The sequence below is a fragment of the Tenrec ecaudatus genome, chromosome 12 (genome assembly GCF_050624435.1).
Source record: "Tenrec ecaudatus isolate mTenEca1 chromosome 12, mTenEca1.hap1, whole genome shotgun sequence".
Taxonomy (NCBI): domain Eukaryota; kingdom Metazoa; phylum Chordata; class Mammalia; order Afrosoricida; family Tenrecidae; genus Tenrec; species Tenrec ecaudatus.
The window spans coordinates 29,428,716-29,489,663 of NC_134541.1; the positions used below are offsets into that span (position 1 = coordinate 29,428,716).

Genomic DNA, 60,948 nt, shown 5'->3' on the forward strand with positions numbered 1-60,948 from the left:
TGTGATAAGAGTTGCATGAGCCCCCATAAAATGATTTAAAAACAAGAAAGGAAAGAAAAAGTGGTCTTTGAAAGCTCTGTGGAGCTCAGCCCCAGTCTGCACACCCAGAGCTGTCGTGTGCCTCAGAGGCAACACCAGAAGAAGCAGGCTAGGTGGGGATTGGGTTCGGCTGGAGAACTAGGCTGGGGATTGTCTCCTCATGGATTGGACAAAGACGGGAGACCACTGTAACTCTTACTCATGCCTGTAGACCCCCCAACTTAGCAACCAACAGGAGCCCTGGTGGCGTAGTGGTTACGTATTGAGCTGCTAGCCCCCAAGGTCAGCAGTTTGAAGCCACCAGCCAGCCACTCCCCGGGAGAACGAGGAAGCTTCCTACTCACATAAAGAACCACCGTCTCAGAAACCCTGGCCTAGAGGGTCAGTGGGAGTCGGAAGGGACTTGATGGCAGTGTGTGAGAACTCAGCCATCATGTTGCAAATCGCTCTCAGCCGGCTGCCCCCGGCAGAGTCCCAGCACGCACTCAACTCTGCAAATGGCTCTGCTGCCTTGCCACTCGGGACCAGGGGTGACGCGGGCCTTGCTAAAGAGCACCTGTTCTCCTTGGCACCATAGCAATAGGGATGACCACCAGGTATTGAACACCTTAAAGGGCCAGGCACCTTGCCCAGGGCTCACCTCTCGTTTTGCTTTCAAACCTCAGGCCACCTTGCTGTTCCCACAGGTGTACTCCTCTTTGCCGCATTCAACAACATTATTTTGGGCTGTCTCAGCAGCAAGGTTAGACACATCATCGATGGCCTTAACATTTGCTACAAATGGGCGCAATGATAGCAATACAATGCCCACCTCTTTCCAGGAAGCCTTGGGTTTCCCTCAGGTACAGGGTTGGCTGTTGACAGACATTAGTACACAAGCCCCCCATTATAGACCTTATAGACAGACATTAGTACACAAGCCCCCATGGATAGACATTGAGGTGCCTGGGCCACCCACCAGGCCAATACCTGCGAGAACTAGCATTACAAACCCAGGGCCCCTACTCCTCCCTGGCTGTTCTCCAGCCCCGCGAGAGTAGAGCGCGCAGGTCCTTACCTGGACCGTGACTCTAAGCTCTCAGGCCCTGCAGGCCTCCTCTGCCTGCCCCTCGAATGAGAGCCAGGAGCTGAGAGTTGCTTAAGTAGCAAGCAGGGCAGGCCAAGGAATGGGCAGGGACAGAGGGAGTGGGCAGGTGACCTGAGAGACCTGAGCCCAGCTCCCCGAGTGCCACTCCCAGCAGCACCAGGTCAGAGGTGCCCATGGCAGGGCACAGACTGGGTCCAAAGGCCTGCAGGAGGACGGGACCATAAAGCCATCGGGGTCAGGAACTAAGTGGGCACTTGTGACTTCCGGAAACTACAGGAACCTAGAGTCTCTGAGTGTGTGTGTGTGTGTGTGTGTGTGTGTGTGTGTGTGTGTGTGTGTGTGTGTGAGCGTGGGTCTCTGTGTGTGTTGCTAAGTTCCGGGAAGAAGACACAGCTTTCCCCTGATTGCTAAGGCGTCTGTACCCAGGCAAATAGCTTCCGGTTCATAGGCAACTCCCTGAGGAGTCTCCAGTTTTCTTAGACTTTGCCTTGACTACCCTCCTGTGAGCATCTTACTGTTCAGAGAACAACCTCAGGAAACTCGGACATTTCCGAGGACACTCAGAATTCCTTATGGAATGTTCCTATTTCCGGGTTTCTTTGATTCTAAAGCAAGCCTAATGGCAGCTCCATGCTCCCTCAGAGAATACCACCCTCTCCCAAGAATGCCAGCGTCTCAGAGGAGCCATGGCTAGTGCTGACAGTGCCACATCATTGTCGACATTCCGAAGGAATCGCAGCATCCTGCTATTCCTAAGATGCCACCAATTGAGTAGGAATTCTTCCTCCCAAGGGAGCGCCCGGAGGTGCCCTTCCCCATCTGGGCACCGAGCATCCCAGCCGGGATCTGGAGTTGGCAGGGCAGCTGGTCCACTAGGAGTGCGTCTCAGTTCAGCCACTGTCCAGTTGAGTGTGAGCAGGAACAGGTCCCTTCCCATCTCTGGGTCAGAGTCCCCTGAGCACCGGCTGGTGTGCTGCTCCCTGAGTTACTTGCAAACTGGAAAGGGCAGTGCCCATTGAAGAGGCAGTTGTTGCCACAAGACAGTTTTCTTTCTGCCGCCTTTTGCTCCCCCATAGCCTGATCCTTCCCGGGTCCCTCCTGGGGGCTGAGAGGAATGTCAGAGGCAGAGGGGCTTGTGGTCATTCGGCGAGTTCGTGCTGAGTGGGGAGGGGTCCCATCTCCTGGTCCCAGGGAACCCCTTCATACTCTCCTTCTCAGGCCAAACCAGGGCCCCTGGGGTGCCTGAGGCCTGGAAACCAGGCACAGGTCACAAGGTGGCCAGGTCAGGAGTGGTGTGGGGTGGACAGGCTTTGTAGAAAGGACTGCCTGGCCACCTGCCCTGCCTGCAGGCTCCCATCTCACACTTCACCGGCTGGCTGGAGGAAGACAACCGGTTCTGCCCATGTGGGCTGATGATGCCCGAGGGGTGAGATAGCATGGCCCTGCTGAGTCAGGGGTGAAGACACCCAGGGCCAGAGTCCCAGGGTGGTCCCCAGGGTGAATCCTTCCACTTGCAGAGTCTCGATTTAGTTGACACCATCTGTAAACAGGCCCAGGGAGGGGCTGGGGCCTGCCACTGATTGGGGTCGAGGCAGAAGGGCTGACCAGCCTGCTCTCTTACCCACGTCTTCCCAGCAAACACACACAGGCCATGGCAGGCTCCCCTTTCTTTTGAATGATGCTGGCCCTTCAGAGCCACACTCTTGTTTTAAGTCAGAGCGACCTCTAATGGAGTGGACTGTGTTATTTCTACTCGAGAGTACAGTATTGAAAACCCACGTAGCCCTTTTATGCCTTTTTTTTTTCTTGAAGCCTGGCATACACACAGAAATAAGGGCCCAAATCGTAAGCAGATATCCGAAGGAATGTTTTATAACATGAGCCTTCCCGTGTTGCCAGCATCCGGACAAAGCACTTGCCCTCACCCAGAACCCACTGCTGTAGAACTGGTTCTGGTTCACAACCTGCAGGGCAGGGTGGAGCTGCTCCCTAGAGTGTCTGGAAATATTGACCGGAGCAGAAAGCCGAGTATTTCCCCCACAGAACAGCTGACCTTGGCAGTTACGAGCCGGACACGTGACCAACTGCAGCACCAGGCTTATGGCATTGGGGGGACTACAGAAGCCCCTCCTCAGTGCCCCGTCAAGAGAAGCCACGCCCTGCCTTCGAATGCCATCGGCCAGTTTGGCCTGGTTCTGAAGGCTACACAAGTGGAGTCATGCGGGTCGTATTCTGCAGGGTGTGGGTCCGTTCACCCGGCAGCATGTTTGTGAGATGCACCCTGACTATGTCAGGCGGCTGTTGCTCACCCTCATGACTAGACAGTATTCCTTTGTATGAATTACCTCACTGTCTACTGTGGATGGCCATTTGGGTAGCTTACATGTGGGAAACAGATTTCTCCCAAGTCGTCTCCCCAAATATATGTTAGACTTAGGACACCGTTTGCAGCTAATGGTAAATGATTGTCAGGTTACCTCCCTGCAGGCAGGCAGTTGCCAGACAACTGTCTGGTCCCAACACAAGTAGGGCCCACTCCCTGCTGTTAGGACAATGGGTTACTTCTCCCTAAAGGCTTGCGGCCATCAGTTTGGTCCCTGCAGGGTGGGGTTTTTTTTGTTTTGTTTTGTTTTTTTGCTTTATCACTACAATTCTTTTTTTTTCTGCTTTCTTTTTTTTTTAATTTTAACAATTTATTAGGGGCTCATACAATTCTTATCACAGTTCATACATATACATACATGAATTGTATAAAGCACATCTGTACAGTCTTTGCCCTAATCATTTTTTTCTCCTCTTTTCTTTTTTTACATTTTATTAGGGACTCATACAACTCTTATCACCATCCATACATATACATACATCAATTGTATAAAGCACATCCATACATTCCCTGCCCCAATCATTCTCAAGGCATTTGCTCTCCACTTAAGCCCCTTGCATCAGGTCCTCTTTTTTTTTTCCCCCCTCCCTCCCCTTTCCCCCCCTCCCTCATGTGCCCTTGGTAATTTATACATCGTTATTTTGTCATATCTTGCCCTATCCGGAGTCTACCTTCCCCCCTTCTCCCTGCAGGGTGGGTTTATGCCCTACTGATAATGGTTTCCGTGGAGAGCCAGAGAGCAGGGCAAACATGCTCAGTGACACCCAAAGTTAGGCCGCCATCATGAATCTAGGGTCCGCTCATCTTGTCATATGTGTACTCTTATTCCCACCTCTTCCAATAGTGTATGAACCCCTAGATCACCCACCTCCCATTACTGTATTATGTATGTCCTCGCCTGTAATTAGGGGACTTGCACGTCCCCAGAGAATACAAAAGCCTGTTTAGCAATAAATCTCTCTCTCCACGTAGACCACCAAGTGAGGCTGAGGTGAGCGTGCTACCATGAGAAGTGCCTGACTCCATTATTTCAATCTCTTCTATCTCTCATGCTCTCTATGACTTTACTATGATCTTTACTTATCACTGTACAATTGCGCCTGCCGGACCCGTGATGATGTGTTAGGGGCTGGTCTACCCTCACACTTAGTTTGCGGTGATGACGCAGCGTGCTTTTCTGAGGACTCCAGTACATGCCTTTAGTGAGCATGCGTGAACCCAGCGGTTGGGTGAGAACTCTGGAGCTTCGGAATGGCTGGGTCACAGAGGTGTGAGTACCCAGCCCTTCCAAGTTCCACCAAGCAGGTCTCCAAAGTTGCACCATCTGACACTCCCCGTGAGCAATGTTTGCAAGTTCAAGTTGCTCCATGCCCCTGCCAACACTTGGACTTTTCATCTCTTTCATCTCAGCCTTTCTGGTGGGTGTGGATGTTTCCCGTGAGTCTCCCTCATTTCTCACTTGGCGGATCATTATTTTCAGCACGATTTGAAGAGTCACAAGATTTATTATTTTCCGAGAATTGTAAGTTTAAATAATATATTTGCATCGCTCTTGTAAACAGGTTTAATCGGACACAAATATCATTATGATCTACGTCCCACCGCCACCCACGATCACAGTGGCACCTTCTAAAACACTTGGACACTTGATGCTGTTTCTCTTTCTCCTTGAGCTGGCGTTGGCTTTCTGCGTCCTCCAAGGTTTTATTCTAACGTGATGCACGTTTATGCCTGAAGTTCTGCAGCTGAGTAAGCTTCCGCATTCACTTACTCATTCCGCTGCAGTGTATGAAGCCCAAGCACCTGCCAGCCACCTGCCAGCCACCTGCCAGCCACCTGCCAGCCACCTGCCAGCCACCTGCCAGCCACCTGCCAGCCACCTGCCAGCCACCTGCCAGCCACCTGCCAGCCACCAGGCTCTGCTTCTCCAGCGAGAAGCGGTGAGATACACCAAGGACAAGATGCTCTGCCCTCATGGCTCTGCCCTTCTAGCTCATCCCTAAACAGGACAAATCAGTACACTGTACGTACGATCTGTATGGTGGTAGGGACTGCGTGGGGTGGGGGAAGGCGAGAGCTGAGGGGAGAGATGAGAGAGATTTTAGGCACAGAGATTAGAGAAGGTCTCCTTGTGAAGGTGGCTTAGAACGAAGACTGCAGTAGCGAAGAGAAGCAGTCGTAATTGCATCTGGAAACCAACCAGAGGGGTAGTGCCTACTGAGGCCCTGAGACAGGCTTATCAGAACAGGTAGGAGGTCAACAAAGCTGGTGTGGAGGGAAGCAACAGGAGATGAGGACGGACGGGCAAGGGACTGCTGCATTGTTGTTAGCGCCATCTAGTAGGTTTCAACCCGCAGCGACCACGTGCACACCGGAATGAAGCACGGCCTGGTCCGGTGGCACCCTCGCAGTTGCTCCTGGGCTCGAGCCCACGGTTGCAGCCACTGTGTCGGTCCATCTCCCTGAGAACCTTCCTCTTTTCACCGCCCCTCCACTCTAGCAAGCTTGGTGTCCTTCTCCAGGGCCTGGTCTCTCCTGACAATGCCAACATGTCCTACGTGTGTAAGAGAAAGTCTTGCCACCCTGGTCACCAAGGAATTCTCTGGCCGTACTTCTTTCCAGACAAACCCGCTGTACTTTTGATCTTCTCCGTCACCGCAATTCAAATGTATCGAGTCTTCGTCAATCTTCCTCATCCACTGTCCGACTGTCACATGCATGAGGCGAGTGAAAGTACCATGGTAGGTCAGGCATCCTTCATCCTCAAAGGAGCATCCTTCATCTTCAGTTCTCTAAAGAGGTCTCGTGTAGCAGGTGGACCCACCGCATGAGAAAGGGGTGCAAAGAGTAAGATGTTTTTCCAAGCCTCCTTTTCCTAGACGCTGCCAACTCTTTCAAATAGCTTCTTAGACAACGATGATGAAAGTGCAATTTGTCAAAGCGCCTTTGTAAAAACCATTGATTACAAAGGAGTGTTGATTTTGAAACAGATGCCATACGATACAAAAGAAACAGGGGCCATCAAGTGGTGGACTCCCAGAGGAGACGGGGGGCGCTGGAAAGGGGGAGCCCATTGCAAGGATCTACATGGGACCTCCTCCCTGGGGGACGGACAACAGAAAAGGGGGTGAAGGGAGACATCAGACAGGGCAAGAGATGACAAAATGATCATTTATAAATGATCAAGGGTTCATAAGGGAGGGGGGAGTGGGAAGGGAGGGAGAAAAATGAGGAGCTGATGCCAGGGGCTTACGTGGAGAGCAAATGTTTTGAGAGTGATGAGGGCAATGAATGTACAAATGTGCTTTACACAACTGATGTGTGTATGGATTGTGATAAGAGTTGTACGAGCCCCTAATAAAACGATTTTTAAAAGTAATAAAATAAACAAAACAAAAAGAGGTCTAAATAAAGGCGTGTACATATGTAAATATATGGATATATGAGGAATAATAGTTGTGGACTCCCGGTGGCCTCGCGAATGTCAAAGCGGAAGCGTGTGCAGGGCTTCTCAGTGACTGGTTTCCCAGCTCTTTCTCCCGAGGGACCCTGGAGGGACTCCTACCTCCAGCCCTTTTGTGAGCTGAGAGCCCAGCATGAGCTGCCTCTCCCGTCTAGGGACTGACTCGTTGCTGAGAGGAGGAGGCCTCGTTTTTAATCTCAAGAGTCCTAAGGGCTGCAAGGAACACTATCAGCTTCTTTGTTCAGGCAAATCAGCAGGTGCGAACCGAAGGCGTGTTATTGTAGCGGCGTTACTCAATTTTCGACCTGCTTTCAATGATCTCTGCCCAGACACATGTGCCAAAGATTTGCTTCTGACCGCATTGCCCATGGATCGAGAGCAGCGACCCTCATAATACGGCTCCTGTGTTCAGAGCGAGTTGGAAATCACAAGAATCGCTCGTGGCCCCGGGCCCAGAGGCCTGGAGGTCAGTGGAGGGTGGAGAGAACAAAGTGCCTTTCTTCCAGCAAGAGGGGGAGGAAGGAGCTTTGGGGGCGGGGAAGGAGAGAAGGGAGAAGCCGCTCTCTTGAAAGCAGTGGTTCGCAAACATCCTCATGCTGCGACCCTTCCAGACAGTTCCTCATATTGTGGTGATCCCCCAACCATAACATTTTCGTTGCGACTTCATCACTGTCATTTTGCTACTGTTAGGAATCGGGCGATCCCTGTGAAACGAAAGGGTTATTCGACCCCCCCCCAAGGGGTCGCGACCCACAGGTTGAGAACCACTGCTTTAAATGATTCCCCTTGGGTGAGCCCCGCAAGGGCTCCTATATCGCCACTCCAGTCCTTGGGATCCACACCAGGACGTGGCCTCAAGGCCTCGGGGCTGGCTTTGAGTCCCAAGTCTTGCATTTATCATCAGGGTGACTCTGGGCCTGTTATCTCACTTGGCTCAGCCTCTGTTTCCTCATCTGCAAAGTGGGGCCAGGAACAACCCCGAATGAGATGAGGAAATGAAGGACTTGGTCTGATGGCACCCAGCACCTGACAAGTGCTCTGGGGAATCTTGGCTGCCACTGTCGCCTGACTCCCACGTCTCCTGAGCAGGGCTTAGCTCCACAGTTGATACCGCCATCCGTGTTCAGTGGCGACTGTCTCGGGGAGGAGGGTGCCCTGGTGGCACCGTGGGCTCGGCGTTCAGACTCACCAGCGATCCCGTGGTAGGGGGACGAGGCCATCCGTTCCCGTAAAGATCCAGAGCCTCAGATGCTCAATGAAGCAGCGCTACTCTGTCTTCCAGGAGAGCCATGGGTGGTTTGGGGAGCCTGAGGGCTGGTAGGGTAGGGTCCCCCAAACGTCACCTTCTTAGAACCCAGGCAGCTTCCCTCTTGTCTGTTTCTTCTTTAGGGTGCCCAGAAACCCTTGTTCACGAAGAGGGATCCCCTTGAGCATGTCTGTGATGACATGGATTGCTGACTCCCAGCCCAGCCACAAGCACACCAAACAGCTGCCACTGAGTGACTGATTCTGACTTACGGTGACTCCAGGTGTGTCAGATGAGAACTGCCCTCTACTGGGGTTTCAGAGGCTGGTTTGTCAAAGGTAGATCACCAGGCCTCTCTTCAGAAGTGCCTCTGGGTGGTCTTGAACTTCCGACCTTCCCATGAGCACCCGAGCATGTGAACCACTGGCACAAAGGGACGCCAGTCACTTTCAGCAGGCACCCCGTAAAACCCCACCCTGGACTTAATATGGATGCCCGAGGCGTGGCTTCGGTTCAGAGTAATCTGAAGTCTGAACAACCCCGAGTTCGAATTTTCACGCCCTGCTCAAGGCACCTCTCTGAGCCTCAGTTTTCTCTTCTATAAGGTGGGCTTAATGATTATACCGCCTGTGTAGGACTGCCTTGATTCCTGAAAGTGAAGCCAGGTTATCTCTAATGTCTAAGAAATAAACCTGGTGATTTCAACGGACTTTTAACACGATTAGCAAAGGGTCCCCACAACCAACATCAGGAGGCCTGGGTTATCACTTCAGCATTGCCCTTTCCCCCGAGGCCATGCCTGTGAAATGGGAATCACAATTGCTTCTGTGCCTCACAGATCCGAGATGAGAGTCAAGAGTGATCCTGCTGACTCCAGCCTGCTTTTGAACTCTGGGGGAGGGAGAGTGCTGCCCACGTGCCTGGGGAGGGGCATGCTGGAGGTCCCTGGCTTCATGGGGCTTAAGGATCCCCAACTTGCAGCACTGACAAAGATTTCCTAGTCCAAACTTGGTCCCTAAACTACACAACCACACACACACACACACACACACACCTCCCCTCCCCCCATGGCCGTCAAATTGATTCTGGTCCATAGTGACCCTGCAGGGCAGAGTAGAACTGCCCCGTTAGGGTTTCCTAAGGCTGTCGATCTTTATGGAAACAAAGTACCATGCCTTTCTTCTGTAGCACAGGCCAGTGAGTTCAACCTCTGCTGTGCTGGCTAGCTGCTGAGCATTTAACCACACTTCTTCTCACTACCCAATACTCCCCAAGCCAAGACTACCGCCATAAATCGAATCTAGCCCTGTATGGGGTTTCCAAGACTGCCGACCTTGTGGTCTGTAACAAGCAGACAGCCTCAGCTTTCTCTTGAGGAGCTACAGGTGGGTTTGAACCCTGAAGTTAGCTGCCCAGTGCCACCTGGGGTCTGATTGCACAATGCCAAAAAACCAGACTCCTCGCCCTCGAGTCGATGGCACCTCACAGTGCCCCTACAGGACAGGGAGGAACTGCCCCTGCGCGTTTCTAATACTCTACAGGAGTAAAAAGCCCCGCCTATCTCCCATGGAGCGGCTGGTGGTTTCAAACTACTGACCTTGGGGGTGAATAGCCTAATGCATAACCACGACACCTCCAGGCCTCCTGCATGATATTGTTGCTGTGGTTGGGTGCCATCAAGTCAGCTGCGACCCAGAGCTACCCTGTGCACAACAGAACAAAATGCTGTATGATCCCTCGCCGTCTTCACCATTGCTTTATGCCCGAGCCCACCGAGGCAGCCACGGTGTCCATCCATCTTGTCCAGCACCTTCCTCTTTTTGGCTGTCCCTCCACTTTACCAAGCACAATGTCCTTCTCCAGGGACTGGTCTCATCTGACAACATGTCCTAAGTATGTAAGACCAAGTCTTGCTACTCTTGCCTCTGACCTTACTTTATCCAGGAAAGAGCTGCTTGTCTGCACAGTGGGGAGGATCAATGAAAACGGCGCTTCTCAAAGTGTGTACCCACCGCCAGGTGATCAAGGAGTGTATTAAATTCAGAGTCCCAGGGTCTATCCTGGAACCACGTTGGTAACAGGGAGGAGTGGGCCTAGAGCTCTGCATTTTACTTGCTGCCCTGGGGGTGCCCTGTTCACCAGCTCTGAGGCCCAGTGATGCAGTGGGCAGTCCCAGGAGGCCTAGTCCTGACCCTGCCCTGCTGCTCGATCTCCCGAGCCTAGGTTCCCTGGTCTCCAAATCAGATGAGGCTAAAGGTCAAGATCGGCCAGAAGCTGGGGGATCGCAGCCCTCTCCAGTGCATTGGCGGGGTTTGCCTGCAGACACGGCCTCCGCCCCAGGATCACATGCAAAAAGGAACATTTTCTTGTTTGAAAGCACACAGTGGCATCACTGGGGACTGGGAGAAAGAAGGTGTCTGCTATGGGGTGGAGCGGTCCTCGAGTCAGCAGGAGTGTTCCACAGGGTCCCATTTTTCAGGATCCATGAGCACACGATTTGCCATAGGACGCGGTGGGGGAGACGGCGTGCTGAAGCCCAGCCTCTCCAGTCCTTCCTGCTTGGTCCGCCTTGTCCACCCCCAGCATATCCATTCCTGAGACCAGGCTCCTCTTCCCTCCAAGCCTTCCAGCTCCACCCTCGAGCAGAACCCCCCTGCTCTTCAGCCGGCCTTCCAGACCTCCCCCTCCGCCCCCAACTCCCCTCTCTAACCCTCGGCGCTCATTGCGCTGAGTAGACGGGCCATTTTTCTTTCCCCAGACTCTCTACACGGTCCCCTTTCCGAGCCTCACTGCGGTGATGTGAAAACGAGCCAAACCTGGACCAACTTACTTACTGGGTCCACTTACTGTGTGAGCTCAGGCAGGTCCCTTAACCTCTCTGAGCCTCACATCCTCCTCTGTGAAGTGAGTGTAATAGCTCTTCTCCCACAGGGTGCCCGTGAGGCTCTCACACAATCATGGGGTAGGAAAGTCTGGCACCTGAGCCCCCACACCCCCAAACTCAAACCACTGCCATCAAGTCAGTTCAGACCGATAGAGACCCTTTAGAGCAGGAGAGAGCTGCTCCTAGGGCTTATGAGACTGTCCATCCTGACCGGAAGAGATAGCCTCGACTTTCTCTCTCAGAGCAGCTGGTGACTTTGAACCCCCAACCTTTCAGTTAGCAGCCCAAGGCTTACACCCTTCCACCACCAGGACTCCCTCTGGCACTTGGCAGACATTTGCTAAACGACGGTTCCTCCCCTTCCAGCCTTCCGCACCCTGTCCAGCTTGCTCTGGGCCAGTGGGTGTCATCGGGGAAGGCCTCTCATGCTTTTGCCTGACTTGGACAGTCGCCCTAGAGAAGTAGCAGGTTCCTAGCAGAGGCAGCCCGCGGCGGGTCTGTGGGCGCTGTCCTCTCTAAGGATTTTCAAATTGCTTTGAGAAGGCCCACACCAGGAGCGTGGGGATGACCAGGGCAGGAGGGGAGCTCTTGGGAATGTCGGACTCCAAGTTGGGGCTCCCTTGCTCTGGGATGAGGCCAACACAGCCCCCTGCGTACTACCTAGGTCAGGAGACTCCTGGAGCTGGAAGAGGGTGGAGCGTGGGAGCCATAGGCTGGCGAGAGGCTCGGGCAGTGGGTACGGGGGTGTCCAGGTGTCCTCATCATCCTGTGAGCAGCCTTAGAAGAGACTCCTCAGGGCTTGTCCCACCAAATTCACGCTGACAGGAGGGAAGGGCACCGCCCCCAGGCAAAGCCAACACACCAAAATGTACCTCCCCACCACACACACACAGAGACACACTCTCCATAACTCAAAAGCCACCACCAGCCCCCTAACCATCAACGCCACAACTGCCCACCACCTGCTGGTTGATGTGTCCTAGTTGTGGATCTGATGCAGTGCTTCTGTCCCTGTCTGGTTTCCGTCCAACACAGAGTCATCGTCGGCTTGGCCATCCCTGCCACACTGCCTGCCACGCCACCCCCTAGCAAGTCAGACACATTGGCTTTGGGGGAGTGGATGTCATATGTGAAAGCCCCTCGTCCGGTCCCCAAAGCACCCTGCCCTCCCACCCCCTGCTTGAGTGCGGTTGCTGCCCCCACCACAAGTAGCCCACCTAGATGGCAGCCAGCATCCGCTGAAGAGAAGCTGCTATTTGGCTTCTCAACCTGCAGACGCCCTCCCATCATGCTGCCTGAGCTGCCCAGCAATCCCCCAAGTGCCTTTGTGGGCCCTCAGGAGTACGCCTCCTCCCACTGAGCCCCCCAGAGTGCCTGACGCTGTGCTGTTGCCATGGTGAAGCCGACCTGCCGCACCCGCGGCTATCCCACCGCCAACACAGGCCAGAAACCCTCACTGCCGTTTCGAGTGTCCACCACCTGCCCAGAGCCCACTCCGCCCTCCACACATCTCCCGAATGCTGCTGCCGTTGCTGCTAATGTCCACCACGCCTGCCCCGAGTGCCCACTACTACGCCCTCGCTGTCATTCGGGTGTCCGAGAGCAGGACCCCACTAAGCACCACGCCCTCACCGGTCAGCTGAGTTTGGCTGCACTTGTGACTCTCGTTATGAGGACGTCCACGCCACTCATTGCCACCACGGCCATCCTTCGCCAGCAATCCCAAGAGCAGCGCCCCGCAGGCACCCCGACGACGATGGAGGATTGGTTGTCATGCGCAGTGCCGCTCTGGACTGCACGCTGCTGCAGCCCTGAAAGGGGGCAACAGTAGGAAGCATCAGCGTCTGCCCCCCCACCCCGCCCCCCATCCTTTCTCCCAACCCACCCTGGGCCCCTCGCTTGGGGAAACAAGCCCGATTCTTGCCCCGGCGAGGACTTGGGGTGGGGCAAGCACTGACCCCTACTCTACAGGGTGGCAGGTCGGCCAATCCCGTGGCAAAGGAGAAAGGTCTGGCAACCGACTTTGGGAAAGCCCCGGGAGCTCAGGTGGACGCTCCCCAGGAGGCGGTCCTGAGCCAGAATCGGCTCCACCGCAGACGAAGGATTTGTGCACGCGCCTGCGTGCGTGCCACACACCGAAAGGTGGCTTTGGGCTTGCGCTCATGTCCCCTCTAGACTAGGTGCTCCATCCAGGTAGAATGTTTTGTCTTCCCTGTGTCGTCCATGCGATCCCATTACACGCAGCAGGTGCTCAATACGTACTCGTTGAAAATAAAAATAAATAGAAACTAAAACCAAACTCACTGCCCTCGAGTTGATTCTAACTCACAGTGACCCTCTGAGACTGTAACTCTTTCCGGGAATAGAAGCTTCATCCTTCCCTGACAAGGTGGCTGAGGGATTCGAGCTGCTGACCTTACAGTTAGCAGTCCAATACGCAGCCACCGCCCCACCAGGGCACCTAAACACGCATCGGAAATGGACAAACACTAAACTCAGTGCCATCGAGTCAGTGCTGACTCTAGTGGGTCTCCGAGACTTAACTATTTCCGGAGTAGACAGCCGGGTCTTCCTCCCACATGACTGTTGCTGGTCTCAAACTGCCCCCACTACAGCACCAGGGGTCCTTGAAAGGTGGATGAATAGATACATTTTCCTTTGCGCCTGCAAGTCTCTGACAAGAACGGGGATTTCCTCTGCATGCTTGGCTGCCTATTGGGTTATCTTATTCTCCTGGGTCTCAGCTATTCATTCCCACTAAACCCCGAGGCCCAGAGGCTAGGGACCCCAGCAGATTTATCGGCCCCCAGCGAAGCTCTGTTCAGAAGCTAACCTGGAGCTACTGTTAATTCGTATTTGTAGCCTGCTTAAAGGAGGCGTGTGGACTGACCTCCCCTTTCCTGGTAGCCTGCAATTCTCTCCGACTGACTGTCTGAGAAGAGAGCGGCCCGAACACCAGCAGGTAAACGGTCCGGATCATTTCAGCTCTGCTGTCCTGCAAATGAGATTCCCCATCAGTGGCCGACAGCCTGGAGGGAGCAAACCGGAGTCCCCTAGACCTTGAGGAAGCAGGGAGAGGAGCCCCTGGGAAGAGGAGTGATGAAAATTCAAGGTGAGGTGGAGGATGGGGGCGGCCGGAGCATGCAGGTCCTGGCGGCAGTAAGAACCAGCCCCCCCACACACACACACATACACAGAAGGGGGGGACATTCTTCTCCCTGGGCCAACCCGTGCGCTGCAGGGAGGGAGAGCTGCAGCACGCATGCCTGTCTAGCCGCAGACCCTGAGGACTGCTCAGCAGCATTTCTGCTCATCGGAATAGAACTAATGTTGGTATCAAACCCCCCTGCCCAAGGGGGAAACAGAATCTCAGTGGTGCGGCAGGAGGCAGCTGACCAGTGTGGGAGCTTTGCCATGTTGGGACTGCAGCTCGGGGGCACATGAGTGCCCTTACCTTTTCTGCTCCAAGCCTGGAATCCAACCAGCTGGTGTGTAACTGGGGGAATCCTATGCCCCTGTTGGACAGGATCGGCCTGGCTTATGCCTGTCGTCCTGTGTGATTATTAATACTTCCTCCTTTTTAAAGATCATTTCACTGGGGGCTCTTTCATCTCTTATAACAATACATACATCAGTTGTATCAAACATCATGTTGCCATCATCATTTTCTGAACATTTACTTTCTAGTTGAGCCCTTCGTATCAGCTCCTCTTTCCCCGCCCCCCACCCTCCCCCACCCTCCTATCCTTGTGAACCCTCGATAAATTTTAAATCATAATTATTTTCATATCTTACACTGACCACTGCCTCCCTTCACCCATGTTTCTGCTGTTCGCCCCCCTCGGATTACTGCCCTTTTTAATGTCAAGATTGTCCTGGTTTAAGGGATGGTCACATGATATTTAACCCTCATGAACATACACATATAGCTACATATTATATATCAACTCAATGGCGGTGAGTGAGAGTGAAGATGTGTGTGTGTGTGTGTGTGTGTGTGTGTGTGTGTGTGAGAGAGAGAGAGAGAGAGAGATATCACTGCCATCAAGTCAGTGTAGTCTCAAGATCCTATGGGACAGGGTAGAACTGCCCCTGTGGGTTTTCAAGATTGTAACTCTTGACAGGAGTAGAAAGCCTCATCTTTCTCCCAAGGAGTGTCTGGTAGTTTCAAACTGCTGACCTTGCAGTTGGCAGCCCAACTCATAACCACTACACCACTATAGGGCTCCAGAGCATTGGTGGTTACAAGGCCAAGCTTCCGAGTCTTGAAGACCTTGGGGGGTGGGGGGAATCTTAACTCCTTTGCCTCAGCTGTGTGACTACGGGCATCCCAGTTAACTTCTCGGGGCCTCAGTTTCCGCATCTACATGATGTACGGAAGGGTGGAAGACCATGCCTCCATCAGGATTATCAGAGCACAGAGCACAGTGTCTGGCGCGTGGTAAGTACTCAAAAACTGACCAAGAGCGATTCCAATGTGTGGAACCCAGGAATTACCTTCTTTGTGGCCAGAGAAGGGCCAAGGCTCCACAGATGGGCTCAGCTTGGAAGTCCAGGGTGGGTCTGGTCCTTTGCTGGTCTATGGGGCTCTAGATCAGAACCATCTGCTAAAATGAGGAGCAACCTGAGCTGGGGTTGGTGAGAAGGCCTTGGCACCCCAACCTTGGATGGGATGAGGGGAGAAGCAGGGACTTGCCCAGGGATCAGCCAACTGTCGATGCAAATGGCCTACCTGCGGATGAGGACAACAGGCCCACAGGCAGACTCAGGAAGCCTGGGAGGCCCTCAGGACCAGTGGCAGGCTGCCATTCCCAGGCGAGTTCGGCAATATTTGTGTTCTCTCTTTTTATATAAATATATTTGATACACACTCAAGAGACCCATTTCTCTGAAAAACTTTAAGGAAAATACACATTTTCCAAAAGAACGAGAAAACAAACCAACATCGTCTTTTCAAAAGAACCACTATAGAAATTATGGCATTTCTTGTCGCAGAAGATTTTCTGTGCATTGTGAATATAAATTGAAGTAATTTCTATTTTTCCAGAACAGAAATGATTTTACTTACACTCTGCACAGTGTTTTGTAATGTACTGATACATGGTGGCTATGTGTGTGCTTAATTAACCGCTGTATTATACCCCACTGCCCACAGTGATGACCGTTATTTTAATTACCCTCTGCTTGTTGGGTATTTAGGCTGTCCCTACCTTCTCAAGGCCACAAGTGACACTGGTGCACATCCTCCTTCTATCTTCACAGAGACCCACCTCCCCATTACCGCCTATAAAGTTTGTCATAAAGTAAAGATGGCCACACATTTTTTCACCTCTTTCTTTCACATCAAACCCAATGCGGCTGCACAGCGACTCTGTCAGACAGGGTAAAACTGTGCTGTGAGTTTCGGAGACAGTAACCCGAAGCGTGGCCCTGGTGGCCACAGCCCAACTCAAAGCCACGCTGCCAGGCGGCCTCCTCCCACGGAAGTCAGCAGCATGTCAAAAGGACTATAGACCACAGCCACGTGGGCTTCATTCAGTTTACTATCTAAAAAAATCAACCGATGTAATCAATCATATTTAAAAATAAAACATGGTCATCTTAATAGATGCAGAAAAAGTATTCGACCAACTGAAGCACCCCATTCATGATGAAAGAAAATGAGGGATAGACAGGAAAGGAGGAGGACATTTCCTCTTTCTGGCGATGGTTAATAGTGGAAAGTTAAATATTTTCCTACTAAGATCAGGAACAGGCAAGGATGTCCACTCTTACCACTATTATTTAACATTGTACTGAAAGTCCCAGGCAGAAGAGTTAGAACAGTCAGGAAATAAAAGGCATCCAGATTGGACATGAGGGAGAAAAACGATATTTCTACACAGATGCTAAGATCTTGAGTATACACAGACACACGTGGGCACGGAACCATAAGCATAGCTCAGAGATATTGCAGATTTCATTTCAGACCACCGCAAGGAAGTGAATATCACAATAAAACAAGCCGCTAGACAGTTCTGTTTGTGTCCTAGTGTGTATGAAAGCAACATCGATAAAGTTATATTAATATTATACTACTGTCTATTTTGGAGCCCTGGTGCCATGGTGGTTATGCATTGGACTGCAAACTGCAAGGTTGGCAGTTCAAAACCACCAGCAGCTCTGTAGGAGAAAGAAGAGGCTTTCTAACCTTGTAAAAATGTACAGGTCTTGGAAACCCATAGAGGCAGTTCTACCTTGTCCTATAATTGGCTTTGAGTTGCCATCGACTCAATGGAAGTGAGTGAGTGAGTGAGTGAGTGAGTGAGTGAGTGAGTGAGTGAGTGAACTACTGAATGTGTAATACCATTCTGAAAAGGTTTGAAACAAAAAATAATTTAAAATTTTTTTAAAGGTTTGAAACATTGAGAAGATTATCAAAATATGACACAGAGAAGCAAAGGAAGCACATGCTTTTGACAAAAGCTGGAGGCAGCATTGCCAGCAAGCTTCAATTTGTGAAAACATATTACCTGCAAAGAGCAATAAAATGAAGTGAAATACAATGAATTATGCCTGTATTAGAACTAATTTAGCAAAGTGGCAGGATACAAGATTAATATACAAAAATCAGTTGTATTTCTATGGAGTAGCCATGAACCTTCTAAAACTGAAGTTAAGAAAGTCATTTCATTTACAATGGCACTCTAAAGGTTAAAATACCTAGGATTAAACTTAGGCTTAAAGAAGTGTACAATTTGTACTTTGAACGCTACAACACATTGTTGAGAGAAAATTTAAAATCCAGAGATATTTACCAATAATGGAAAGACCTCACGTGTTTATGACTTGGAAGACTTGTTAACATGGCAAGAATCTCCACGTGGATCTACAGATTGAGGGAAGTTGCTTTCAAAATTTAATCTGTTGACTTTTTGTGGAAATTGACAAACCAATTCTAAAGTGTGTATGGAAATGCAAGGGACTCAAAATAGCCAAAACAATCCTGACAAGAAGGAGGACTCTCAATACGTCTCAATTCCAAAACTTAACACAAAACTGAAAAAATATATTGTAGAGCTGGTGTGAAGATAAATGTAGAACAATGGAATAAATTGAAAGTCTAGAAATAAACCCTAGTTTTTAGGGTCAGGTGAAGTTCAACAAGGGTGCCAAGGCAATCTAATGGAAAAGAAATATGACTTTTCATCTCGTGGTGCTGGGACAATTGGTACCAATGTCTCAAAGAAGGAATATTTAAAACTAAAACACGAAATTAGCTTAAAATGACCAGGGATCTAAATATAAGATGTAAAAGCATAAAGCGCCTAGAAGACAAGACAGCCGTGAATCTTCATGGCTTTGGATTAGGCAAAGGTTTCTTAGTTATGACATCAAAAGCAAACGTAATGAAAGAAAAACAGACAAACTGGACCGCATCAAAATTCAGACTCCTTAGCTGCAAACAATATTATTGAAAAGTGGAACGACAGTCCATGAAATGGGGGAAATATTTGCAAGTCAAATATCCGATTAGAACCCGTATCCAAATATGTACAGTACTCTCGCTGTTCTGCGCTGGTGAGCAACTTCCACTCATAGCGACTCCATGTGTAAGAGCCTGAATGTTGCCCAGTCTCACATCATCCTCATCCTCATAATAATAGGTTCATTTGAGCCCATTCTTGCAACTCCGTATACTTACTGCTCAATTACTGTCTCCTTTGCATTTATGATCAAAATAAAAAATCTACTATCTGACTTTTGCGCATTGATGAAGCACACATGGTAGTAACAAATGGTGGGAATGGGTCATGATGCAACTCCATTGAAAGAGCCGGTATGTAAACATAGAGCCCTATGGGACCCAACAGTGCCACTCCTAGGTATAGCCGAAGAGAACTGAAAACACACACTCTCACACACAAATGCTCATAGCAGCATTATTCGTAAGAAACAAAAAGTAGAAAGAGCCCCAAATGGCCACCAATTGATAAATGGATGGATAAAATGTGGCATGATCATACAACAGGCTATTACTCAGCAAAAAGGTGTGTGTGTGAGAGAGAGAGAAGTGGTGACACACGTACTACACCATGCACAGGCCTTGGAAACTTTAGGCTAAATTCAAAACAAAAATCCAGACACAAAGACGTTACCAGGGTGCCGCTTTCAACAGATACTTCAAATGCAAAAGTGGTCTTGGCATGGGACATAGACTAGAGGCTGGGATAGTTCTAAACGTGCTTGGTAGTAAAGCCTACCACTCATCTGTCAGGGTGTATTCCTGTGGTGGCTTGTGCGTTGATTCCGTTTATATGAAATATCTTGAATCGGCAAAATTATAAAAACAGATGCTTTGTGGTTGTTTGGGGCTGGAGTGACTTCAATCACTTTAATTGGGTGGGCAGTATGGTATATTGATTATGTATCAATAAAATTGTTTTAACACATGATGAGCTGATACCCTCTTTACTCTATTTCAGTTACCAGCTATGAGACTTGGAGACAGTCACTTTACCTCTCCGGGCCTCTATTTCCACATCTATAAAATGATGGAAGACATCTTCACACAGCTTTTAATCAAGTGTTCCAAAGGTGTGTTGCATTTGATAAATCTGCTGCGACAAGACCTCTTTAGAGTATTGAGTAAAGCAAGATGTCACTAAGATGTGCCTGCCCCAGCCTGTGGTGTTTTCCATTTGCCTCCGAGGCATGTGAAAGTTAGACCCTGAGCAAAGAAGACCGGAGAAGAAGTAATGCACTTGAACTGTGGGGCTGGAGAAGAATATTGAAAGTGCCACAGGCTGCTAAAAAGACAACTCGATCTGTCTTAGAAGAAGCATGTCAGAGTGCTCCTGCGAGGCAACAATGGTAAGATGTTGTCTTACATGTTTTAGACCTGTTGTCAGGAGAGACCAGTCCCTGGAAAAGGACGTGATGCTAGGTAAAGCAGAGGGGGGGGGGGCAAAGGAGTCCTCAAGGGGTTGAACTGGCACAGTGGCTTCAACAATGAGCTTGGGCATTGTAACAACTCAGGATGGCACAGGACCAGGCAGTGTTTAGTTCTGACTCGATGGCACCCAATAACAACAAAGCCTAGATGTCAAGATTATTCTTACAGACATGAGATCATGTATGCAAAATGCAAACATTCATTCTTAATATGAGCAAATGACGCCCAGAGTGATCATCTCAGTGCGTCAAATACAGACAAACTCCTGGAGAAGGCAGGACCCCCATTCAGTGATCCCAAAGTGCTGATCGTTCATCTGCTGCTGGACAACAAATACATAGAAATGCTCTCTCCCTTTTGTTTCTTTCTTTAATTTTCATTGAGGTATAAAACCTATTATCATCAAGTCAATTATGACTCATGGTGACCCTATAAGACAAGAATAGACGGTCCCCCACAGGATTTCGAAGGCTGTAAACTTTACAGATTTCCAGGGCTGTATCTTTCTCCAGAAGAGCAGATAGATGCTAAGCACGTATCTATCTTTCAGTTACCAGCTAAGAGTTTAATCCTTGCACCATCAAGACATAAAGTAAAATGCACAGATACTAGAGATCAGTGAGTCTTAATTCTTGAGTTTAATACTCATACAATCACCACTCAAACCAAGATGAAGAACCTTTCTATCATCTCTCCAGGTTGCTCCCTAAAATTGTGTTCCATTCAACAATTCTCCCCCCATCCTAGTGTCATATGTTTAGCTGTGTCCTCAGAAAATGTGTCCAGGGAGTCAAGACAGTGTCCAGGTAGAATCCCTCTCGGTATCCAGGTAGAAACTCACCTGGTGCTCCTGTTGCTAGATCAGAAAATTAAGAGGTCAGGAGGCCAATATTGGCCTAAAAATAGATTCAGTGTACTAGGGTCTGGTTCAGATCCCCCCCCCCCCCCCTGTGATTTTCGCCCATGGAGCAATTCGAGAACTCGCTGAAATGCTCTACGTTTACGCGTCTGCCTGAGGGTTCCACTAATCCCTCACCAGATCCAGTGGGATGGCATCCACCACCCCTTCTTACGCCCAAGATCCAAGACTCCCAGCGTGCAGTAATTTCCCAGACTGTTGTCTAAAGGGGGTTATAATCTCAGGCTCGGAGACAGCCTCCAAGTACTAGCCACAAGGCCTCACACCAGAGTTCCCCTCTCTGCTATCTACCCCTCGCCTGCATTTTCTGGTTTTGCACCCTCCCTCCCCAGACAGGAATGGAGTGGCTATATTGGCCATCCCCTTTCATCTCTCCCCAGCTCCATGCCTATCAGAGTGGGTGATGATAGATAACTAGTCACTAATTGAGAAGCCCCTGGGATATATTCCATGATACAGCTGTTCAGGAGAAAGCCAGGAGTGACCCAGGAGTTCAGTTGAGGAAGAATTCAGATCCATTCAGCCCCAAACCCCCTCAGCTAATCTGGTCCCCCTTCCCTGAGGGACAGCAGAGCACAGGCCAAATACCAGGGCACCTCACAGCCCTTTGCAAAAGGAAAAAGAATATATTTTTTTAATGCTTACAATTGCAGGCTGTGTTCCTCTTTGTAACTTTGAAGGTAAACCGTAATGTAGCTGAGAGGAAGCACTGAATGCCGAATGAAGTTGTGAACATGATGGTGGGGCAGGAGGAAAGTAAAAGGAAAGAGAGGAAAGAGCTAGGAGGTAAAAGCTATACAGAGAGAAGTATAAATATAGGCATGCATATATATAAATATGTTAATATACAAAGATAGGGGTATTGGGTCATATACATATATTTATATGTTGAAAGTATCAAGATAGCAGACTCTGGTCCTCTACTTAACTCTTTCCTCAACCCAAGAACACTTTGTTCTAATAATCTGGCAATGTGTGATACCCAACTTCCTGACAGAATCGCTGAAGACAAATGGGTACATAAGCAAATGTGGTAAAGAAAGCTGATGATGCCCCGCTATCAAACATATAGCCTCTGGGGTCTTTAAGGCTTGAAAATAAACAAGCAGCCATCTGACAAGGAAGTAACAGAGCCCACATGGTAGAAGAACACCAGCCTGTGTGATCATGAGGTGTCAACAGGATCAGGTATTGGAAGATCAAAACCAAACAATTATATCAAGGTAAAGGAAAGGGGTCAGAGTGGAGACCCAGAGCCCATCTGTAGACAATTGGACATTCCCTCACAGAAGGGTCATCAGAAGGGATGGCTCATCCAGGGTGCAGTATAGCACCGATGAAACACACAACATTCCTCTAGTTCTTTAATGCTTCCTCCCCCTCCCCCATCATAATACCAGTGCTATCTCACAAGTCCTGCTAGACTGGAGTAGGGACACTGGTACAGATAAGTGCTTTTGACACAGATAAACCTCTCAGAGACAATAACAGGAATAGTGATACCATGAGGATAGGGGAAGGGTGGGGAGCAGGAGGTGTGGGGGGAGAAAGGGGAAGCTGATAGTTGTGATGGATGTATAACACATGTTAGCATCCCGTCAGGGATACAGTGGATGGCGTAAGATATGGTGGAATTCCATTCCTGCATCACTAGCTTTAGTGTTTGGTATGTAATTTAAATAGTATTTGAAGGCCATTTGTACTGATCGATTTTCTTGCGTGCAGATAGACATACTAGCACAGACAGCATCTACTTTGAGATAGAGCTTGAAACGTCCTCTTTGGCGATGTCTGCAGCTCCATTCCTCTTGACTGTGTCATTCCAGGCCTACCAACGCATATGATTACCTGATTCAAAATGGCCGATTCTCCTCCATTGCAGCTCACGAAGGCCTAGAATATTGATCTTCACGTGTTCCATTAATCTTTAATGACTTCTGATTTTGCTAGATTCGTACTTCCTACATTCCAAGCTCCAATGATTAATTGATGTTTGCGCCTGTTGTTTCTCAATTGAAGGCATGCAAAATTGCCTTCATCGGCAAGTGAAGATCCTGAAGGTTTTACCCCGGCAGGCTGAGAAGGCAGCTCTCCCTCGCTATTTTATGAGTGCCTCTGACCTTAAGGACTCATCTTTGACACGATCTCTGACAATTGTCTGGTGCTAGGCATTCAGCTTTCGGCCACTGACAATGTTCTGATGTGATCCATAGGGTTTCAACGACTAATTCCGCCGAAGCAGATAGTCTCTTCTTAGTCTGGAAGCTCTGCTGAAACCTGTTCACTCTGGGGGACCCTGCTGGTATTTGAAATGCCACTGACACAGCCTTCAGCATCACAGCCACGCACGAGCCACCACAGGAGGACAGACTGACAAACCAGGGGTGGTCAGTATCTGTGGGCAGCCCTAAAAGAGTTTCACAACATTGCCTGGCCAGAGCGGAGAGCAGGCCAAGAGCCTCAGGGCCCACGAGTGGTGTGTCTGCCAGCATGACAGAGAGGCAACTGTCCTGACTGAGCTGTGCATCCTGAGAATTTCTCACTTGAATTGCAACCTTTAATAAACCTCATGATCACGAGCATTGTGTGTGAGTCATTGAATCCAGCTGCCTTGTGACAGTCAGCCTGGGGAGCTGGAGGTGGTCAGATGTGGCCTCCACACCATTTCCACAGCCCGACATGCAACCTACTGCGCCATCAGGCCTCCCCTCCTGTCAGGAGCGAGACCCACCATGTGCAAAGCTGTTCTCTTGGTAGGGGAGACCCACCGTGGATGCATGCTGTGTAATTGTTGTTTAATATGAAGCAACTGCCTCCCTCCGTATCTTATAGGCAGGGCTTCAGCAGCCTAAGGAGAGGGCTGAGGGACCGTTGATCTGAGTGGGGAGGAGTCTAGTTTTTACTGTCCTTTATTTCTAGAAACCAAGGCCATCCATTAGACGGACAGCTGTGGGGTGGTGCTTTGAGGTGGAACTGTGGTTTAATTCCCTCATTAAGTAACTGAGACAGCAAAGAAAAACAAGGGGGTGGAGTTGTCAAACTGGCTTGAACCAGATTGGGCCTGCCAGCTCTGCATAGAAGTGACCAGCATGTCCTCCACCTAATGTTTTAATGTCTGACACCAAAATAAAACACCTCCATTAATGCCCAAATGTGGGCAAAGCACTATCTCTGTGACCCCACCCCACCTCCCCAACTGAGGGGGCACAGACTGGTCCTTGTGCTGAATCATCCTTGGATGAGCACGAATTCGGAAACCAGATACTGACATAGGAAAGTCTAGTAAAGGCCCCTGAACCATCACATAGAGAGCCACCTCGACCACCCAAGTCCCAGTCCTTTCTTTGTCCAAAGAAAGTTGCTCCGTTCGCTTTCAGCCATTTCATGTGCCTGCAGCCCAGCCGAGCACGACCCGGGAGATCATCGTCGCGGCTCAGCCGGGACTGTTGCTTGGTAGCCGTGGGAGCCACGGCTCTACCCTAGCACTCCTCCAGCCTCCCACCCAGGAAGACCCTGGGCAAGTATTACTCTTCCCCATCCTTATCCCTTGAGGAGTGGACTTGGATGATGCAAACTGGATGACAGGCTGTAGAGTAATTCCACTCTGCTGACATGGTGTCACCACGCGGCAGCATTGACTCGGTAGCAACTGACAACAGCAACAGCCCTCCGAGGGCTTGGGGTCTTGCTTTGGCCAATGAAGGGGCCTTCCATGAAGGTTTAAATGAGTCGGGTCCCAAAGTCTCAGAATAGGACTTGGCTGGTAGCTAGATATTCAACAAAAAATAGCTTTCCGGAAGATGGGACAGAAAGGGTTATTTTGTGGTTGGTTGGTTGGTTGGTTGGTTGGTTGGTTGGTTGGTTGGTTGGTTGGTTGGTTGTATGGTTGGTTGGTTAGTTGGATGGTAGGTTGGTTGGTTAGTTGGATGGTTGGGGCTGTTGTTTTGATGGCCTTTTCACCTACACCTGCATGTAGGATACACCTAGCACTCTTCTAGATCTCAAGAAGTCACAAGCTTGTGAGAGAAGAGGAGAGAGCTGGAAGCTGAGAATGGAGAGGGGACCCTGACCCCAAACACACAGGAGTTGTGCTCCAAGGTCATCAGTCTGGTTGTGTGAAGGCTGATGGGTTTTAATTTGTTGCCATGGGCTGGGCACTCGGACGTGCTGAGGAGTGTAAGGGAGGGGATGAGGGAGAGAGGGACCGGACCAGGGAGCACTGGACGGCGGTCACAGGAGCCCAGTAGATGCCCTTTCTGCTCAGCTGTGGGTCCTCAGCTGCGTCTGACTTTGCCTCCAAATATTCTCTGTCCACTTAGTCTCACCTGCCAGTGCCCCAGGACCGTCAAGGGGAGAAGAAAAACACCAGATCTTAAGGAAGGGTCCTTCACAGAGACTCACCCCAACGGACTGCTGGGAAAGTGGAATCTTTTATTGGGAGGGTAAAGCGTACTATCCGTGGGGTCTGCCCGGGAGCCCAAAGTGGGGCCCGCAGGACCTCAGTCTTTGTGATGACCTCTCTCCCTCCACCTGGCGCTGGCTGGGGATATGGGTGGGATGGTTTGTCCATGAATATCTTTCCTTGAGGTGGGGGCTGGGAAGAGAGTTGGAGGGCTGGAGGAGGGAGCTGTCGTGGAAGGCAGAAGGGACCTAGGGCTTGGGAACAGTGTCCAAGCAGAGCCTCTTCAGGGCTGGGGCTGGAGCAGGGCTGCAGCAGCCCCTCTGCTTCTGCCATTCATGCACTCAGCACCAGCAGGTCCTAGAGGGGCAGAAGAGAGAACACAGTTGGAGAGGGAAGGGCTTCGGGCTGCCTCCTCAGCCAGACGGAGCTGTCTCTGGATTTGGCAAGCTACGCTTCTGGAGAGCAAACAGTGAGCAGTGGGGATGAGTAGGGTCAAGTAGACTAAGGATCCCCCTTGGCCATGTCACTTTCCACCTGGACAGAATTCCCTCCCCTCCTGCCTCTCCCCCTCCTTCCTTCAAACAAGAGAGCTTGAACAAGTGAGCTTGAACCTGTCTCTCACATTCCTCTAAAATCGTCTTTTCATCGATGAACTGAAAATCGGCAACAAAATGAACAATAAAAGGAACGGATGGGGCGGAGCCAAGCCAGTCAGGGTGCAGTATAGCAACGATGAAACATACAACTTTCCTCTAGTTCCTAAATGCTTCCTCCCCACCCACTATCATGATTCCAATTCTACCTTACAAATCCAGCTAGACCAGAGGATGTACACTGGTACAGAGAAGAGCTGGAAACACAGGGAATCTAGGGCAGATAAACCCCTCAGGACCAATAATGAGAATAGTGATACCAGGAGGGGGAGGTGGGGGACACAGGGGAAAACAATCACAATGATCTACATATAACCCCCTCCCTGGGGGATGGACAACAGAAAAGTGGGTGAAGGGAGACATCGGTCAGTGTAAGACATGAAAAATAATAATAATTTATAAATTATGAAGGGTTTATGAAGAAAGGAAGAGTGGGAGGGAGGGGGAAAATGAAAAGCTAATACCAAGGGCTCAAGTAGAAAGAAAATGTTTTGAAAATGATGATGCCAACAAATGTACAAATGTGCTTGATGCAATGGATGGATGTATGGATTGTGATAAGAGTTGTATGAGCCCCCAATAAAATGATTTTTTAATTATAAAAATAAAAAGCATTAGCAACAAAAAAGAAAAGAAAGGGCTCTAGAATTGAATGTGGTGATAATTGTACCACTCTTCTTGATATGATTGAGTTGTTGACTTGTCTGACATGTGGATGAGGGGCTAATAAAACTGTTTTAACAAAGGGGTAAAAAAGCAACGGATCACAACTCTGAACACAAAATAGATATTCGTGAGGTTCTACTGAGGCATATTATTTTTTACAAAGTAGTTGTGGTAGTTATATTATCGTTTGTCAATTTGAGAGGAGTAAGAGGGAAGCCTGTCAATCAGGTCATACGTAGCCAATGAGGCCTCTGTGTTGGCATGGCCTTCTCCTGAGGATTCTGGGAACTCCTGGCTTCCTCCTTGGTGGCAGGACACACTCTCTCTCTCTGCTCAGTCCCTGGGAGACATTCTTGTTGCAGAGCCTCAGAGCTGGAGAAGCGACATGGAGCCCCCAGCCAGTGCTGAGATGCTTGCAACGCCATTGAATCCACATGAGTTCCCACCCACTGGCCTGTGATCTTCCTGCATTTGGTCTCATTGCATGTGGTTCCTGAGTCTGAAGAGGACTTTATAGATTGGTATCAGACACATGGGCTATCAGACTTACGGACTTGATCTGGACTGGGCTGGGATGTTTTCTCAATGTTCAATTGCTCTTGCACATAAAGCTCGTTCCTATACACATGAGGGTCTCTGGATTTGTTTCTCTGGTCTACCCTGACTAACACAGTAGTTGAATTGAGAAGGAAATGAGGGAACAGGGATAACTTTTCCTTATAGAATTCCAATTAATAAAAGCCAAAGGAATTACAGAAGTACAAAATCCTTCTGAAGCAAACACCGGAGTCATACCGTAGCATGAACCACGAATGAGGGCTGAGACAAGTGTGAGGAAGTGTGATGAGAAACAGACATGCAGTGTGGGTTGTCTGTAAGTCTGAGGGGGGTGCGGGGGTGGGGAAGGGACAGGTGGTGCAGCAGGTTAAGCATTTCCCCTGCTAGCCGAAAAGTTAGTGGTCAGACCCCAGCAGCCGTTCCTCAGGAGAAAGAGATGGCAGTCTGCTTTCTTAAGGATCTACAGCCTTGGCAACTGGAGGGGCCAGTTCCATCTGGTCCAAAGCATCACAATCAGCAGCAGGGCATTTGGTTTGGTTTCCTCTCCCCCCTCCCCCCCCCCGGGGAGATACCAGTTGGTTATAAGGGAAACATTACACGTTTACAATGGAAGACCTAGCAAGAACCACCTTAGCCACGGTCAGCAGCCCCCGGGGTAAGACTTGGACATCATCACCCCCTGCTCTGAGGCCCAGCCTCACTTCTGTGCCCTTCCTGTCACCATGCATAAGCTTCATCTAGCCAGAAGAAGATCTTGATTCTACAGAACTCTCGTCAGAAGGCAGGGATGAGGAATCATCATGGGTGGGAGGAGACCGACGGAGCCTTGGTTGGTTCTGCGTTGGTCTGCAAGCGCACGGTCGGCAGTTCAAACACTCCAGCAGCTCCTTGGGAGAAAGACTGGGCTTTCTACCCCTGGACAGAGTTATAGCCTCAGAAACCCGCAGGCAGCCGTTGCGAGTCAGCACGGACTCGCTGGCAGGGAGTAAGAAGGAGACCTGCCAACTACGTGCAAGATGGGATCTTGGATTGAACCCTGACTGAGAAGGGAAACCAGCGGGAAACCTGGTGCTGAGGAGTTCGGAGTTTTGAGCCGATGCTAATTTCCTGGTTTGGGTCACTGTGTGAGCTGAGACGTGACAGGACTGCCTTGTTTTTCCGAGTCTCTTGACGTTTCCGCCTTTGACAGGGTGCAGTCTGACTGCCTTTCCACCTCAGGTAATGGAAGACCTTTGTGAGTTCCCCCCTCAGGCTGTCCTCCACCCAACATAGGTTCCCATTTTTGCAGGATAAAGGATATTCTAGAACTCTCTTTACTCTTTGGGCAACTTTTCTGTACATCTAAAGTTATTTTCAAATAAAAAGTAAAAAGAAAAATGTCTAGATCCCTATTCGGCCACTAATGAGATTAGCGAGCATTAACAAAGGGCTCGCTAGGCCAGGTACTGGGTCAAAAGCCTCCTGTACGCCAGCCTCCTGTGCCTTTCAGATCCAACACTGCACTTTAGATGCTATTACAGATAATTGCATAATTCTCGTCATTAATCTGAAATAAAATCCACAGATTATTTAATGTATTTATATCTTTACATTTTAAAATTATAATTTATTTGCTGGAATGAAAAATAAAAGATAAACCATTTATAACAAAATATGTCTCTTGGGAACAACATGCTCAAGTGAAATTACTCTGTAAAGAATAACTTGTCTTTCGCCAATTTTTAAAAGGTCCTAGAGAGATGCTGGGATCGTGGGAGCAGGGCAGTGTCAGCTTAGAACCACTGGCTTGGGCTGCTTTGTGCTATCTCAGTGTACACCCCAGCCCCAGCTTTCACCCGTTGGCTGACCTTAAGCAAGTGGCCTGCCCTCTCTCTGAGAGCAAATACCACCAGGGTTGTGAGAAGGCGGAAAACACATACCAGAGCTCCCGAATCAAAACACAGAGTCCACAAATGGGAGAGATGAGGGTGGTGCTACATTGTCACCATCCCATCCAAATGTCCTCATACACTGCCATCAAGTCGATTCTCACTCACGGCAACCCTAAAAGCACAGAGTAGAACTGTCCCTATGGATTTCTGAGACAGTAAATCCTTACGGGAGTAGAAAGCCTCATCTTTCTCCTATGGAGCAGCTGGTGGTTTCAAACTGCTGGTCTTCTCCTTGGCAACCCAACTCCTAGCCCACCACCGCACTGGGGCTGCTCGCATTTCCTAGCCCCTCCTTTTAAGGGAACGACAGCAGTTAGCCATTCCTCCAACTCCGTTTCTCACCACAAACTTCAGATGGTGGGTTTCCTTGCTTCCCTGTTATCAGATGTGGACACAGAGGCTCGGAGCAGTGTGGAGGTGTGGCTGATGGAACCAGGATGGGGACCCCTGGGGATTGTCCCAGAGCGGGCACTTGACCTCTGCCTGCACTGCCCTTCTAAGCCGCCGCACACCTCCCCTGCAAGTGAGGTGCACTTCCTCCTGGGCCAAAGCTTAGACCTGGCGGGCAGACCTGGCGGGGAGCAGGTGCTCCGGACACTGCTGCCAGCGATGCAAATAGTCCCTCTAGGGTGAAGGTCCAGTCATTTCACTCCTGGGACTCTGTTCCAAGAAACGAATTCTAGATCCAGGACACCAGTCCATCCAGGGCACCCGGCTAGAATGACGAGACGGATAGTGGCGGGCCTCTCTAGGCCACTTACAACGTGCCAGGGATTGCGTACGGTGCTTTGAGCCGAGAATCGCTTTCTAACCTAGAGGCTGCCCAACAAGTAAACACCCTGAGTAGCTCTTGTTACAAAGGGCCACACTGAGGCTCAGAGAAGCCTGGGCACCGCAGGGCTGGAAGTTGAACTGAAGTCATTAGGCTCCAGTACCCTCATTCTTTAACCCCACTGTTCTGACCCCCTGAGCAAAGCTGGGTTGAAAATGGAAAATGCCAGAAAGCTTGGAATGAAAAACAGCGAAAAGTCTCAAACGGTGACTTGTGGCTTACAGACGCATCTAGAAGACATCGATGCTTGAGTAGTATTTCTCCCCCCCCACCCCCACCCCGAGATGTCAGACCCGAGCACATGTGGTTTGGCGCAGTGTACACAAGAGTCCCTGCACTTGAGCGTCCAGGCGCCTGTCACGCATACAATTATGCAATGACTTCTAGGCCCTTAGCCACTCTGAGACTCCATTTCCGCCTCCGTAAGACGGAGCTGTGGACTCTGTCATGTGAGGGTGCGGTCGGTCCGTGATGTGACAGGCTTCCTCTAATAGAATTGTGTAGCTTGCTTTCTCATCCCCTCACGCCAACACTTTGAAAGGAGACGCTCCTGGTCCTCTTTTTCTGCCCCCAACAGGTGTAGCTGCTAAGGCTGATGGACAAAGGACAGGAGGAGAAAGCCAAACAGAGCCGGCGCCCCCTCACCTCCAAGACGTCAATATCTGCGTTGCTGAAGTCAATGTTGAGGATTTTGGGGAGAGGAACTCCAGAGCCCAGCATGGCTGTAGGTGGGTGGGGAGGGGGGGACACAAAACAAAAAGACAGGCAAGGTGAGCACAGCAGCAGGGAGGCGGGGCACGCTCTGCGGACAGCATCCCCCAGTACCTGCAAGGACCCTGGCAGTTGCTTCAATGTCTGGAAACCTTTGTCCTTGCTGCTCCTTCTACCTCCTCCCTGGGCTCCGGGCTCCAGTTCCCATTGCCCACCCCACCCCCACCTCTCCGGACCCTCCCTGCCTTCTGAGCTTGGTTCTGGGGCAAACACTGGCCTCTGCGTCTCCTGTGGTTGATGGTGCCAGGGCGTACTCTCATTCCTCCCAAGTGTCATTTCTCTCGGCATCTCCACTCGCTGACATCGATCCAACTCATAGCGACCCTACAAGACTGGGCAGAACTGCCCCTGAGAGCTTTCCAGGACTGCTGCTCTTTATGGGAGTAGAAAGGTCCATCTCCTCCCACAGAGCAGCTGACGGTTTCAAACTGCTGACCTTGTGACCACTCTGCTCACTTAATAGGCCTGTCTACTTGAGAGTGGGTCCCTGGGCTGGGTTCCATTCCAGGCTGGACTGACTCTCTGTGGGAAGGGTCAGCTGTCATGTGGCACGGCATGACAAAGGCTCTCCATGCCATTGCGTGATACATGCGTGCTGGGAAGGGTTCTGGTGTCCTGTTTTCACCACAATAAAGGAAAAAGAAATCTTAAAATAACTGTCTGGAAAACTTGCAGGAGGATGTGCCTGGAAGGAAAGGGCTGCCTTTGGAAGGCGGACGTCCGTATCTAGGTAGCTGGTTTGGACCTTCCTACAGTGTACACATGTACAATTTCCCTATGCAGACAGACAGACACATGTCATGAGCAGCACAAAAAAACAGCCAAAAACAAAGAGTAACGCAGAAAACAGTAACGCAGAGGGGACAAATGAGGAAGGCGAGAGGCCCCTGGGGACAACATTTACATCCCGAAGCTTAAATAAATAAGCTTAGCATGATGTTCTCAGTCACATGTTCAGCAGGCCCGACCAGCCAGCGGCCGCCAACCCCCCCCCACCACCACCACGTGTCCCTGGGAAAGCACAGTGCCCTCGCTCACCGTTCATGGCGGGCATAAACGCCAGGTCAAAAATCTTTCCAACAAGAACCTCCATGAGGCCAACCTGTAGCAGAAGAACAAGAGGTGAGACCAGGCAGTGGGTTCACTCAGACCCAAGGACTCATTGAATCCAGCCCTGGGGCCCCTAGGGACCTCCGAGCCTCAGTTTCCCTGCTGACTGGCACTAGGCTAGCAAGCCCAGTTTGGAGTCCTAGAGCGGCAGAAACAGTTAAGAACTTGCTGGCTCACGTCCACCCAGAGACACCTTGAAAGGCCAGCCTGGTGGCCTACTCCCGACCATTCCTCCAAGAGCCCTCTTCTCCTCTGAGTCCCGTGGGGTCACGGGTGGGGAGGGGCCCCATAGCAGGTGGGAAACTGGAAGTCCAGCTTGCCAGGATGAGAGAAGGATTCCAGGCAAATCAATCAGAAGGCCTGGCCTCGGCCTAAATCTTTGCCCTTCACTTCGCTAAGCCTCAGTGTCCACATCTGAAAATGGGAGTGAGAAGTTCTTACCCCAAGGATGGCTGTGCCTATCCAGTGAAGTCCCTGAGGTGGGGCAGGCGATGCAAATGCCCGATGGGCTTGACTGCTAACCAGTTTGCAGTTCAAGTTCATCCCCAGGCAACTCGGAAAGGCGTGGCAATCATGAGAACTCCGCCATTGGAAGCCCTCTCTGACACATCGCTGGGGTCACTGGGAGTTGGAAATGACCAGAGGACAACTCAAAAGCTCACTGCCATGGAGGCAATGACTCATCAAGTCATCAACTCACAGGGACCCTCTAGGACAGCGGTTCTCAACCTGTGGGTCGCAACCCCTTTAGGGGTCAAATGACCCTTTCACAGGGGTTGCCCGATTCATAACAGTAGCAAAATGACAGTGATGAAGAAGCAACGAAAGTAATGTTATGGTTCGGGGGGTCACCACAGCGTGAGGAACTGCATGGAAGGGCCGTGGCATTAGGAAGGTTGGGAACCACTGTTCTAGCACAAGTCAGAACTGCTCCTGTGAGTTTCCAGGACCGTGATGGTTTACAGAGTAGAAAGCCTCTTCTTCCTCACTCAGAGAGGCTAGTGGTTTCGAACAGCTGACCTTGCAGTTAGCAGCCAACACGTCAGCACCACACCACCAGGGGAGTTCCATTGAAGTTACTGGCTGCCTGTAAGGTAGCTGCTTGGCGGGGTCCTCACAGTGGTAAGAGCCTAGGGCCCAAATCCCCACGCCACTCTCATGCTAGCTCTGTACACTGACGCAAGGCACTTAACTTGTAACGGAGGATTCGATGAGGAAAAGTTTAAAAAACTAAAAATGCAAAAGCTTAAGGTAGTGCCATCAAAAATCCATCCATTCCACAATGCGTGTGGGCTCCTTTGTCCACTTGGAGTCTAGGGACTTCAGTTCTAGTTCCAAGTCTGTCCCAACTACCTGTGAGGTCTTGGGTAAGACACCGTCTCTCCCTGGTCACCTGCTTCTCCACCTCTAAAAACGATGTAGTGGTCCCTAGCCCAGAGGTTGCAGGGATCATCGGGATGAGCAAATCTTGGACATCAGGGGGCTCTCTCTCCCCTCTGCAGGTGTAAGCACTTCAACACGCAGTGGGAATGGCCGCTGAGCCGACCATTGGTCAACGCTAAGACGGGTATGACGGAAGCCCAGGGAAGGATGGGCGACTCCGCATGAACAAGGATGTGAAATAGGCCTGGATGAGAGGATGTGAGCATCTTAGACACACGGGCTCCCAGACAGGTAGAATTCTACGGCCCCTGGGTAAGCAGGGCAGTTAGAAACGAATCCAAACCTATCCATTTGGCAGAGGAGGAAACTGAGGCTCAATGAGAGTGAGTTGGTCCTGTCCACGGTCGCAAGGCAAAGGAGCCCCACGAACATGGCAGTCCTGTCGTCTCCCATCACAGAGTGCAGATACTTAGGCCAAGCCCTCCCCTCCACCCCCGGGCTACCAATCACAGTAGGACAGCCCCACAGGCAACCAGGAAAGTCAAGAGGATTCACACTGACTTCTCAGACCCCCCACCAGCCCCACAGTGAGGCCCTGGGACTTCCCGGGTGCTACTCTCAGGAACTCGGACTTAGGACTTACGTCAAAGTTGCCCACATTTGAGGTTCTGAGGTTGAGGCTGGTCCTGCAGATAAAGCAAACAGCAGTTATCCGCAAATCATACACACACAAAATGACTCACTGCCATCGAATCCAAGCTGACTCATGGCAGCCCCCTGTGGGTCTCCAAGATGGGACTGTTCGGAGCAGAGAGCCCGTTCTTCCTCCCTCAGAGCTGCTGGTAGGTTTGAACTGCTGACCACACCGATTGCAGGTCAACTCAGAACCATTGCACCACTGGGGCTCCTCAGTTGCTTTCATATCCGTAAGTTAATTTAGATACCATATTCTGTGTGTGAGTTCCAAGCCAAAGCTTTGCCACCTGCAAGCCATGCTCCAAGATTGACCATTCAAACCCACTCAGAGGCAAGCCTGGCAATTGGCTTCTAAAAGGTCACATTTTCCAAAGACCCTACTGAACTTCCCAAAACCCTATTGAGCAGTTCTGCTTTGTACACACGGGGTGGACCTTAGTCAGCATCAGCTCCACTGCAGCTCCCAATAAGAAGTGATGGAACCTTGGCCAGAATCCTTAACCTCTCTGTGTCTTGGTTATCTCATCTGCAAAGTGGGCGGGCGGCTACAATGACCAAAGGAGGCCCTTCGAGTAAAGTGATCAGAACCGAGCTCAGCGTAATGGTCACCACCTGGCTTGATCCTTACTGCAAATCCATGCTCCTAGGGGGCCTGGGGTTCCGGGGGTCATGTCTAGAACACAGAGCTCAGGAGGGATAGCATCAGGACTCACACCGCAGCCATGAGCTCTCAGCCACTCTGCTCTGCTGAGGAAGGTGGCCTTGCTCTGCACTTGACTCTCATCTGCAAACCTACAGCTCCACCTGAGGACCTGGGCCACACTCTCCCAGGGGTCAGAGAGTAGGGAGCCATTCAGAAGGGTCTGCTCAGTACCCAGTGGGAGAGGGTACAATCGTCTCAGAAGGTCCTCTCTGTTTCCCCCCAACTCCTCCCTCCTTATGGGCCACACCCCTCCCCACTGCTCTCTCCTTGCCTAAGACCCCCTCCCCTCTTCCCACCTCCAGCCCCTGTCATCCAAGCTTCAGGTGGAATATTTCCTCCTTCAAAACTCCTACCCGGTTCCTATTAGTATTGTATCATGAACACCTCTCACTGTAAGGCTGGGTAAATATTTTTTGTAAAAAGAAAATTTGCAACCCACTAGGCCCATGCTGATATTTTTTACACATCATCTTGAAATAAGATTCATAATTCTATTTCTGTAAGGTATCCTCAATGATTGACTAGCTTAACGCTCATTAAGAACCAAGCCAATGCCTGGCATGTGGATAGAATAGTATCCAATAAATAATAGTTCTTAGCATGAACCCTGTGGGGGAGGGGCTATTGTCTCCAGTTTCAGATAAGAAAACCGAGACTCAGAGAGGCTAGACCACGTGGCCAAGGTCACACAGCCAGGTGGTGGTTACATGAGGATTGGAGTCCATATTTCTTGGCTCCAAAACCTGTGCTTAGAACGACTTCAAACGGGTCTGGGTCAGGTCTGTCTGTCTCGGCTCACGGTCCCGTTATGTACTTGCTGTGTGGTCTTGGATAAGGAACTGCGCCTCTCTGAGCCTCCGTTTTCTCTTCTTTCAAAGAGGAGAATAGTGGCCTTAACTTCACAAGACCATTTCAAGGTCTAAGCCTATGAACACCTATCAAATACCTCGCTAGAACAGTGTGGGTGCAGCTTCGGGGCTCTTACTGATGTTGTTGTGAGCTCTAGCTTTCTCCTTGGCCCCACAGTTTCACCCCCACCAGCACCCTTATGCCCAGCTTGTGCTGTAGCAGACTTGGCAGGCACGGTCTATCTCCCCCTCCCGGCCATCCCTCTGCTGGCCATCCACCGCCACCACAACACCAAAGCAGGAACAGGAAGGAGCCCAGGTAGTGCACCGTCCTTACTTGTCCAGCTTGGCGTCGATCATGAGCTTATCTCCGTCCACGGAGAACATGGCCAAGAGATCTGTGTCCTGGAGGGCAGGGGAAGAAAGGAGTGTCAGCACCCTAGGCTGCTGAGGGTCCACCATGAGCCGGGCACCGCCTAGGGCCTGCATGGGCACCCAGATGGTCTCACAGCACACTCCCCAGAGGCCTCACCACATCCCCTCAGCAAGCCCTCTCTGCGGAATGAAGGGGTCTTTCCTCTCCTTGGCGTTGGCGGCAATGAATGGGCAGCATTGACGACGGTACACACATTGCTGGGGGCGGGAGGAGTGATTGGGATGCAGGATGATTTCCCAAATGTATAAGGGACGTGCCAGTTCTCAAAGAGAGGGGTCCACTAGGGTGACCCTGAAAACCGAAACAAACCAAAATATCTACAAGAACAAAAATGGAAAATGTGAGTGGAGGAGAATGTGGGGAAACAGGAGTCCCTGGGACCCTGCTGGGATTAAGACATAGAAACTGGTGGGAGGGTTTCCTTACTAGTTAGTAAATGAAACAGGAAACGTTTGACCAACAACAGGCCCCTCGATGCCTCTCCCAGGTACACACCCACAAGGACTCAGGCACAGACCACACCAGGACGGTTCGCAGCAGCATTATTCACCACGGCCAGAAAGTGGATGCCACTGGATTTACAGCAGCAAATGAACGGAAACATGAGCGTAGACGCATGGGGCAGATACAATCCTGGCCCACAGAGGAGCGAAGTTCGTAGCCAAGTTCACAGAGGACTACAGTGTGGATGGGCCTGAAAACATTAAGATGAGTGAAAGATATCAGAAAGAAAAGGCCAAATGTTGTGGTGTGGGACACAGCCTCAGCAAAGCCATGTTGTATTTAAAAGTCATACAAGCAGCGGGGTGGGGAAGTTCCCGTAAATGACTCAGATGCTTGGAAAAATCAAAACTTAGTAACATTTGTTTGAGCACAAAGGCACTAGAGGACGTAATGACCAGAAACTTACAGATAAGGTGCCCGGAAGGTACAGGACATTGTGATCAGAAACTTACAGATACAAGTTCCCAAAATGTTCAGCTAAAGGCTAACCGCAAGGTCTGCTTCTGTTCCTGCTTGCTTGCACGCACCCCCATTGTTTACCCCTCCCTATAATAACCCAGGTCTGCGAGCGATCGGGCCACCCTCTCTCCTCAGAGGGCTGCTCCCTGCACAGGTCCTTTTTCTCCTTTCTGTCCCCCTTGAATAAGCTGTATTGCTTTTTACCAGAATCTGAGTTGTTCTTGTCCAGTTCATGTACAACATTTTGGAGGTCCCACCAAGATACGGTGACCAGGTCGTACATTAGTGGGACAAGCGAGATCCCAGGAACGGGTGTTCTCCTCAGCCAGTGCCGCAACTAAAACTAGGGGAAGGCCTCGGAGAGACCTTCATCTGCCCCAGTTGTGGATCCTGTCCAGGGTGCTAACAGGTTGGTGTGCACACTCCGGGTTGGGAGAGTAGGCTCGGTTGGACGCAACATTCAGGCACTCCCAGAGGTCCAGAGAGACGTCTCTGTGACCTCCTGTATCTTTCAGACTGATGCCCTACTGGTGGGATATTATTATTTTCCTGGTATGTTTAGGTCCTGTGTGACTTGACTTCTGTTGTGTTCAGTTGTGTGTGGCTTGCTTTCACTCCTGCTCGCCTTCTGTGATTGTTTGACTTTTAACAGGTGGAGCAGAACAATGGGTTAGACACAGACAACTCCACTTCAGTGCCTTTTGAATAATTTTTCTGATTTTGCTAAAAGGTCTATGTCAAGTTATGGTTTTAAAACAAAGTCTGTCCATCTCGAAACCTTTGTGAGACAGATTGGGTTGCAGAAGTGCCCGATTGGCCCTTGGAGGGCAACTTTTCCCTACCTCTTTTATACCAAGTGCAAAACTTTGTCTACAGATAAAACCAGGTCATCCGGACCAAATCCCCTACATAAATGTGTGGATTCACATAGCCTCTAATCCTCCTCCGTATATTCTGAAGTTTCTTCCCCACCAAGCAGGTGCTGGTTGCAGCGGAAAAGGTTAACTCATACCAAGGACAAGAAGCCCCGGCGACTTTACCCTGACCTCCAGAGTGCTAAAGAGAAGCTTGAAAACCGTCCTCCACCCAAGCTCCCCTTGAGGCAATCGGGCTCCCTGCTCTGCTTCCTCATCCATACCCGTCTGCCAGGGCGGGCCCAGCACCTGGAAGCTGCCCCATTCAGTCCTCCCCACACCCAGCGGGGGGAAAATACATGCTGAAACAGCAAGCGAACAGGCAAGCCTTCTGAAGTCCCAGTCGGTGTTTTTCCTTTAAGACAAACTGTTCCTCCCCCCGGGGTGGACCAGGCAGCCCCTTTCATGGTTTATGTTCCTTTCTCCATCAGTAATTTATATAACTGGAAGCAACAAAACCCATCCTTCTCTGATAAACCCCAGGGGCTTATCTCCCTATTAGAAACTATTTTTCATACCCACCAGCCCAGCACCAGTCAGCAGTTTTTACAGGTCCTCTTCACTGCAGAGGAACAAGAGAGGATTCAGAGAGAAATCCATAAGATTTTACTCAGGGTAGGCGGGCAAGAAGCCTTGTTTCCAACCTGGCGCCCGCCGTGGGATGCTAACGACGACGTGCAGGGCAGGAAAGCCCTGACCAGGTATCACCAGTTTCTGTTTCAGGGCCCCCGGGGGTGGGGTGGGGGGGCGCTGTTAAAAAGCCCATTAATCTGTCTAAGGTAAGTGAGACAGTGCAGAAAGCTACAGGTGAGTTGCCAGCCGCTTTTCTTGAATGCCTCATGGAGGCTTACAGGCTGTACACCTCCATTGACCCAGAGGCCCATGAGAACCACTGGGCCATTAATATAGTTTTTGTAAAAAAAAATGTATATATATATAGTTTTTGTAGCTCAGTCAGCCCCAGACATCTGGAAAAAGCTTCAAAGCTTGACAGGTTTAAGGGGGGAAATCTTAGTGAATTAACAGAGATAGCTCAAAAGGTTTATAACAACAGGGAGGATCCACCAGCAACTACTATACAGCAGATAGCTAAAATCATGGTGGCTGCTTTTAAAGAAGGAGAAGAGACAAAATTAAAGACCGTAGTCTCGTAAGGAAAGAAGTGGAAGGTACGCTTGGCGGCGGCAGGAGCTGTGGAGTCCGGAATCAAAACAAAGGGCCTGGGAAGGCAAGGCGCCAGGCCGGAATGTGAGCGGAGTTGGAGCTGGCGGATGAGAGGGAAAGAATAAGAGAAAAGAAAGATGAAAGAGTGTTGAACTACTTTATATGGCTGTATGGTGGAAGGAAAGGAAACTGAGAGCCCCTGCAGTGGAACACTGAGATGGCTTCAGCAAGGTAATGATGCCAAACCATGGCTTTGGAAACTCTAATTGCTTGTCTGGTCCTAAAGAGACGTTGCCACTTAGTCCCCAAACAAAAGAGTACATGGAAAACAAGCAAGCTGTTGTGAAAGTAAAGGATGCCTTCTTTTCCATTCCTTTGTTCCTCTAAGCCAGTCCATTTTTGCCTTTGAATGGGCTGATCCTCAAGGAACTTTCACTGGGAAATTAACCAGGACTCCTTGGACCAAGGGTTCATAAACTCTCCAACCCTTTTTTTTGGAGGCACTGAACCAGAACCTCCAGGAATTCAGAGTAAAGCGATTCAAAATTCCAAATCTCCAGAAGTGGACTCAGGCAGCAGCCAAAAAATGTCTCTCATGTGCCCAAGTTAACAACCCCCACAGGACACATCAGCCACCCCATCCACGGGCACGAGGACTTTCCCCCAGTCAATACTGGGAAGTGGACTTCACCAAGGTAAAACCAGGTCTGTATGGTTATAAATATTTGCTGGTCTTTGTAAACACCTTTTCTGGATGGACAGAAGCTTTCCCAACCACGGCCACCGTGGTATGCAAACTGCTGTTAACTGAAATCCTCCCTAGATTTGGCATTCCTCTGTGAATTGGCTCTGATAGTGGCCCTGCCTTCATAGCACAAATTTCTAAAACAATAGGTAAAGTCTTATGCATTCATTGGAAACTCCACTGTGCCTATCAGCCTCAAAGTTCTGGTCAGGTAGAAAGGATGAATAGAACTCTAAAGGAAACATTAACCAAATTGTGCACAGAAACTGGCGAGAACTGGGTACATCTTTTACCTTTTGCTTTAATGCATGTCCATTGTACCCCGTAGCTTGAAAACCTTGCGCCTTATGAAATCATGTGTGGTAGGCCACCTCCCTTCTTACCTAGAGTTGGGATGGAACAGTTAGCTCAACTAACTAATCTTGAACTTCTAAAGTCTATCCAGGCTGTGCAGGAAGTTCGCAGCACCAACAACACTTTGCTACGCCGCCTCCATCATCCAGAAGCTGCAGGCAATCCCAGCCCGGAGCAGCCACCTGGACCAGGCCCTGTCCATGACCTAACGCCAGGAGACTGGTCAAGCGGCTGACAGAGGTCGAAAGGTTCCTGTGAGAACAACAGCTCGCTCCCCTGTTTTGTCCCGTCGGGATTCTCCGCGGCAGGGCAGCGGCCAGCAAAACAGTCAAGCAGGACAACTTATTAGTGTTAAGCAGCTCCTATCAAAGTCTGCCCATGGAAGATTCCATAGTTTGAAAGAAAAGGGGGGAATGTGGGACACAGCCTCAGCCAAGCCATTTTGTATTTAAAAGTCATACAAGCAGCGGGGTGGGGAAGTTCCCGTAAATGACTCAGATGCTTGGAAAAATCAAAACTTAGTAACATTTGTTTGAGCACAAAGGCGCTAGAGGACGTAATGACCAGAAACTTACAGATAAGGTGCCCGGAAGGTTCAGGACATCGTGATCAGAAACTTACAGATAAAGTTCCCGAAATGTTCAGCTAAAGGCTAACCGCAAGGTCTGCTTCTGTTCCTGCTTGCTTGAACACGCAGCTGCAAAGCCCCATTGTTTACCCCTCCCTATAAAACCCACGTCTATGAGCGATCGATCGGGCCACCCTCTCTCCTCAGAGGGCTGCTCCCTGCACAGGTCCTTTTTCTCCTTTCTGTCCCCCTTTAATAAGCTGTATTGCTTTTTACCAGAATCTGAGTTGTTCTTGTCCAGTTCATGTACAACAGTGGGAACTCCCTTATATTAAATACCCGGAAGAGGCAGACACACAGACCAAAGTTGGATCGGCGGTGGCCACGGGGTGGGGGAAAGGGGAAAGGTGTGTGGGGAGTGACTGCTTAATGGGAATGGCCTTATTTGGGGGGGTGGGGGCGGGGGGCGGGAATGATCCAGGCAGCAGGAAGTGCTTGTGCAAAGGCCTGCGGCAGGAGAGATAAGACAGAGAATAAACAGGTGAGGGGTTTGATGGCATCGAAGCTGGGCGGAGCTGAGCAGGCCCCGCTGGTGGCCAGGGAGGGATCAAACCAATAGGGAGTCCTGGAGGCGGAGTTCTGAGCTGGCTCAGACAAACATCTGGACTGATATGGGAAGATCCCTACCTAGTAACACAATGGCTTGCTAAGGGGGATCTGGATCTGAGGTGACCACTGCTATTCCTGGTGAGACTGTGGATGACACTCAGATTCCACTCAGATTCCACAGGGGTAGAAAGGACCCTTTCACCCACCTACCTACCCGGCCATGGCTTGGCATACTCCAGCCAAGAATGCCCACTTCCCAGACAAAAGGTGGCTGGCCCATGTGGTCTTGAGCCCTGGGAGGTAGGAAAGACTGGGAAAACATAGCAGGTGGGACCAGAACCCCAACAGTCAGAGGCAAAGCCTGGTGTCTTCGCCACAGAGAGGGAAACAGCACTACTACCCGTGTTGTGGCTTCATTTGAAAATATTGCCTGAGCATCTATTGGGTGCTGGGTCCTGGAGATCCAGCCATGAACAAGACAGGTGGCCTCTCTGCCCAGCAATGAACTAACAAGCCCACGTGGCTTGTAACAGCTGGCGAGCGTGATGAGCCAAGAAAAGCATGCAGGCTGTGCAAGGCCGTGATGGGAGGATGGAGGTCACCCTGAAAGACCTCTCTGCGGAGGGGACATTTGAGCAGAGAGACCTGAAGGAAGTGAGAAAATAGGCCATGCAGCTGTCTGAGGGAAGAGCATCCCAGGCTCAGGGGAACAGCATGTGCAAAGGCCCTGAGGTGCCTAGCATATTAGAGGAATAAGGAGGAGCTGAGAGGTGACCGGGAGCTGATGTTGGAGAACTGGATGAATCATGGTGCGGAGCTTGGGTCTGATTCCAGGACAGGAGGGGAAACTTGTGAGCAGGGGAGTAGCATGAGTGGCGTTCTAGGAGGGCGCATTTCTATGAAATAATGGAGGCCATTGGCTGTGTATCCACTCCCAGAGAGAGTGACCTCTGAGAGCGTGAGGCCCCCCACATCGAGGAGAAAGCATAACATGTAGAAGGGGCTCAGAAGTTATTGCCGAGGGAAAGGTCAAGGTCTATTTGGTCCCACATGCTGTGGTATCCACCCTGCAAAAGTAAGACTAGACAACTGTTTGTGTGCAGCTGCCTGATGCCAGATACCACTCTGAGCATCTTCAATGTCTACTGCCATCTCCATGTGATAGAGGAGAAATCGGACTCAGTGTGGCCCCTCTGGAAGTAGCAAAGGCTAGAAGTTAGTCACAGCTGCGTTGGAACTAGCTCATCTGGCCCCAAAACTAGCCTCACAGTCTCCACACAGGGGACCGTGGAGGCTTGGAGGCACCTGCGGGCCCCAGGAGACCAGATGGCACTGTCTTGAGGCCCAGCTGCAGGTGGTCCACCCCCAGAGCTCACCACATCAATGAGACAGATGGTGGTCTCCACATCATTGGGCTGGGAGACCATGACCTCAGCCGTGGCAAACACCTTCACCAGCGCCTCGTCCTTCTGCAGTGTCACCGAGGGTGGGTTTGGCACCTGGATCTTGATGGTGAGTGGGAAGGGCTCAGGGTATTGCTGGAACACCTGAGGGTCGAAGCAGGTCAGGGTGAGTGGGAGGTGTCCAGGGATCACCAGCCAACCTGTGAACATATAATACAGATGCCACACACCCAGATTCGACAACAGTCCCATGCGGAGTCCCCACTGCCCTCTTCCATAGACTCTTTGTAATGAGGAAATGGGACGGTGCTGGCCACACCTCCAACTCAGTGGCCCAAGAGTAGAATGGCTCACAGCCTGCCCCTCAGCCAAGTGTGGGCTCTGGAGCTGAGCGCGGAATCATCCCGACCACTCCGTGGGCATTATTTCCTCCACGGTACAGATGAGAGGCTGGGGCTCAGTGGGAAAGCGTGCTCAGAGCCATTGTCCATGGCGAGCAGGGGAGTTGGGGTCGGTGTGACTCAGAGGCCTTTCCTGTTCTCGCCCTGCCCTGGATACCCTGTCCTGAATGAGAACCCCACACCCAAATCCCCTGCGGGGGACTCTGACAGGCAGTGAGCCCACAGGACAGGGCAGAGCTACTGCCAGGGTCTCTGCACAAGCAGGATTGTCATAGCCTTCTCCTGTGAAGTGGCTGGGGGGTTCAAACTGCTGATCTTTTGGTTAGCAGCCCAGCACTTGATCCACTGTTCCACTAGGGAACACACAATATAGGGAAGTTCCTAGGGAGATCCAAGAGGAACTATAGGCTGTCTCATGTGCCTGGATTTCCTGGGACTCCCGAGACTCAAAGTGGGAAGGATCTGAGATTGTTAACTACCATCAAGTCGATGCTGACTCATAGTGAGCCACTAGGACAGGGTAGAATTGCTCCTGTGAGTTTCTGAGACTGAAACTCTTTATGGGAGTAGAAAACCTCATCTTTCTCCCTTGGAGTGGCTGGTGGTTTTGAACTGCCCACCTTGTGGTTAGTGGCCCAACATAAACCTAGCTTTTCAGTGACAGCATAATTCACCCAGTGGCTAGTTGACCATCTTTGCTGGGCAACTGACTTACCAAGTACATCTTTCTTCATGAATTAAATAAATGGAAATATATGAGTAAAACCACAAAATTGCTTTTCAAAAAAATAAAAACTTGTGCATTTTTCCATAAGCCAAGTATGGCCAATGCAGGTCAGGTTCTAAATAGCTTCTACTCATTTTCTTGAGCACGTGTAAAGCGAATGAGTCTTGACCAAGCTCTTGGTCCACTGGTACAGCTGGTAAACTCAGCCAATTGGCTGCTCAGTGACTTCAGCCTTTGGGAAATTGACTTTCAGCAGGTCAGCTCTTCAGTGACTTGGCTTTTTGAAGGAGATGCCATAGCTATCTCCACTCAACCCCAGAGAATCCCTCAGAATTAGTCATCTTCTCAATCATGGGACACCAGGAGGTTCTTTGGCCCCCTGTCCCACAGATGAGGGAGGCCCAGGGTGCCCTCCAGCTGTAGCCCAGCATCTCCCAGTGACACCACACTGGCCAGGGTCTCCAGGACACACTCCCTGGTGTCCAGCCTGAATCCCCTTGCCAGGGACCCAGGCCAGTTTCTAGGTCTGAGCTCCCATCCAATCCCATCTCTGTCAATGACTACTCATGGCGTGATCCCTCTGCGACTCCGTTTCCCGACTGTAAAAGAAATATAACAATAATTTTTAAAAGCACTGTCTTCAAGTAGATTCTGACTCCTAGAGACAGTAGGTCAGAGTAGAACTGCTCCTCGGGGTTTCTGAGACTAAATCTGTACGGGAGTGGACAGCCTCATCTTTCATGGAGTTGTTAGGTGGCTAGTCTAGGGACTGGGGCATTCATTGCACACCCTCAGAAGTCTGGGCTTCTGACCAGGAAGGGGTGGGACACCTAGATGGGCGTTACACCTGGATTGACCCATCTGGGCCAGGTGAATTCGATTCAGCCAATGGGATCGACCAGGATCATCGGCCATGCCTCCCATCAGAGGACCTGAGAAGCCAGAATCCAGAGCTTTGGCGTCCTTCGGCTTCTCAAGCTTCTCCTCAGAGATCGTGCAGCGATCTCCACTGGCCTCAGCACTCCATGCGCGCGTGTCAAGGGCCCTGAGGTGCCTGTGAAAACCTGAAGCTTCTTTTGCCTTTCATAAAACTCATTTGGATCACAAACCAGGCTTCGGCGTGAATTCTTTCTCACAGGAAGCTAAGGACCGAGGTACATTTCCTCCACGAGAGAGAGAGAGATCTAACAGAGTCACTGGTGGGGTTTGAGCTGTCAGCCTTGTGGTCAGCAGTCCAGTGGTGAGCTCACAACACCACCAGGACTCTTGAAAGGGGGCGTGTTCTTCCCTAAGAGTTCCCATGGGGGTGGGGTGGGTCATTAGAACCAAATGAGTGGATTCTCAGAGCATTTCATTAGCGTATGCCGAGCACTGAGGAGGTGGTCTAATAAATAAAAAAGTACCGTTAAGTGAAGAATCCGCCTCCTCTTAAGGTATCATCATTGTAATTCACTGCTGTCAAGTTCATTCTGACTCATGACAACCCTACAGGACAAGGTAGAACTGCGCCTGTGGGTTTCCGGGACTGTCACTCTTTTTAAGAGGAGCAAACCTCTTCTTTTTTGCTGCAGCAGCTGCTGGTGACTTAGAACTGCTGGCCTTGGAATTTGCAGCCCAACTCATAACCCACTGAGCCACCGGGACTCCTGTGATAGCTATAACATCAGAAACTGTGCTTCCACCATTTGGCTTTCAGCCACAAGAGGGTGATTGTTTCCCTGAAGGGAGAGCCCAGGGAGGTCAAATCCACTCAAGGGTGACCAAGGTTAGGCAGCCATATTGAGCCTAGGGTCTGCCCCTCTTGTCACATGTCTACCCCTAGTCCCTCCCCTTCCTACTATATGTACACGTACACCCCTAGCACAACCCCTTCCTGTCACGCCTGTGCCTATTGCAATCCCCTTCTGACATATGTGGTTACCTGTAATCACGCCCCTAAGCATATATGGGCCTTGGCCAGCAATAAAGAGACTCTCCTGCCCTCTCTGCCCATGCTGTGCTTGGGCCCGGTGAGCATGCTACTGTGGAATGTGTCTGACTCCTTTATTTTACCTTCTCTTCTACCTCTCCTGTTCTCTCTGACGTTGCTATAATGTTTATTATCATAACTGTACACTTGCGCCTCTCCAACCCGTGGTGTAGTTGTGAGGGGCTGGTTTCCTCCACAGGCAATGAGACGGGCAAGTAGAAAAGAGATTAAAAGATGTCTAACATTTCTGTGGATGGCAGCAACCCTTCACACCTGTGTAATGCTTTTAGATTTTTCCTTTCTTTCAATGAAGTGCAGTGTAAAGAGCCTAGGGCCAGAGCTGGGGCCCCACTACGAGCAGAAAGTCTCTACCTTTGTTCCTTTGTTCTAACTGTATATGGTCACTAATCAGACCAGAGGGCTTCTCTCTCTCTCTCTCTCTCTCTCTCTCTCTCTCTCTCTCTCTCTCTCTCTCTCTCTCTCTCTCACACACACACACACACACACACACACACATATCTACCCATCTGTCTATGGAATCTATTATCTAGCTAGCCACCTCTATCTCTCTCTGTTTCTCTGTCTACTTCTCTCTCAAGATTATTACAACTATAATAGTAGCTAACATTTGTCAAATGCCTGCTCTGTGCACAGGTTCAGATCCCAGGTCCACAATCCCCCTGTTTCCCACTTGAGAAAACTTGGCCTCAGAAAGTCGGTCATTTGACTAAGGTGAGATGGTTGTGGCATGCTGAGTGGGGTTGGAATTCAGGTCTCTCTGCACCTGAGGAATGGCTCTTCCCCTCTAAGCCACCATGAGTCCACCACGGCCCCAGCCCCAAGCTGTCATCACTGCGTGCATTCTCTCCTTGACCTTCATCCACAAGCCTGTGGAATAGGTGTTCATAGCTTGTTATGAAATGTGAGAAAAGTAAGTCTCCGACTTGCTATACTTCTCGCCCAGTCACACAATGAGGACGTGGCAGGGCCAGGGTTAGATGGGCGCTGACTGGTCCAAGGCTGGAGCTCAGCATCTTTCCATCTCAGCTTTTGTAGCGATCTAGCCTCCCAGCCTTGCCGTGCTTCCAAGGACGCTCACGCACCCACACCCCTCCGTGCCGAGCCTCTCCCTCCCGAGGTGGGCCCTGGGACGGCTAAGGCAATGGGGGCCCTTGCAGGACATACCTTGGGAATCAGCGCCCCCAGTGTGGACGTGGTGAGCGGAGGGAGCTCTTCATACTGTAGGACAAGAAGGGTTGTGTGAATCGATGGGCCTAGAGGAGCAGACGGGAGTTGCTAGCACAGTGATGAAACTCCTGTGTGCTCTAAGACAACCAGGGAGGCCGTCTTCTCTCCTTAAGGGAACGGCAAGACCCCTTTGGAAGTCTGTCCATCCAGGAGCCCCCATAGACCAGAGTAGCCATTGTGGGTTTCACTAGCCTGGGCCATTTAAGGTCACCACAAACACTCTTTAGAGCTTCCAAGCATTCCTGAATCTGTCTTCACTAAACAGCAGCAACAATAACAACAAAACCCAGGTGACTCTTATTTAAAATAAAGTGAGCCCCAGCATGTCCGAACAGCATAGGCCAGTGTCCACCAAATCCGTGGCTTCTGCTATAGCCCTGCGTCGCCTATACTGTCATTCACTCCCCATCTTTAACTAGAGTCTTTGAAACGAAAACAAATAAGCTTCATATGCTCTTAGTTGTTAAAGGAAATTATAATGCTACTCTTTCTCGACAGAAAGAGATGGGAATATTGAGGACGGATGCACTAAAAACGGAACAAAGCCATTGCCTCCTAGGAGGACTCCGTTGTCTGTGTAGGACTTTTGAGTGTGTGACTTGTTCTGGCTTAGTTAAAAAGAGGGCACTAATCAGTGCAGGAGAGGGTTAACGAGGCACTGGTGCCGAAGGGATATTTTCCTCTGGATGGATTCAAAGTCTGACACAATTTGTATTATACTCTCTTGGAGAACACTTCGTTCTTAGCAGATGCATCCTGAAGTCTGTACAGTGAAATATGATGTCTCCCAAAACTCAAATTGTTCAAAAGCAACTAGGAAGGCATTTAGTTAAGTATACAGATAATAAAAAAGAATTTGAATAAAACTGAATAGGGAATAACTTTGTCGTCATATATATTTTTATCCGATGCCACGTCCTATCTGAGCCGCTCAACATCAGCCTGAGCACCATGCTTCAGTAAACACAGACCCAATTATGACACACCCGTGAATTGGAGGTGAGTCAAGGGGTGGACTGTCTACAGTCCTCACTTGAAAGCAGTTGACCTGAGGCCATGGGAACAAGCAAGGAGCAATGGGGAAGAGCCCACCCACACCCCAGTGGGGCCATGGCTCACCATGCCATCAGTGATGTCAGTATCCAGTGCCCCTTGCTTCTGCAGGAGAGTCAATACTGAGCCCAGGAAGTTGGCAGAAATGGCCAGTTGAGAGTTGGTATTGTCACCCATGGGAGGCAAATCAGGCATCTTCCTGGGAGACACAGCTGGCCGGCCCAGTGGGTAGTCGATGAGGTCTCCTCCAGCCTCCCCAACCAGAGTCTGAGGGAGCAGAGAGAGCAACCATCAGGATGGGCACTGGGAATAGAAGGGGAGAGGGAGGCTGGAAGCTGGAGTAAACCTGCCTCCAGGACTTGTTCCCTGAATAAACCCACTGGGCCTGTGTGACCCCTGACTCTTCTCTGGACCATGATGGAAACACTCCCTGATTTGTCATCACCTGTAATTATGCATGGCAACTTATGATGCGGTTTAGATGTTTGCATGGCATACATTCACACCTCCTCAGCCCTGCCAAGATGCACCAGTCTGTGTCGCATTGCCTTAGAGCAGTGGTTCTCAACCTCCTCGTGCCGCGACCCTTTCATACAGTTCCTTGTGTGGTGGTGACCCCCGACCATAACGTTACTTACGCGGCCACTTCATCACTGTCATTTTGCTACCGTTATGAATCGGGAGACCCCTGTGAAAGGATCATTCGACCCCCCCCTCAAGGGGTCACAACACACAGGTTGAGAACCACTGGCTTATAGATGTCTTAAGGAGCAAACTCTTCCTCATGGGATCTGCCCAGTCTCGTCTCCACCCCGCTTTGGCCCTGCGTAGTCCGGCCTGGTCTGTGGCTCACACCATCTTACCATGCCTACCGCAGGGCCTTGGTATATGCTGTTCCCTCCCTCTTTAGCACTCCTCTTGTCAAAACCCACTCACGTGGAAGGTCTCGGATCAAGTGTTACCTCCTCCAAGAAGTCCTGCTTGATCTCCCTAGATAGACCAGCTCCCCCCGGTAGCCTTGGGTCCTCTTTCACGGCAGTCAGTAGCTATACTTTTATATGCGCTCAATGCCCTGTCTCCACCGGTAGACGTTAAGTTCTATCAGGAGAAGATCTTGTCTGTGCTCTTCACTTCTGGGTGTGCTCTCAGCCACCCCGGGCCCTGGAGCACAGCCGGGAACCATATTTCTTGAGTGAAGGCATTTATGAATATCCTGGGCACACGTGTGTCTGTATTCGCAGGTGTAACTACATACAGGTGTGTGCATCTGCAAGCAGCATCAGGTTTGTGCAGCCGAGAGGAAGGACACGGGGGGGTGGGGGTGTGCCCATCTACAATTAGGGGCTGGATTCAACGATGGCTTGGAGCTGGCCCCTCCCAGCACATGAGACCTGATTATACACATCACATTCAGCAACATTCCCTGGGTGACTTGAATTCAGTCATGGTGGGAGTATTTACACCACAGAACCTGGCACACACTACAAATCAGGGTTTGTTTTTGTTTTGTTTTTGACTCATGGAGAATCTTTTGCTGAGTGCTTGACAGCACTGTGCAAACCTATATACATCACTAGGGGTGTGGGTTTCCTTTTGCAAACCCACACCCCTATCGGCAGCTCTAGGAGCTAGATATTAGATGGTCTGAGTTCAAGTCCTAGGTTCACCGTTATTTGCTATGTGACCCAGGTGCATGGCCTGTCTGTGCCCCAGTCTCCTCATCCGTGACATGTGCCCCACAAAGAGTGCCAACCTCAGGTAGTGACTGCAAGCGTGGTCTGAACTAGTCCACATAAAAACCAAAGCTCACTGCCTTCGAATTGGTCCTGATGCAGAGGGACCCGTTAGGACAGAGCAGAATGGCCCCTGTGAGTTGCCTTGACTGTAACTTTTCACAGGAGTAGAAAGCCCCACCCCTTCCTCCCGAGGAATGGCTGGTGGCTTCGAACCCCTGACCTGGTGGTTAGCAGCCCAAAGTGGAACCACTGTGACACCAGGGCTCCCTCCATCTGCATAAGGCACTTGCTAAGCATTGACTGTGATGTATTTCTGCCCATGGCCCCTAGATGGTCTTCATCTCATCTGGAAAACGTGCTGCCCCAAGGGTGCTTGCTGGGCATTCAGCATCAGCCCTGCTTTCAGCGAAAAGAGCTGCTCCACCTCTTGTCCCCAAGCCTGCTACTCACATTGAGATCCAGCTCCAGGAATTCCCCAGTCACAAGCGGGAGGCTGGAGAATGTGTACTGGACACTTCCCAGTATCCCCAGAGGAACCAGGGCTGTAAGCAAAGAAGAAGGTCATGGGGAAGGGGTCCCCTCACCCACCTTGTGCCCTGCCCCCTGGGGGGCTGAGACCACAGGCACATTGCAGCCCCTCTCTGAGCCTCAGCCTCCTCTTCAAAGTGTTCTGTAACACCTTGGGCTGTAGGAGGGGGTCCTGCATCACAGAAAGCCCTGTGAACGTGGAGTGAGGTGCACCAGGGAGGAAGGTTCTGGCTTCCTCACTTCGGTGCCTACTTGAAGCTGCCATCTCTCTGGCTGCTTAGGGCTGAAATGTCCCACGTCTGGGCCACAGAGGAAGCCTTTGTGACTGCCTGAGAAAGCCACCCTCAAACTGTGCGGAGGCCCAGAGAGACAGGCACAAGAGTACTGCCCTGTCTGGCTAGACAGGTTGTGCACGGAACCTCTGGTTAGAGGTGCTGTCATTACACGGTGGTCCTCCTAAACGGAGATGCCTGGTGCTGTGCAGTGCAGGGACGACACCGCCATGTTGGGGAGGGGTGGGGTGTCTCTGGAGTGAGTCCCAGGACAGGGTAAGGGGTGGGTTTGGTCTTGGGTGCCCACGTCTGAGAACCTGAAGAACACACCTCCTATTATTCTCTCACCCAGTCCCTTTGGGCTTTGAGGACAGGTCCCCATTTTGTTGGTTTTATATCTTTCAGGTGCTTTATTTTAGAGATAAAGAAACTGGAAAGAGTGTGCCCAAATCCACCTGGCTGCCAGCCAGAGCTGGGGCTCTCACATGGTCCCTTGGCTCCCAGTGTAGGTGGGAAACTCCTCCCCTTGGGGTTTGAGGAGGGCGGTCGGGGGCAAGAGGGAAAGCCAGGTGGCTCCTCTCTCAGACACCACCGCACCACACTTCAAGGGCCTCCTTGTGGGGCTGCCTCCCCACGGGCACCTCCCAAAGACATCTCTGTCCCCAGGACTGAGTCCAGAGCAGGCTCTAACAGGCACTGACTGAATGAAGCAGAGCAAGGAAGGACTTACAGTCCACGAGACCCAGCTGGTCATTGACAAGACCCAGCACCACATCTACGATGGGGCAGAGCTGTAGGGGAGAAAGGACCATGACGTGAGTTCCAACAGTGTCTCCAAAGCCAGGGAGAAGGGGGCCCCCGTACTAACAGCCAGGGTAGGAAAGGCATCCGTGGACTGCCGTGTGCCCGGTACTGCCGTGGGGAAGGGTCTAGCATTGCTCCCACGTTGCAGGAGGATGCAATGGAAACTTGCCAGACGGGGAGGAAGTGCCCAAGCGGGGGCTTCAACCAGAAGGGTTGTAACTCTCTAGCTCCGTCTCCTCACTCCTTCACATACCTCGGGGTCCTGCCCACTCTCCCAGAGCATACCCCAAGCCACTGGCTCCCTCCATCCCTGCGGGTCACCTGCAAGTCCCAGAGGGAAAGGCTGAGTTTCCAGGCCCAGGGCTTACCAGATCAGGGAGGACATTGGCCAAGACTCTGTTCACTAAGTTATCCACGAGGTTGGGGAGAAGGCTAGGGAGAGAGAAGCAAAGTAAGGCCCAGGCTCATGGCCATGGGGGGACTCATCAAGCTTGTTGGTGTTGGGGGGAGGGTCCCAAGCCCACTGAGAAACTTGGGTGTTGAGACATCAGCCTCAAAGCTGGGAGGACCTCGTAATTTCACTGTGGACCAAATGGACAGGCATTGTTGGGCTTTTCATCTCTGTATTCATTCAGCACCCAGATGCTTCCAGAGATTTCCAGTGAGTGGGTCAGGCTGCCCTGCTTGGGACTTCCAAGGGCAAAAGTCATCTGACCTCTGGCCCTGTCTTGGTCATCTGACCATCTGAGGGGGCAGAGGAACACTGGCCAAAGAATCACCCCCATTTCTCAGTCAAGACGTGAGCCTGAGTCAGTTTCTAGAGTCGGTTCTCTTAATCATCATGAAATCAAGGTTGCAATTCAGATTGGAAAGCTGCAGGGTGAGTCATCAGACTGTTCCCAGGGCGACTGATGTGCCACCAAGAGAGCCTAGAGCCTGGTCTTGGAAGCACGGGATCGGGGCCCGGGAGGTCCTCACCACTCCTGCTGAATCACTGCTCTGCCCGCCCCAGGGCCCATGGGTCAGTGGGTGGCACCATTTTGCTTGCCAGAGACAGACCATTCTACCATCCCCAATGTACCCCCTTCCACCCTCCATCCCCACCCCTGGTCAGATGGCACTCACCCTCTCAGCAGCTTAACTTTGATGCCCCCTAAGAGGGTGTCACATCGCTCAATGACCAGTCGAGGATAACCCGTGCGGTCCATGGTCAGCCGGACCTTGGCTGTGATGTTCACCTCCACCGCAATGTCCAGGAAGCCAATAAGACTGGGGCCAAGGAAGCAATGAGTCACATCCCACTGACAGGCAGTTCACTCTCTCTGGCTGTCCCAGGCCCTCCCCACCTCTGACTTTAGCCCTTGTTCCCTGCCATCAATTGTGCCTCTGGCTCATCTTTCAGTATCACAAACCGGGAAGGCAACAATTCATGAAATATATGCATACAAGTTAGTTTCAAGGTTAGTTCCAATTAATCACTTAGCTTGTAGCTATGACCTCATCCAATGGAGATAAATCTACACAAAGGCCTTCTGAAGTCCCTGAATCAACACCTACTCAACAGCAGGCAAAGGAGCCCTGGAAGTGTAGTGAGTTACAAGCTGGGCTGCCAAGGGCGAGGTCAGCAGTTTGAAACCACCAGCCACTCCTCAGGAGACAGGAGTTTGGAAACCCACTGGGGCAACTCTACTCTCTCTATAGCCACTAGGAATCAGAAATGACTTGATGGCAGTGAATTTGGTTTGGAGTTTTTGATGGGACAGACAAGGAACCCAAGTGACGCAGTGGATTAAGCATTGGGCTACTACCCTGATGGTTAGCATTTGAACCTGTCAGTTGCTCTGCGGGAGAAGGATGTGGCCGTCTGCTTCTGAAAAGTGAGCAGCCTTGGAAAGCCTGTGGAGAATTTCTCCTCTGTCCCACATTGTCGCTGTGAATGGGTCTCGACCAGGTGGCCATGGGTGCACGGCAGGCACTATACAAGGTGGCGATTGGCTTGCCTTCCCTCACATGTGGCCACAGCCACCTAGAAAGGGTCTTCTTGTTGTTGGTAGTGACATTGAAATTGGCCCAAGGTCATGCAGCTTGTAAGTGAAATTCAAGAGGCAAACCTAAGCTGTCACCTGACTCCACCCTCCCACCCATCCCTGACCCATCACCTAGGCTGCCCTCCCGGCCCACAAGGAGACTGAGATGACCTTGGCTCCCATGTATAAGCCATGCACGTGCTGGCGACAGAATGTCTTCTCATACCGCATTTTCTGAATCAAAGGGCTGAGGTTGGGAAATTGTAGACTTGCCCAAGACATGCAGTGTCAGGGGCCTTCCCGGGCCCAGGGACACACACCTCTTTCCATTGATGGCCACACGGGTGTACAAGCTCAGGTAGACACCCACTCCGGGCAAGAGCCTCACAGACACCCGAGGGAGGGTCAGCTCCACAATGCGAAGTCTGTGGAAGGGTGGGGGCAGAGAACATTCTGGAGAGACTCCTCCACAATCTGCAGAGTGCCCTTCCTCACACCCCCTGTGCTCCATATTCATCCCTCCTGGCTCTAGGGAGACCCAAAGTTCATGGACAGAAAAGTCCGAGGCAAAAATTACTATCGGATTCCCACTGCCAGAGGGCCCAGCCCTCACATCTCTCTTTCCCATAAAAATATGTCATTCCCTCTGTCCCCGCCTGTCTTTTCCTGGGTCTTGCCTGTCCATTCTTCAGATTTCAGCTCAAGAACCTCTTCCTCCAGGAAACCTCCCTCCCTTGACTCCCTAGGAGAGTGAGCTCCCCCATAGACATGCCCATTGTCCCCATGGACTTCTCTTGTCATTGTTGCAGACGTCTCTGCCCATGTCCATGGACCTTGCCATCCTGCAAGCTCTATGAGGGTGGAGAGATGTGGGCCCCGAGCCAATCCACAGTAGGAGCTCTCAATATTTGTTGGATCAAGTAAGGAATATGAAAGAAGGCGAGCACCCTTTGGGCTGACATGTGGAATTGTAAATCCTTAGGCACCTTCCACTTCCACTACATTATTAACCGGGACCATCCTACAGATCAAGAAACAGACTCAGAGAGATGAGGAGAATGGCCCAAACTTGCACCACAAAAATCAAGAGTTGAGCTGGGATTGATTCAACTCATGGAAAAACCCTTAAACCCTACGACTTGGGACTTTGGAGATGTCTGCTGTTGACAGCAAGCCCTCAAGTTGGATGGGACTCTGAAGATCCCAGTCCTTTCTTACCCCGTGATGCCCTGTACGGTGCTGAGGATGCCACCTTCGCCGAGCACGCCCAGGACGCCGCCTCCTCCGAGAAGTCCTCCGTCACCAAGGAGACCTCCCCCGCCAAGCAGGCCGCCTTGGCCTGCCAGGATGCCATCAGCGGCCAGCATGCCCCCATTGCCCAACAAACCACCTGGGCCCAGGGCGCCAGTGGCCACACCAGGTGGGATCTCTCCAGGCCGCAGTTCTCGCCGTCGAAGCCTTCTGTGGACTGGGTTGCCTTCCGCTGACCGATACCGCCCATGGCCTCTGTGGCCGCCATATGTATTCTCGGCATCGTTTCGGAGGTCCCTGATGCTTCCGTCCGACTCAATGATCTCCCCATATCGATATTTGCCCCCCAACTGAGCGGTGTTGTCATTGGTCTCGATGTGACCATACTTGTAATTACCGCCAAGCTGCTTGCCGTTGGTATATTTGGGGGGTGGCTCTCGCATATGAAAGTCGTTGTAGGGAACACCACCAACACCTCGGGGGAATTCAACGCTTCTGTAGTCATTGTAATGGTGTCGGCCACCGCCCAAGAGACCACCACCACCGCCACCCAAGAGACCACCACCACTGCCACCCAGCAGACCACCACTGCCACCCAGTAACCCACCGCCACCGCTACCACCTCCACCACCCAGCAACCCACCACTACCACCCAGTAACCCACCACCACCACTACTACCTCCACCACCCAGCAACCCACCACTACCGCCCAGTAACCCGCCGCCACCGCTGCCACCTCCACCACCCAGCAACCCACCACTGCCACCCAGTAACCCACCGCCACCACTGCTACTCCACGTCCCCCCACCATTATCATCCCACATTCCACCACCACTGCTGCCACCTCCACCACCCAACAACCCACCGCTACCACCCAACAACCCACCACCACTGCTGCCACCACCACCCAATAAACCCCCACCCAACAGATCACCACCCCCTCCACCCCCACCACCAAGCAGGCCGCCCAGAAGACCACCTCCCCCGCCACCTCCACTTCCACCAAGCAGACCCCCCAGGAGAGGTCCACCACCATCACCACCAGCTTTACCCATGGGCACCTCTCTCAGGGCCATGCGGAGGGCATCGCTCTGCTGCAGGGTGCCCGAGATGGCTGCAGGGAGGCAAAGACATGAGTCAGGACTTCCTCTCTGTCTCCCACCTTAACCCCCAGGCATCACCCCCTCACTCCACCAGCTGGGTCTCACTTTCCCATCTGTAGAAATGCAGAGACCAGATGGAAGCGTCCTGCAGCCCTCTAGCTTGGACACCTAGGGAGTTCATAGCCATGGGTTCTACCTGGCTAACTTTAGGTTTAGACATCATCCACACACATTTGAGGGGTTCTCTTCCTCTCGCTCTGTTCAAGCACCAAAGTTTGCTGCCATTGAGTCCGTCTGACTGGTGGCAGCCCCACCCCCAAGGGTTACAGCGTAGAAGTGCATTCCGGGGTCTTCTTGGTTGGGATCTTAACTGAAGCAGATCACCAGGACTTTTCTTCTGCCATACAGCTGGACGGATTCCGGCCAACCATCTTCAAGTTAGCAGCTGAGCACAAACCATTGGAGCCTACCCCAGGACCACTCTTTATACAGCTTAAAAACTACGTCCTCACACATGACTTCAACTGATTCCGATGAAAAGTCAAAACCAGACTGTCTTGTCCTTCATGGACAGGTAAGGGGAACGGAGGCCTTGCAGGTAGGGATGAGCTCATCCTCATTTCCTGGTTTGTGATTGCCTAAGGCCAGTGGTTCTCAACCTGTGGGTCGTGACCCATTGGGGGGGTCGAATGACCCTTTTACAGGGGTCACCCTACTCATAACAGTAGCAAAATTACAGTGATAAAGTAGCAATGAATATAATGTTATGGTGGCGGGGGGGGTCACCACCACGTGAGGAACTGTATGAAAGGGTGGCGCCATCAGGAAGGTTGAGAACCACTGACAGGCAGAAACTGGGCCAGAGCACGAAGCTCTGCTGCCAGAGGACAAGAGAGGCCCAAGGAGTCGAGGCAGGACGACAGCTGATGACGGCTCCCTCTGATGGAGGGCGTCCTGGGTACTAGGGACGATGCTAAGTTCTCACAGAGGTCATCTCATGAAATTCTCACATCCGTCCCCTGGGATGGGGAGCAGGACGACACACATTTTGCAGGCGAGGTACTTGACACTCAGAGGACTCGACCCATGGACTTCAGGTCCCACAGTCAGGGTTTGAAGCCCAGCAAGACTGACTCCATAGTCAATGCTCTCGCTTGCTGGTCTCCATGCCCTTAAGAGACGGGGGCCTAAAGTCTCCAGCATGATGCTTGGCACACAGTAAGCACTCAGGAGATGATAGTCAGAGAAAAGGGGGAAACCGAGGTCCAGAGAGAAGTCCTCTGGACTCAGATGTGGAATTTGCCACTGAAAGGGAGGGTCTTTCCATCGTTGGCTGGTCTGCTCTGCCCACCAACGTCCACCCGCACTGTAGCCCAGGCTCACCATTGCTCAGGACGTCTTTAGTAACTCTGAGGACAGTGTTTGTCTCTGAGCGGCTGCCACACACAGCTGCCACCGACAGCGCAGCCACGTACCAGGTTATCCACATGTTGGCACTGCTTCCCTGCAGAGGAGACAGGGTATCAGGGGGCCCTGTGTCACCACCTTGGCCAGAAAGTGGACCCAAGCACCCTGTGACATGACTCATGTCAGGTGTACGAGCTCCAGAGATGGGGAGACTGACTGCATGCCACACACATAAGGCAGGACCCCAAATTCCAGAAACGTCTCCAGTTGTTCAAAGAAATAAATCTGGGAACACAAAGCAGACACTGGTAACCAAACTGTTCGGGAACAGGGATGTCTAGGATTTCCAAGTGGAGCCTGAAAAGGAGGATCCATGGGATTTCCATCTGAAATAGCAAACTGACAGCAGGAAAGCTCTGGGGGACGTGCTGCAGCATCCACCCACCCATCCACTCGTCCAGCTATCCATCCTTCCTGTCCATTCACCCTTCTACCCACCCATCTACTTCCTGTCCATGTATCCACCCATCCACCCACCCACTCACCCATCCACTCTGGTCCAGCTATCCATTCTCCTCTTTCTGTCCATGTATCCACCCATCCACCCACCCATCCATCCATCTATCCACTCATCCAGCTATCCATTCTCCTCTTCCTGTCCGTGTATCCATCCATCCATCCATCCATCCATCCATCCATCCACTCATCCAGCTATCTATTCTCCTCTTCCTGTCCATGTATCTATCCATCCATCCATCCACTCATCCAGCTGTCCATTATCCTCTTCCTGTCTGTGTATCCACCCATCCACCCACCCTTCCATCCATCCATCTATCCATTCATCTTCCTATCTCCCTATTTTCCATCCATTATCCAGCAGGTCAGAGGCTAGTCATATACCCATCCACCTATCCATCCACCCACAGACCCTTCCATTCACCTATCCTTCTCTCCATTCTTCTAGCAGTCCTTCCATCCATCCCTCTAGCCATCCTCCCATATATCCAAGTAAAAAACAAATACAATATGAAAACAATCATAATTCATCATTTATCAAGGGGTCATGAGACAGGGAGGGGTGAGGGAGGGAAAAAAGAGGAGCAGGCTAAAAGAGGAGCACCTGTGCAGGGATTTCTGACATCGTCAGTAAGCGGCAGAGGAGTCTCAGGGAGACCTGCAAGGTCTTAGGCACCTGACAATTCTGGAAAAGGTGGCTGCAGATGTGCCATGCATGTAATCAGTATGATTTGGGCCCTTTTGATCACGATGACCATGCTACAGACAGGACAACTGTCAGGTTTCCGGTCTGGGGTCCACCCTACACCCTACACCTCCCTGGGCCTCAGACTTGCCCTGCCAGCCCCCCTAAGAGAGGGGCTCCTCCTTACCCTTGGGAGGTCCCCGCAGCTCAGGCCAGAGAGGTTCCCTTGACTGGGCCCTCTGCTTTGGGCTGAGTCTGGTCACAGGTTGGCCTTATATAGCTACCTGAGTCTGAGCCTGGGCCCAGAGAGGGGACACCGTGTAATTACGAGAGACCGGAATTCAGATTTGCTGTGTGCAAATCAGACATTGAGCCCCAAAACCACAAGCGTTTGCGGTTTGTAGCTAATTCCAAGAACTGTGTTCAGTCCCGGGTGGTGTCATATGAGCTGGGCTTTATCAGCCCTGGACTGGGCACACGCCTGCAGACCCTAGCGAGGTCCCCCAGATTGGGGATCCAGAAACACCCCCAAATGCATCAGGTTTCCAGTTCCACAACGGCACTGCCCACTCTAGTTGATCTGGGCAGACCAGATGTGCCTGGAATCAAAACCCACTCCATCCCTAACTCGCTGTGGGATTTTAGGACGACCACTTCCCCTCTCTGAGGCCGGCAGGATGGCTATCAGTTTCAGGGATATATACAATACCTGTCTCCCAGGGCTGTTGAGAGGATTAAGGGGGGTGGATGGGTGTGGTTCTGACTCAAGGCCGGAGTGTGTATAAAACTTTCCGATGAGCCCCTATGACCTGCAGAAGGTCCCCCCTCACAAAGTCACCTTGTGGCGTTTTCACCCATGAAGTTCCAAGGCTTGAGCAGGGAACTCCTGGCACCTTGTACCCGCCAGCTCTATCTTCTGTTATCATGTCGCGATACCTGCTTTATGACATATGGGCCCATTCATCCATGCCCGCTGCCACCAAGCAATTCTGACCCACAACAAACCCCGAATAGGGTTTCTGGGACTCTCAATCTTTATGGGAGCAGACCGCCTCATCTTTCTCCCAAGGAGCATTTGGTGGGTTGGAACCATGGACCTTGCAGTTAGCAGCGCAACGCCTACCCTATAGCACTACAAGGGCTCCTGGTTCATCCATTCATTAAGCCACATGTTTGTTTTAATTTTTTAGTACATTTCAGAGAGCAGTATGCTGCCCCCCTTAAACACTTCAACACCCACACCATCATCTAGAGTGTTTATTCAGACATAAGATTTATATACAATGCCAAGAACAAAGATAAGAGCTCATTTGCAGAACTCCGACCATTCTGTAGAACCGTGCAGCCCATCATTCCGGAAAGCCCTCTCCTGTCTCTTCCCAGCCAGTCTCTGCTCCCATCCTCCAGACACAGGCACTGCCCGTGCAAGGCCTGCTGGGCTGACTCTGTCCCTAGGCACAGCCTGGACTGCTTCCTGGGATTTTCAAGGTGATCTGCCTTCCACATTCACTCAGTGCTTCTTTCCATCCCTTTCCTGTCACCTCCTGGACTTCCTGCTTTGGGGCCTTTGTTCACACAGCCCTTACCACCTCTTCCTCCCAGCTCCGGCTGTCAACATGGTTCCAAGATGTCTACTCCAGAAAGCTTTCCTTGGGAATGCCACACCTCTACCCTGCCTTAGGACCACCCAGAGCCTTCTTGTAACCCCAGAAAATGTCATGGCTCCAGATGAGCCAAGTTTGTGGCCCACTTCCAGCCCAGCCAAGACACATACACCAGTATAGTGGTGGAATGAATGAGTGAATGAATTAATGAATAAATGGGTTTTTTCCACCCTCCACTGGACTGGGAGTTCTCTGGAACCTCCTTGCTCATCTCCCAAGCTCCTCTCTCCATGTTTAGTTACCAGCACCTCCTCTATGATTCCAACTTGCCTACCTGCAAACTCCTAAGCGATAGGGACATTTCTCCCAAGGGACCAGGAGGAAGCGTGTGTTGCCTGAACCCCACGTGGAAGCGCTTCCTTCTTCTCCTTCCCGGGTCTCTGAAAGCAGCATGGCCAGCCCCAAGCCCTGCTAAGATCAGCCAATGGCACCCCTGAGTTCTCTATAACCCCAGGTCGGCTCCTCTCTGGGGCTCAGTTTCCGTGTATAGTGGGGAACTCAACCCTGCAGGTTGCTGGGTTTGAATTCTGCCTCCAGTTTCCCCTGAGCCTCTGTGTCCTTGGACATAAGCTGCTGATTGGAACCATCCCATCCTCAAAAGGATGCTGAAGGATCGAGTGACTGCATCTCAGCGAGCACCAAGAACAGGGTCTAGCCCAGTGGGTTTCAGGAGATGGGTGTTTTACCCTCCAAATGACAACGAGAGGGCAAAGACAGGCAACAGGAGGAAACCACATCAGCCCCCACCCTGGCATCTTCTGCATCTCCTGGGGGGTATTGGCGGGTGCTGCAAGGACTCAAGGGTGGATTGGACAGTCGTACATGCTTGAGTTCTTATGCCCCATCGGATCTCTCAACCCAAAAACCATCATTTCTCCTTCCAGGGCTTCAG

General features: G+C 51.1%; 1 protein-coding gene across 1 annotated transcript; it reads right to left on the reverse strand.

Moving 5' to 3' along the window:
* Window positions 1-25,691: 25,691 nt before the first annotated feature.
* BPIFB4 (BPI fold containing family B member 4) lies at window positions 25,692-57,273 on the reverse strand. Its single transcript, XM_075527790.1, has 16 exons — window positions 57,168-57,273; window positions 55,733-55,795; window positions 54,649-55,156; window positions 53,751-53,855; window positions 52,529-52,672; window positions 51,772-51,835; window positions 51,330-51,390; window positions 50,250-50,341; window positions 48,130-48,330; window positions 46,948-47,001; window positions 42,639-42,809; window positions 35,847-35,914; window positions 33,906-33,948; window positions 31,808-31,871; window positions 30,644-30,720; window positions 25,692-25,715 (listed from the first exon to the last, which is right to left on the reverse strand). The coding sequence occupies exons 1-16, from the start codon at window positions 57,271-57,273 to the stop codon at window positions 25,692-25,694; spliced, it is 1,845 nt and encodes a 614-aa protein (XP_075383905.1).
* Between the last annotated feature and the right edge of the window lie 3,675 nt (window positions 57,274-60,948).

Bases quoted from the DNA above. Each gene is read 5' to 3' on its own strand.
- BPIFB4 (XM_075527790.1), bottom strand. From the start codon at position 57,273: ATGTGGATAACCTGGTACGTGGCTGCGCTGTCGGTGGCAGCTGTGTGT. The intron at 47,002-48,129 runs GTGAGCCATGGC...CTTGTCCTACAG, and splicing joins CTGACATCACTGATGGCATG to TATGAAGAGCTCCCTCCGCT. The intron at 35,915-42,638 runs GTGAGCTCTGGG...CCTGCCCTCCAG, and splicing joins CCATCTGTCTCATTGATGTG to GACACAGATCTCTTGGCCAT.